Source organism: Gorilla gorilla, chromosome 11 (genome assembly GCF_029281585.2).
Source record: "Gorilla gorilla gorilla isolate KB3781 chromosome 11, NHGRI_mGorGor1-v2.1_pri, whole genome shotgun sequence".
NCBI classification, from domain to species: domain Eukaryota; kingdom Metazoa; phylum Chordata; class Mammalia; order Primates; family Hominidae; genus Gorilla; species Gorilla gorilla.
The window spans coordinates 136,753,979-136,826,067 of record NC_073235.2 but is presented as its reverse complement, the minus strand read 5'-3'; the positions used below and the strand labels follow the sequence as shown (position 1 = coordinate 136,826,067).

The 72,089-nt window shown below is 40.7% G+C and overlaps 1 protein-coding gene across 1 annotated transcript; it reads right to left on the bottom strand.

Annotated features, from left to right (window-relative positions):
* Positions 1-36,401: 36,401 nt before the first annotated feature.
* SPP2 (secreted phosphoprotein 2) lies at positions 36,402-62,774 on the bottom strand. The gene is made up of 8 exons (XM_004033395.1): positions 62,605-62,774; positions 62,381-62,505; positions 54,530-54,652; positions 53,017-53,127; positions 46,915-46,969; positions 46,228-46,278; positions 43,501-43,596; positions 36,402-36,691 (listed from the first exon to the last, which is right to left on the bottom strand). Exons 1-7 carry the CDS (start codon positions 62,687-62,689, stop codon positions 43,511-43,513), a joined length of 636 nt encoding a protein of 211 aa, XP_004033443.1. The 5' UTR covers positions 62,690-62,774; the 3' UTR covers positions 36,402-36,691; positions 43,501-43,510.
* Positions 62,775-72,089: the final 9,315 nt, after the last annotated feature.

Genomic DNA, 72,089 nt, shown 5'->3' with positions numbered 1-72,089 from the left:
CCATACAAAGAAGCATGAAAAAAATTTACTCATTAGCCACTGAGCCAGAAATGATAGACATGATGAAACCAGCAGAAGAGGATGTTAAAAACAGTTATAAATAGCCCACATATGTTCATGAATGTATAGGAAAACATAAATATGATGAGGTGAAAGATGTAACATATGAAAAGACCCAAATAGAACTTCTAGAGATGAAAAGTAAAATATATCTGAAGAGCCATTAACAGCAAATTAGACACTGCAGAAAAAGATATCAGTGAAAGGGAATACAAAGCCATAAAAAACTATTCAAAATAAAACAGAAAAAAGATGGGCGGAATTAACAAGAGTATCCATGACTATGTATACCATTAAATGTTCTAACACACTGTACGGAGTTCTAGGAGAGGAAGGGCAGATACAGGAAAAACATTTGAAGAAATAATGGCCACATCTGATGTTTTACAAATCTTTATGAAAACTGTAAGTCCTCAGATCCAAGAAGGTCAGTAAAATAAACTTTCAAACCATTTCAAGCCACATCATAACCAGATTTCTAAAACCTAGTGACCAAAAAAAGAACACTAAAACTTGTTCCTAAAAATGACACTTTAGGGCCGGGCGTGGTGGCTCATGCCTGTAATCCCAGCAGTCTGGGAGACCGAGACAGGAGGATGACGAGGTCAGGAGTTCGAGACCAATATGACCAACATGGTGAAACCCTGTCTCTACTAAAAATACAAAAATTAGGTGAGCGTGGTGGCATGCACCTGTAATCCCAGCTGCTCAGGAGGCTGAGGCAGGAGAATTGCTTGAACCCGGGAGGCAGAGGTTGCAGTGAGCTGAGATCATGCCACTGCACTCCAGCCTGGGTGACAGAGTGAGGCTCCATCTCAAAAAAAAACACAAAACAAAACAAACAAAAAAAACAAACAAAAAACAGACACTTTAAACAGAGGCAACAAAGACAAGGAAAACAGGAAACATGAAAAGTTATGCACATCAGAATACAGTAAAGCCATGTTTTTAAAGTGCTGAAAGAAAAAAAAATCAACCTAGAATTCATCACTCAGTGAAAAAATTATACTGGAAATCCCTTAGAAACCATTAAAAAAGTAACATGAAGAGGAATAACTACCATAAAAAGTGCTCAATGCAAAAGATGTCAGGGAATACAGAAAAATTACAAGGAAAACAGGAAATAAATATAAAATAAATCTCAGCATGGTAAATTTAAACCCAACTCTATTAATAATTACATTTAATGTAAATGGCTTGTAATCAACCTCACTGTGATGACCTAATGATGTGTTGGCTTCTGTGGGCTACAGTTCACAATATCTTAATCAAACATGAATCTAGGTGTTACTATGAAGTTATTTTGTAGACATGATTAAAGTCTATAATCAGTTGACTTTAAGTAAAGGAAATTATCCTAGATAATCGGGGTGGGCCTTATTCAGTCAGTTGAAAGGGCTAAGAGCAGAGCTGAAGCCTCTCCGATGAAGAAGAAATCCTGCTTGTGGACAGCAGCATCCACCAAGCCTGAGTTCCGGTTCACCCTTCCCAGTGACCTGCCCTATGATTTCCAACTTGCCTAGCCAGTTACCACAATCACATAAGCCAATTTCTTACAGTAAATTTCTTACTATGTATCTCCTACTGGTTTTGCTTCTCTGGTTGAAATCCAACATATATCCATCAATTAAAAACCTTTTCTGAATCAATAAAGCAATAAAATTTGACGGCATGTTGTTTAAGAGAAATGCATTTTAAATATAAAGGCACAGACAGGCTGAAAGTAGCATGACAGAAATATATACACACACACACACACACACACGTGTGATATATATATATATATTTGCATTATATATATTTGCATGGAAATTATATATATATAATGCAAATATCAATCAAAAAACCTGGAGTGCTTATATTAATATAGACGAAGAATTTTAGAATTTTAGAACCAGCAATATTAAAAGGGATTTAGAGGAAGCATTTTATAATGATAAATGAGTGAATTGATTAAAAAGACATAATAATCTACATGCATGTGTGTCTAGTAACAGCTTCAAAATACATAAACAAAACAATGATAGAAATGAAAAGAAATTGTCAAATTTGTAATTATAGTCTGGGATTTCAATCCTACTCTTTCAGTAAGCTATAGAGCAAAAAGACAAAAATCATTAAAGCTATGGAAAACTTGAACAAGACACAAAGATGGGCATTGAAATTCCTTTTATGACTTATCCTTAGTCACACACTGGCACCTCTGCCATATTCTACAGGGCACACAGGGCCAACTGTGACTCAGTGTAGAGGGCCCTTCACAAGGGCACAAATACCAGAAGGTGAGATCACAGACAGTCATCTCAGAGGCCAGCTATTACTGGCCTCTGAGATAATAATAAGAACAGAAATGTCATGGGTGGGGTTATCATTATTTAAGATCATAGAGTACCATATAGTAATATACTTCCTAATGCAATGCAAGAACAATAGCAGTCTGACAGTTGACATTTTCCATAGGCATCTTAAAGCAATGTTGTTCTTGCCTGCTTTTATTCAGGAATAAAGAGACAACTGGAATCAATGCACACCAGTTATAAAAACATTTCTACAACACATCAACACCGATTTTGATTAAATGGTAGCATGCCTCGTGATGGTACTACCAGTAGGAAGTGGGGCCATACGACTGGAAATGCAGCTTAACAAGAGAGTTGCTGAAGAATATGTGAATCAATACATATGTATAATTAATGTGTGCGTATGTATATATATTTTTTCATTCCCATCATTTGAGGCTTTGTGCTGAGATGCCCAGCAAGAGTCAGCCCAGAGGTTCACCACAGCTAGAAGCTGATGCCATCATTACAGAGGGACAGTGCTGGCATAGAGACAATTCACTGGCAGATGATAATAAAAGTGACAACCTGCCCCACTTTTGAGCTTATAGAAACCAAATGGTTTTAAGCATATTGAGATTGTAATCTTCCACTTATTCTTTCCCTTCCAAAACTACAAAAGCTTGCTTTTCCTATGTTGTATTTGACAAAAAGCAAAAGAACACTCCTAAAATACTGTCATCTGAGACATTTAGAACCTTTCATCAAAAGACATGTGTCACAACAGGCATACCGAGACTTGCTGACAGGAGGATCTCAGCTTGTGAAGCCTGTGCTTGTCTTCAGCCCGTCTCCACTCATCATCCCCTTAACTCTGAGTCCAGGTACCTGTGATCCAGCATCACACCTCCGCCAGCCCCCAACCACAGTCCTCACAAAGCACTGCCCAGATATGCAACTCAGTAGCTAGTCCCCAACTGAAAAGGACCCCCAAACCATCAACAGTTCTTCTACTGAGGTCAGTTTTGCTGTCCAGGTACAACTGGAAGACCATAGTCCAGAAAAGGTCCCTGGCATCTTATTCGTTAATCAGGGCCAAGCATATGATAGGTTCCCACTGGAAACAAAAGAGACAGTTAATGGCTACTCTTCAGACAGCAGGGGAAATCTATGGTTGCTTACCACCATTTGCATTTTTGGTTTATACCAGGAGTGGCCATGAGAAGCCAGAATGTAAGACTTCAAAGAACCATGGCTGTTTAGAGAAACCCTAGAATATAAACTGCAGGAAGCAAGGAACTCATGATTTTCTTGCCATTCACTCCTCAGCACCTAGGACAGTGCCTGGCACCTAGTGGGCACTTCAATACTTATGTAATGATATTTAATTTCAATGAAAAAGAAACTTTTGCTGAGACTTTACTCCACAGCTCTTTGGACTAAGGATCTGGAGGCTTTACTTATTGTTAAGACCTATTCTTTCTTTTCCCAAATTATTTATATAGGAAAGTTCAAACACAAGAAAAAGTTGAAAGAAGAATAAAATAAACAATCATACACTCACTATCTAGGTTTAATAATTGTTAATAATTTATTTGATTTCTTTTAACATTTCAAATACATTTACGTATGTTTCTGTTTGTACATATAAGCATAAATATATAAATGTTTATACAAAAATAAAATGTATATATTATATAAACATGAATATATATAATATATATGAATATATATATACATATAATACACATACATAAATATGTACTTATTTGTATATGCAGGTAGGCTTGTGTATCAGCTGGGTTCAATCAGAAAAGCAGAGTCACTGTTTATCTGTATTTCTTCATATCTGCAAGGCTGTTCTTCATGTTTTATGCTGGAGCTTAAGGCTCACAGAGCAAGAGTCAAGAAAGCAAGATGGATGTGGAACGGGGGAGACCAAGAGCAGGCTGGAACCCACTAGTGTGAGCTGGGCCTTCACCTGGATCGACAGATGACTGGTCTTCAGGGAGCAGGTAAGTCTACCATTGGTAGACTCCCGCCATTCTTGTCGCTTCCAACCCTGATGAAGTGGGTGGCCTAGTGAAGCCAGGGGTCCCTCCCTATGAAGATAAATGCACACACCTGTCCCAGGAGCTGGAACAGCTGGAGGAGGATTCCAGAGAAGGCACAATGCTTTCAGGCCCCGCTGACTCACACCAACAGGTGAGGGGAAGGGGGAAGACACGGGTCCCTCCTTATGAAGCTAAAAGCACACACATGACCCAGGAGCTGGAGCAGCTGGAGGAGGTCCCGGGGAAGGCAGAATGCTTGCCAACAGGTGAGGGGGAGAGGGGAGCCAGGTACTCCTTGATGATGCACTGGAACTGCCAAATGGCTGTGGCTTCCACTCTGCCCTCAAAATCTCCCGTTTGTCTTTTGTGGTCCAACCTAATGAGAAACATACAGAAGACGGAATCCTGGGAACACTGTTCAGCTTAGTCAAGTTGACACATTATAAAGCCATGATTTCAAAATAGGCTTCAAAAAATGTTGGCCCTTTACCTCTAAATTCTTCAGCCTTCATGCCCAAGGCTCACTCTTACATGGCAGAAGAGAACAGCAGACCAAGGAACGTACAACGGCAAATGCTCAGCTCTCATGAGTGGCATGGATGTAAGTGTTTGCAACAAGGCCATGCATGATTGCAGTTTGATGCTGCTCTCATTTAATACAATACCTTCTTTTTTAAAAAAAAGATTTTGTTAGATTCATCTGGTCTGGTATGGAGATGATTTTTATTTTCCTCTCCTAAACGTAGAATGAAACCATCAAAATTGTTTTGACACATACGAAACTTTAAAAAATTTCTTCAGGAAAAAGCAGCACAAAACTTGTGGTGGGGACACTGCTTTCCAACTAGTAGCTTAAGCTTTAGGATTAGCCTATTGACAAATATTTTTTTCTCCTGCTCTCAAGCTATTACAGCAAAATTTCCATTCTGGAAAAGGCAAACCATTCCAAATCTTTCTTCTTAAGATCAGTACTAGAGACCGGGTGCAGTGGCTCAAGCCTGTAATCCCAACACTTTGGGAGGCTGAGGCAGGCGGATCACGAGGTCAGGAGATTGAGACCATCCTGGCTAACACGGTGAAACCCTGTCTCTACTAAAAATACAAAAAAATTAGCCGGGCGTGGTGGCGGGCGCCTGTAGTCCCAGCTACTCGGGAGGCTGAGGCAGGAGAATGGCATGAACCCGGGAGGCGGAGCTTGCAGTGAGCCGAGATCGCACCACTGCACTCCAGCCTGGGCAACAGAGTGAGACTCCGTCTCAAAAAAAAAAAAAAAAAAGATCAGTACTAGAGCTCTTATGAAATATCACTCTACCCTGTTCTGCTTTCTTCTCTTGGTACTGCTTGGATAGCCATTGCCAGAAGAAAGACTAAAACTATTAAAAAATTTATGTATTTTCTCTCATTAGAGTCAAAATATCCCTTTAGCTGCAGAAACTTGAGCTGAATTAGAAACAGCAGATAAAGAATTTGTAACCAAGCAAAACTCCATAGCAACAAGTAATTAAAGTTGATTATAATTGCAAGACATTTATTAAGGATTTCTTTAATTCCCAAGGAAAATTCAACATGAAAGGACATGTCTCAGGATTTCAAGGCACATAAGTTGGCAACAAGTAAAAACCATTCATGTTAGATTCAGTCATTCAAAAAGGGGTGCATATTTTAAGCTTGAGAAAAAGCTTTGCTGTGAGAAATCCAGCAAAGTCCACTACCCCATTTAAGCCCAGGTTGAATTCTGCATATAAGCTGGTTGCAACCTTGAGTAGATTCTTCCTCAGTGACAACTTCATTCCTGGTGGTATGAATTCCAGACAGTGAGCAAAAGCTTATTTAACCCACAAACACCCAAATTACAGCTCTAATCATACTATTTTTACTACATCTAGCTGCACTGTTTTGTGAAAAATGCATTGTGACTTCCAAGTTGCAATGTCAAAAACACATCTTTCCAGAACCCAAGATCCTGAAAAGTAACTGTGGTGGAAAGGGGACATGTTGGTCAAAGAGTAAAGAGTACAGAGTGAAGAGCGCAGCTAGACAGGAGGAATAAGCTTTAGTGACCTGTTGCACAAAATGGAGACTATAATAAATCATAATGCATTGTCTATTTCAAAAAGATAATCATGTGTTATGTATTTCTAAGAGTAGATTTTAAGTGTTTTCACAGCAAAAAAAGTATATGAGGTGATGGATTGCTTAATTAACCTGATTTAATCATTCCATACTGTAAACACATATCAAAACATCACACTGTACCTCATAAATATACACAATTATTTGCCAATTAAAAACAATTTTTAAAAAAATTTTACTTTAAGTTCTGGGGTATACGTCCAGAACCTGCAGGTTTGTTATGTGGTATACACGTGCCATGGTGGTTTGCTGCACCTATCAACCTGTCATCTAGGTTTTAAGCCCCACATGCATTAGGCATTTGTCCTAATGCTCTCCCTCCCCTTGACCCCCACCCTGCAACAGGCCCCAGTGTGTGATGTTCCCCTTACTGTGTCCAAGTGTTCTCATTATTCAACTTATGAGTGAGAACACGTGCTGTTTGGTTTTCTCTTCCTGTGTTAGTTTGCTGAGAATGATGGCTTCCAGCTTCATCCATGTCCCTGCAGAGGACATGAACTCATTCTTTTTTATGGCTGCATAGTATTCCATGGTGTATATGTGCCACATTTTTTTATCCAGTCCATCATTGATGGGCATTTGGGTTTGTTCCAAGTCTTTGCTACTGTAAATAGTGCTGCAGTATGCATATGTGTGCATGTGTCTTTATAGTAGAATAATTTAGAATTTGGGGGGTATATACCCAGTAATGGGATTGCTAGGTCAAATGGTATTTCTGGTTGTAGATCCTTGAGAAATCGCCACACTGTCTTCCTCAATGGTTGAACTAATTTGCACTCCTACCAACAGTGTAAAAGAATTCCTATTTCTCCACAGCCTCACCAGCATCTGTTGTTTCCTGACTTTTTAATAATCGCCATTCTGACTGGTGTGAGATGGTTATCTCATTGTGGTTTTGATTAGCAAAAAATAAATTTCTTAAAAAAATCTTTCTCTCTCCAATTAAAGTGATATGATACAGATTCCTTGCTACTCAAACTGTGGTCTATATATCCAGGAGTGCCTGATATCGTCATCTAGAAGCTCATTAGATGTGTAGACTATCACCAGCTCTAATGAACTAGAATTTACATTTTAATAAGAACCCAGATCATTCATAGGGACATTAAAATTGAGGTGCACTCTTATGGATAATTGATTTAAATAATCAGGCAAAAGAATTGATGATTCCACGTTCCAACAGAAGGAGAGGGATGTTAGAGCTTGGCAAGAAACCTACCCATTCAAGTCAAAGGTCATGAAGTTAATTTGGTCCACACTGGGACGTCAGGTGGCCAAACTCCACTCAACAATAACAATAAGCCTAATGTAAAAATAGAACTGGACTTTGCAAAAGAAGGTGGAAGGGTCCCATTGAGGAGGCTTTGACACAATGAGGACAGGGTTCAGTCTATCATTGTCCAACAGAGCTTTCTAAGGTATGGTAGGGTCTTGCTACTGGGCTGGGATTCAAGGAAAAGGCCACATTCTCTTGGGGGAGAAGCTGGGAGGAGCAGGAGAAAGCCAAACAAAGCAAAGCAAAGCAGAATCCCAGGCCAGGAAACTGAAGCCCAGAGAGATGAATGAGACTACAACATGGAAAAAGGGGCTCTGAAGATGAGAAGGCATCCAGGACTGAACCACCACAGACCAGCTGCTGAGGCTTAGATGCCATCTGAACCACTCTGGAACCAAGGTTAGGGCAGAACTTGGGGAAGGAAGCCATGGTGATCTAGTGAGGCTCACAGGAATGAAAAGCCACAGGCTCACTATGGACATCATTTGATATGAAACGTCAGCCCAATAACTTCTTCTTTTCACAAATGCACACCAACGTAACAAGGTGTCCTTGTAGAAGGATGACTTGAATGCTGGTTACCGGAAAAATGCCAACCCTAAGAAAGAATGCTCCCTTTCCTTTCCTTTTTCTTCTTATCCTTTTTCCTGACTGTGTGAGAGAACAACTCCTCTCCACCCCCATTTGTTGTGGTTGAGATAATACAGAACTGTACATGTCTTTTCGTTTCTAGCTGACAGACAGTGAAGCTTCAACTGTTGGCTCATCCTTTTCATGTTGTTTTTAAATACATTATTTATTTCTTGAATAGATAATAAGTGTCTATGGGCCAAAATTCAGAAAATAGCAAATATTAAACAAGGGAAAACACCTGCCTCCTTTACCTTCTCCAGTACACAGTTTCCTTGCCTCCTGGTTTTCATCAGCTGCATAATTTTGACATGCCAGTAACCAGATCACTTTGGTCTTAACCCTACACCTTAATGGAGTCAGTCAGTGCTCCCTGGTGGTCTTTTTACCATATTTTTTTTTCTAGTAAAAAATTGCCTGAATGTCATCCTTTAGTAGTTTCTTCGAAAGTGACTCATGGGAACCACACTCCCTAAGCGCTTGCAGGTTCAAAGATGTTTTCTGCTGTCTTATTTATGATGCGTGGTACAGACTGCTATAAAATACACATTTTCTCTTTAGGACTTTGTAGACTTTGCTCTACTGACTTCAAGGGTCGATTGAGGCTGTGAAGTGCTTTGAGCCAGGCTGGTATTTTCCCTTTAAGAGGTAATTTGGTCTCTTGATCTACCTGTCCAAAAGATTCTTTCTTTCTCTCTGATGTTCAGTAACTTCACTCAGATGAGGCTCCATATCAATGGTTCTGTAAATATTTCCCTCTAAGACATACTGTTATGATCTTTCAAGTTGAAGAGCCAAGTCTTTCTTTATTTTTAGTAATTGTACTTGGATTATATCTTTATTTTTTATTTTTGGTAGGAAGGTTGAATTTATTTATGTTTTAATGACAGATAAAATTGTACATATTTACTGTGTATGACATATGGTTGAAGTATGTACACATTGTGGAGTGACTGACTCTAGCTAATGAATCTATGCATTACCACACATAGTTTTATCATGTTTATGTTGAGAACACTTGACATCCACTCTCAGCATTTTTAAAGAATATAATATATTGCTAACTATAGTCACCATTGTATATCTAGTGTATAATACAATAGATCTCTTGAACTACTCCTCTAATGAACAAGAATTCTGCATCCTTTGAACAACATTTCCCCAATTTCTACCCCCAACCTTCTTAAAATGTGTCATAACATATTTGGTTATCTTCTTTGGAGGCATCAATTATGGGTGGTTTGAACTTCTTTGTCTGTCTTGCTTATTTCTCACTTTCTCTGCAATCCTCTTATGACTCTTGGATCATATGAATTTTTTTCCCCATCTTTCTCCATCTTATCATCCATTACCTTTGACATTTTCAACATCAGCTCTTCCCTTCTGCACTGCTTCCCATCTGGCTTTCCTTCCTATAGTTGTTTTATTTCTCATCCACCCCTTTCAAGACCTCTCTCAATTCATGCTTTATCTCATTCTCTTATCTGACCATGTCATCCCTGAGCCCCTATCTTTGGGCTATGGTTTTCTAAAGAATTCTATTTTTTTATTCAGGCAAGGTCTTGCTCTGTTGCCCAGGATGGAGTGTAGTCGTGCAGTCACAGCTCACTGCAGCCTTGACCTCCTGGGCTCAAGCGATCCTCCTGCCTCAGCCTCCCAAGTAGCTAGGACTACAGGCACACACTACCATGCCTGCATATTTCTGTATTTTTTTGTAGAGATGGGGTTTTGCCATTTTGCCCAGGCTAGTCTTGAACTCCTGAGCTCAAGCAATCTGTCCACCTCAGCCTCCCAAAGTGCTGGAATTACAGGTGTGAGCCACTGTGCCTGGCTTATTTTTTTATAAAACTCTATTTCTTCACTAAGATTTTAGAAAATTCTCAGCAATTGGTTTAATCACAATGTTCATCTGACCCATGGTAATGTTTTTTCTGTGAGGCTTGCTTATCTGCTGTATATGTTTGCTATTTCTTTTCTCATTTTTTATATGTTGCTGTTGTATAGATTCTGTACTGATTCCTTCTTTATTCAGACTCATTGTTAGTGAGCTAAGCTCCTGGACAAACTATAGGGAGAAGCTGCTGGGGCCTATGGACCAGGGCCTTCTCCCAGCCTAAAAGACTTTTTCCTGGTGTCCAGTGAAGTTACTCATGACACAGGTTTATGTGTGAGTTTTTTGTTTTGTTTTAGGTTTAGATTTCCAATTTCCTTAGTCAAGAGAGATCAGCAGTTGCAGAAGAGGTCTCCATTCAGTCTTTGAACACACCTGGACATACACCTAGACTGATTTCTACACACATCATGTGCCTATGTGGGCCTCTGTCAGTCACTTGGTTCCAGACTGGCTTTAGGGACAATCATGTTGCTTCCCTGCATATTCCTTTCCACATTTCCAAACAGAAGTTTAGGATTTTGCCTTTTATTGATTTAAGAGGGAAGTGTGGATGGAATGAGGATAGGAAGGCTATCCTCAAAACCAGGGGTAAAGCCAGGATTGGTGCATTTTGTCTGTGAATGAGTTAGTTCATTTATTATTCTTTTCCCTGGAACTATGAGAACAGTTACACTTGACTGATTTTTTTTTTCTTTCTGCACTGTAATTCCTTCCTGCTATACAGAAGAGTTTGCCAAACCCTGATAGGTAGGAAGATGGATGGATGAATGGATAGATAGAGAGAGAGAGAGAGAGAGAGAGAGATAGATAGATTCTGAAGTTACTGGTTTATTGGGAAAATTCAGGGAAGAGGCAGGAAAGTGAAGGGTAGCCTTCTTTCCACCAGAGCTCCAGGAGGAAACCGGCAAGAGAGGAAGCAGTGGCCCAGGCCCTATCTGAGAGAGGCAGAGGAGACCTTGGAAAGTATTTGCTGCCCATCCTTTTCCCAGGAAGGGCAATGAGACTCTTGTTTCTTACTTATATTTTGGTAGATTGAATAATACCTCCCCAGCCCTATACTATGAATGTGTACTATAAAGTACACATGTGGTATAAAGCCATATAAATGGCCAAGGTCCCCTGCAGGTGGGAATAACTTAAAGTGGAGGAAGGTAACTCTGGACAGCAACAGGGAGAGCTGATGCTGGGGTTGCGTAGACACCAAAATCAAAATAGCGCTATTTATGGAGCACATTTTTAGAAATTCTCCCATGTGATTTTCTCAAAAAACGCTATGAGGTAATAAAGGCTCAGAGAAGTCAAATTTTTTGCTCAGAGAAATCCAGCTAAAAAGTAGCTGAACTGTAATTGAAATGTATGCCTGACTGTACACAAGGTCTCTCCTAGTAACTCAGCCATTTCACATCAGAGGTGGCTGACAGGAAGCAACCACCTGCAATACTCTCTTTAATACAAAGGAGTCTCTGTAGTCCAGTGGTTAGGTGTGCACAGAACTCACCCGACCTGCTTCTCCCTCCTGGAGTCTGCAGGATGACGACCTGTGTAGGGCATTGGGCACTCCTGCCTCCACCTTTCAAACTCTGTGTGACTTCCTGACACTGATACCTCCAAGTCTATGGTCCCATTCTCTCTTCTTACCCCATCCCTTCACAAGTCATGGAAAACTCCAAAGTGCAATAAACTTGGTGCCAAAAGAACCTCTTACTCTTTCCCCTACCTCCACCAAACCTTTGCAAAACTTCTGAAGAAATTTGAGCTTACTCTTTGTCAGAATGGAAGGAATATTAGAAGGAAACAATAAGAATGGAAAGGGGATGGAAAAACCGACTTGAAGGGGGAGAAGAGGAAGCCAACATTCGCTGAACGCCTGCTACATATCACACATGTCATGGTTGGCGTGTGTTCATTCTTAATCCTCCCAACCCACTACGGTAGGTAGAAACATCCCATCCTACAGGTAGGCAAACTGAGGTTCAGTGAAGATAAGTAACACACCTGAAGTCAAAAGACCCTTAAATAGCAAAATCACTTTCAACTCTCAATCTCCCTGGCCCACGCTGTTTGTCCCAGAGCCGGCTAGCCAGTGGCCCTGTAGGCAAACCAAGCAGAAGGCCCTCTCCTCAGAAATATCCCACAGAGAGCCACATCTCTGATGAGGTGTTAACCAGGAGCAGGATTGCTAACAGTCCCCCATGTTGGCCATGCCCACCATGCCTGCTCCCTGGAGGGTAAAAGGGAAGAGACTTTGAACAAGACTGTGTGTGTGTGTGTGTGTGTGTGTGTGTGTCTGCCTTTCTCTCTTCTTCTGTCTCCCTCTTTCCCTCTGTCTCTTTCTGTCTCTGTCCCTTTCTCTTTCTGTCTGCCTGTCCCTCTGTCTCTGTCTCTCCATCTCTCATCACTCTCCCCCAACCTACAGACCACAAAGGTTTTCCCCGCCACTTTACCATGGGCAGAAGCATTCACGGGGTCTCCACTATACATCCATGGAGAAGTAGGAAGTCAATTTTGGACTTTGAATCGCACTGTAGTTTCTAATCCATCAGTCACAAAGCAGTTTTTATTCATACTTGATACTTATGTTTCTATGTGACACAATTTAGCAGTCTGAGGACAAGGGATTTAATTATTTATCCCTTTAAATCTTAACCACAAAGCTTGTCTTGTTATCTGCCATGTCTCCAGTGACAAGCATAGTCCCCGGCATATAGTGCAGGCTCAATATATATGTAAAATGGTAGATATATGTCTTAACACACATGTTCTGGGAAAGTAATTGAGTATGTAAATACAAGCATTGGGCACACAATTTTATGTGAAGTGTCAGCTGTGCTGCTGTTGTTTTTGCTTTCACCTACAGTCCCAACATTTCAGAGGACTGAGGTCTTACCACAGATTTCGCTAAAATATCACAAAAGGAAATGACAAGAAGCCTTCATTTCTTCAGTTGTCAATCTATCTTATTTTGACATGGTCAAAAATATTACATTTCCAAAAATATATCAACTACAGAAAAGATACCCAAACATGTAGTCTTAGTTTAAGCCACAGTTTACCTACATTAAATATACTCTGTTCTTTTGTCCCTACAGATTTTTTTTTTTTTTTGAGACAGAGTCTCACTCTGTCACCCAGGCTGGAGTGCAGTAGCCTGATCTTGCCTCACTGCAACCTCTGCCTCCTGGGTTCAAGCAATTCTCCCTGCCTGAGTCTTCTGAGTAGCTGGGATTACAGGCACCCACCTCCATGCCTGACTAATTTTTGTATTTTTAGTGGAGACAGGGTTTCACCATGTTGACCAGGCTGATCTCAAACTCCTGACCTCAGGTGATCTGCCTACCTCGACCTCCCAAAGTTCTTGGATTACAGACGTGAGCCTCCATGCCCAGCCATCCCTACAGATTTTAACCTATTAGATTAAGATAAGCTATCCTTTCTCTTAGTATCTGAAGATAGATGAGCCTCTGTTGCTTATTTTAAGAGCCTACCCAACGGCCCCCTCTGTCACCTGCACACTAGGACCAGGCCCTACCACCAGTGTATAATGGACTCTATCCCAATTGAGCCTTCAGATGAGACACCTGGCCAACACTTTGACTGTAGATTATGTGAGACTTTGAAACAGAAGATGGTAAGTTATGCTCAGGTCCCTGACCTATAGAAATTGTGAAATGGGTGTTGTTTTAAGTGACTAAGTTTGTAGTGATTTGTTATATAGCAATAGATAGCTAAATACAGCACCATTTGGAAAACCTCCTTTTCTCAAACTTCTTCTATACTGTATTAGTCTCACAGAGCTTCTATAACAAAGTATCCCCAGCCCTCCATATCTGTGGGTTCTGTATCTATGGATCTGACCAACTATGGATCGAAAATATTTGAAAGAAAAGAATGAATGCCTATATCTGTGCTGAAGCACGTACAGAGTTTTTTCTTGTCATTATTCCCTGGGCAATACAGTAGAACAACTCTTTACACAGCATTTTCATTGTGTTAGGTACTATTACAAGTAACCTGGAGATGATTTAAAGTATATGAGAAGATGTACCTAGGTCATATGCAAATATTACATTACTTTATATAAAAGACTTGAACATGTGTGGATGTTGGTATCCACGCGGGGACCTGGAACTAATCCTCCAGGGATACTGAGGGATGACTGTGCCACAAACTGGGTGGCTTAAAACAACAGAGATGTATTGCTTCACAGTTTTGGAAGCTAGAAATCTGAAATGAATGCATTGGCAGGGCCGTGCTTCCTCTGAAACCTGTAGAGGAGAATACTTCCCTTTTCTGTGGTTGCTTCAATCCTTGACATTTATTGGCTTACAGCTGCATTAACTCTAATCTTGCCCCTGTTGTCACGTGGTTTTTCCCTGTGCAGCTCTGTCTTCACAGACCCTCTTTCCGTAAAGACACCAGTCATATTGGATTAGGGGCCCACCTCAGTCCCAAATGACGTCATCTCAGTTTAACCAGTCACATCTGCAATGACCCTATTTCCAAACAAAACAACATTCTGAAGTACTAAAGGTTAGAACCTTAGATATCTCTTCTTTTAGTGGGGTGGTGGGGGGCAGTGAGAAATTCAATTCATAGCCTATACCAAGGATGCTTTTTACTAGCATGCTACCGTAGCCTGAGTTAAACATGCTTAATCTGTTTTGACTACAATGTTTTCACAGGGAGTAAAGGTTTGTGTTTTTCCTGATCCATGTGAGACTGATTAAATAAAAAATGAAAAGTGAGAAGTGGCAGGGACATCCATCACTTAAAATATTTAGCCAGCACTCTCAAAACCCAATGGTGCACAACTGCAGAGTGAACGCTTCACCGGATGACCTTTCTAATATTGCCGGTCGACGTGGTTATTGCTCAGTGGAGGAAGGTGACAGAGCATGAAAAAGATGGCATTTTGTTTTTCTCTCTAATGTGAGTAATAGAAGAGCTGGGAAGTTTATGGAGGCGGACGAGGACCAGTAGTTGAAGAAGAAATAAAATGTTGTATATAGTTTCTAGATGAGTGTTTTATTAATGGTAACGAGACTTTACATTTAGATAATGCTCCACAATTTACATTGATATTTCCTCCCTAGCAATGTGTCTTTTACATAGTAGTTACCCAAAATGTGTTGGAGAACTGATCACCGCAACGAGGTTGGGGGGCAGAGCAGCTCAGATGAAAAATATGCTGGGCAGATGTTGTTGTTTTCATATTCAGATGTGTGAGCAGAACCTGGAGACATTAAGTTACTCTGTTCAAAGTCATTTCCAGATGTTAAAGCAGGTTGTCTGATTTGCCATCTAGTAACCTTTGTTTTCAATATATTGCCCGGAACAACAACAACAACAACAAAAAGGTGTGTTACTGAGGGAAGGAGAGTGGGGAAGAATAATGTAAGCCACAAAGAGGAGAGAGATAAAAGAGAGTGGATTCACCCACTCTGAAAATTGTCCCAGCCTGTGGGAGGAAGGGATGTCCACAGGCTTCCCTGGTCCTCTCCTTTTCCCCGGGGAGGCACAGGCTAGAGCAGGCATGTGAGGAAGATGTCCTCAGGAGGCCAAGGCCCTTTCTGAGCATTCCAACGGCAATGGACAGGAACATTCCAATCAAAAAGCAAGAACTAACTGGAGAACTGGACTCTCAATTAGCATGCCTGCCCATATCAAAACGCTAAAATGTTATTGGCCAGTCACAGGCAGGCACCTTGGTGCTTTTCTGCAAGCCTCAAGAAAGGTGTCAGGTTGGGCGAGGGGGCTCAAGCCTGTAATCCCAGTGCTTTGGGAGGCAAAGGAGGGAGGATCACTTGAGGCCAGGAGTTTGAGACCAGCCTGGGCAACATAGCAAGACCCTATCTCTACAAAAATTTTTTAAAATTAGGTGGGCATGGTAGCAGGCACCTGTAATTCCATCTACTCTGGAGGCTGAAGTGGGAGGATTGTTTGAACCCAGGAGTTCCAGGCTGTGGTGAACTATAATCGCGCCACAGCATCCTGGTGCCCTGTCTCAAAAAAAAAAAAAAAAGAAAGAAAAAGAAAAGAAAAACCTCAATAAGTTGGGTTATGAAGATATGATGTCCCAAACAAATGCTGCCTCACTGACCTTATCCACTTTCTCTGACCATTAAAGATCTCTCCGAGAAGCCTGTTTATCCACCAAAGCACAGCGTGTTTAGAAAGGTGTGTGGAAGACCTGCTCCAGCTCGTAAGGACTGTGGACTGTGAGATGGAAAGAACTGTAGACTGTTATCAGGAGACCGGGTCCTGGTTTCTGATCTTGCTCTAAACAACCAGTGATCCTGGACAAGTCCTTTAGCCTTGGCCTGTTGGACTCTGGTTTCTTGCATAAAATGAAATGTATTGAACATGATAGTATATCACACTTATGACACTTTTGCAATAACAGGCAGCCCAAAATGACTTAAACAGTAAAGAATGCATTGGCTCTGGACGTGCAGGATGGGTTTGAGGCTTAATTGAACCCTGTGGCTCTGGCTCTCTGATTCTCTCAGCTCTGCCCTCTGCCAGGCGGCAACTTCATCTTCAGCTTTGTAGAGGAAGGAGAGACCCATAAAGCAGGAAAATGTACCCAGCAGGCTCCAGCAGACTCGCTCTTGCTCAACCCTGGCCTGCATAGACTCATGGGCCCATTTCTGAACCAGTCACTGGAAGGAGCTGGTGTTCCCACCACTGGCTGAGACCACATTGGTCCAAACTGTGAAAGAGACAGAAAGGATGTTGGAATAGAATTTGTGCATCTACTGTAGGAAGGTCTCTAAAGTTTCATCTAACTCTAAAGAGTCAACAAGTTTTGTAAAACAATTAAAAAAATTAAAACTTAGAAAAATCAAGGAAACCAAACTAGAGGCATGCTATTAAAGAAACCTAATTCCAAATAATTTAGTTAAATTGTCCCTGGGCCTTCTCGTGATACTGTGTGCAACTTAAGGACAAATGTCTTTTAGCTTTTCATATACTTCAAAAGGGATGTTATATCATCCTCTCCCTGACAATTTTTCTAAGACAGCCTCTCTTCATGCTATATGGTGGTATTATCTCTTCCTAAAGAAGAGACACTGGGAAAAAAGATGCTAGAAAGAGGAAGGCAAAGAGTTACTGTGCATCTGCTTTGTCCTTTTAGTGTGTGTGCACATGTGCATGTGTTCATATGCGTGTGTGTGTGCATGTGTGTACGAACGGGTGCGTGTGCGCATGTGTGTGCGAACGGGTGCGTGTGCGCATGTGTGTGCGAACGGGTGCGTGTGTGCATGTGTGTATGAATGGGGGTGTGTGTGCATGTGTATATGAATGGGTGTGTGTGCATGTGTGTACGAATGGGTGCGTGTGTGCTTGTGTTTCTTTTTTAGAATCAAGGAGTGTTATTTAATAGTTATTGGCCAAAGTAATAATGTTTTTCTTATCTGATTATACTAATCAACTTCTTTCTAGACTAAATTTTTAATATTATTTTAAAAGTCTGTGTAATTTTGACCCTGAGTTAAAATTACACAGACTTTTTTTATAAGCTTATGAGAGGCCATAGGGCGCTTATAAACTTGCAATTAGTATTTGTGCCTCAGCACAATAGCTAGTTGGGTAATAATTTCGTGATTTACTATATTGTTTCTAATTATAACCTTGAGTATCAAGATAGTTGTTTATATAACAATCAAATGTTTTATTCAACTGAAAAAAAAGCAAGCTCAGCTCCTGGTATAATTGCATCTGTTTAATATAATTATGACCTTTATGATGGTTATTTTAGCAAGGGCTTAACTTATGAATACTGTCTTTGAGCAGAGCACATGGAATGACTTGTCCACACGATGTGGTTCAGACATATTTGCCTCAGTACTTGGAAACGGATGTGCAAGTGGCCTTCACGTGGGCCATTTAAACGTCAGCAGGAGGATCAAATCTTGGAAGTCTTAGCGTTTACTTAGCCCACCGTCCTTGTTGCCCAGAATATGTCACCAAGTTTAAGTGACTCACAAACACTCTCAAGGAAAAAATAATTAAAAGTTAGCAAAATACAAGTGGAATCCCAGATCCTTTGATTCTTGATGAACAGTTTTCAATAGCTCTTCTAGGCCGACTTCTTCAAAACAAAGATGCTCAAAGCCTTCTTGAGCTAACTTTACTGCCACCGCTGGTGGATTTATTTTATTAGGCATTAAAGAATGAGGAGGGAGCTGACCCAAACCACTTTTGTTCATGGTGCTTAAGAATAGTTTGCTATATTTCAGAATTTGCTTTTAGAGTTGAGACCAGTAAAAGAAAAGCCACAAAGAAGCACATTTTAAAATACACATCTGACACCAAATTTAAGGGATGTGAGCTAATTGTGACTAAAATATATTAAATGGGTAACCCAGACAGCCTAAGTACTGGGTTGTGCCTGGTTTTCAGATGGTCGTTTTTCATGCTCACAAGGACTCATTTGAAATCATTGTTATATAAATGAATCATAGTTATTACATGTCTTCTACCAACTAGCAGAAAATAATATTTATGGAAATTATAGGCTTTGAGCAATAGGCTTCAGGCAAGAGAGGCACATATGGCGCCAATGCAGAGGGTGTATCCCTTGACCCAGTAATTCCATCTCTAGGAAAATTTCCTAAGGAAATGGTCAGATACTCAAAATGTATGTTCAAGTGTAGTTCATTTCTTATTAGTTATTGTAGTTCAATTTTCAAATATTAAATATTTTATAATAAAGAATAGGTTGGCTTCCTCATACTGCAGAATAATATTCTGCCATTAGGAAAAATGTTTATATATATTTTTTGGGTATTAGTTTTCTGTGACTACTAAAACAAAGCACTATGAACTGGATGGCTTAAAACAACAGACATGTATTCTCTCACAATTATGAAGGCCAGAAGTCCAAAATCAAGGTGTTGATAGGGACATGCTCCCTCCCGAGACTCTAGGAGAGGATGCTCCATGTCTACCCCAGCTTCCAGTGGCTCCAGGTGTTCCTTGGCTTCTGGTAGTATCACTGCTACCTTTGCTTTTGTGGTCATGTTGCCTTCTTTTCTCTGTGTCTGTGTCTTCCCTTCTTCTAATAAGGACACCTGTCTCTGGGTTAGGGCTTATCCTAAACCCAGGGTGATCTCATCTCAAGATCCTCGACTGAATTATATCTGTAACGACCCTTTTCCCATCTGAGGTCACATTCACAGGCTCTGTTTGGACATGTTTTTTGGGGAGGGGGAATGAGGGGACCACAAGCCAACCCACTCTAACAAGTCAGAAGGCAGTAGATATTACTATACACGGTCCTCCCTCCAAAGTGGAAGAACATAGAAATGTAGCAGGATGCGAGACGGGCCTGGGGAACCAAAATGACCAAAAAGACCCTGCTTCTAAGCCCATATGCAGAATTTTCAAAGGGAATGAAGGAGAACTTGTGGCCCATGGCATGGAGTTCTTGGCAGGACCACAGATTTGCAAAGGGGTCAGAGGGAGGGAGTCTTTGGAGAACTGACTGTGAAGACATCTCTGGAGAGAACAGTTTCCTTGCTGTGGAAGCCCACCCTTGGGGAAAAGGAAGCGGATGCTAGTGCTAAGCCATAGCCTTGGAGGCAGCTTCAAGGGGACCATTTGAAGTTAGTGATACCTGGTGTCCAATCCAAAACTGAGATGGAGAAAATGGACAGAGGACGGGGATCCAACTGCCACCAGGAGATTGAGGGACCAGAGCAGAGCTGTGCAAGCATTTTGGAGGAAGGGCCAGGAGAGGGCTGCGCTAGGAGGACCAGCCTGCCCTCCAGGGTTTATGAGGACAAATGATGCATGGGTGCTTCCTGGGACTACATGTGGGCAAGTGGGGAGCAAGCCAGTGTATTCTCTTCCAGGGGCTGCCATGAAACATTATCTCAAATGGAGGGGTTTATACCAACACATATTAATTTTTTCACAGCTCTGGAGGTCGAAAGTCTGAAATCTGGTTGTTGGCAGGATTGCTTCCTTTGGAAGTTCTGAGGGACGAACTGTTCCATGCCTCCCTCCTAGCTCTCAGCGACTCCAACGCCCCTCGGCATTTTCTGACTTGTGGGTGTGCAACTCCAATCCTGCCTCCATCACCACGTGGCCTTCTTTCCTCTGCCTCAGCATCTTTGTTTTCTCTTCTTATAAGGACACCTATTATTGGATTAGAAACCACTCTAATCTAGTATGATTTCATCTTAAACAAATTTAACTAATTTAAACTTAATTAATTTCATCTGCAAAGACCCTATTACCAAATAACGTCACCTTCTGAGGTTCTGCGTGCATATGAATTTTGGGGTGACACTATTTAACCCAGGACGAGATGGGGTCATCCTGAGTCAGTTCACATGAAGTGTGGAGGGGTAAGAGACACAGGGAAGGAGGGCAGGTGTGTTGCAGGTTGGCCGGGGGCTGAGCGAGGAGCTGCAGGTAATATTTGGAATGGAGCTGGGTCCACTCTAAGCCCAGGGGAAAAGAACACCAGGGAGAAGGGAACACAGGGTATTTCTTAGGAGCCCTGAGTGGAAGAACCAGATTACCGTCTGCCAGGGCCAGGGCACCAAGCTACCCAGTCCCCTGCAAACTGTCGAGTCCCCAGCCTGTGCTTGCAGGGTGAGGGTGGATAACAGAACCACCTCCTTTTCCCCTTCGCAGGTTCAACTGCAAATGCAACTGAAAGGAAGAGGCAACAAATGTGATACTTGGCTTAGAGTGTTGACTGTATCGAGGACATATGCTAATATGTATGTATTGATACGCACTATGCCCATGTATCCTGCAACACGGCATCTTCCTAATTAAAGACGTGTGTCTATTTTAGCACTGGAATTGACCACAGAGCTTTCAATTATCTGAGAGTAGCCACGGTCAGCCAGTATTCCCATTCTTGGTCAGGGGAGGATTTCCACAATAGATTTTAAAGGGAGCACAAGAGACACAAAATGTACGTGGTGGGATTCTCGGTGAATTGATTTCTTTTTTTTTTTTTTTTTTTGTAATCTGAAGGATCCTTTTACAATGTAATGCGTTTTCTTGAAAATCTGAGTTTTGCCCCCACAGAAGCAAACCAGTGAAGAGTTGAAAATGGAATGTTCCTAACACCAGGTGTGGCTTAGAATGGAAAACAGTGACCTCACCCACCCTCTGAGACAGCAGGGTGGTAGACTGGGTGATGTCCCAGCGGGCCCCAGTCCGAGTGAGGGGAAGCAGGCGAGGGGAGATGGCGTGGTGGGAAGAAAGGAGAGGAGGAGCAGGTTGAGAGATGCAGGAAGACGTCAGCAGCTGCAGCAGCCAGGAGAGCTCTATTGTGGAAGAAGCTGCGGCAGCTCCTGCACTTCTGTCCACAGAAGGACATGCATGTTCCAATTTAACTGTGATAATTGACTGGAACCTGGAGAAAATACCAAGCCTTGCTCTCGTCACCACGAGCCTGGGGCCCTGGGAGCCCACGGAGCCACGGTGCTTAATAAACTCTGCCACTGAGTGCCCTCTAGCTAGAAACACCCTGGGCAGCTGGGGAACCAACCTCGGAAACACAGCTTTGTTTCTCTCTCCCTCCTCCTCCAGTTTATTCACAAAGCCATTACCTCCCCCGCATCCTACTTCAGAGAAAAATAAGTCTCAGATTTCCTGTCTGTTCATTAATTTTGTTTTCCCTTTTGAGGCAGGTTTTATCTGGCTTTTCAGGATGCCAATTTTCTGTTGAGTGGAAGCCAAGGGAGTGTCTATTTGGATGTCAAAAGAAAGAATGCCAGGGTCATGGGCAAAGGGAAACTTGGAATGAACCCCAGCTCCTTGTCTTATTTCATGAAATGAAAACTTCAGGCCTCCAGTCTAGGATTTAGGCAAAAGTGTGAGTGTTTAACAGGGTCCTTTAGGGTAAAATAATTCCACACCCGCATCTGCACAGCTTCTGTAGCTGCATCGGACTCAGAGAACCAAGGTCTCTGGATTTCCTTATGAAGCCACTCAATGCACATTTTTTAGAAAGGCAGGCAGGACTGCAAGGGGGGCTTGCAATCATTCTGTAAGAAGCAAACACTGGGCCAAGTGCGGTGGCTCACACCTGTAATCCCAGCACTTTGGGAGGCCGAGGCGGGCATATCACAAGGTCAGGAGATCGAGACCATCCTGGCTAATATGGTGAAACCCTGTTTCTACAAAAATACAAAATATTAGCCGGGCATGGTGGCAGGCGCCTGTAGTCCCAGCTACTCCGGAGGCTGAGGCAGGAGAATGGCGTGAATCTGGGAGGCAGAGCTTGTGGATCCCACCGCTGCACTCCAGCCTGGGCGAGAGAGTGAGACTCGGTCTCAAAAAAAAATAAAAACAAAAAAAAATAAAGAAGCAAACACTGACAACATCTGATAGCCAGAGAGGTATATCAGGCCAGCAGTGTGGCTATCATCTCCTTTGCTTCATATCTATCCAGAGAGCTGCAACTCCATTGATTGTTTTTTTCTTTTAATACAGGGGAGAAGATAGGAACCAGAGAGCTAAAATGTTAAGTCTTGATTTTGCCTCTTACTAGCAATGCAGCAAGTTTTCTCTAAGTCATCTTTTCCTTATTTGTAAAATTGGGATAGTGATTGTAGCTACCCAGTAGGGTTGTTTTAAGAATTAAATAATATAATACATGTAAGATTCCTGCCTGGCCTGCAACATTCAACACGTGGCAGCCATTTGGATGGTTTGTGGTGGTTGTGGTAGATTGAAAAATGCCTTCCCCACCCACAAAGGTGTTCCCATCCTCATCACCAGAATCTGTGAATATGCTACTTCCATTTTGTTTGGGCTGCCATAACAAAATACAACAGGCTGGGTGGCTTAAGAGTAGAAAAGTATTTTCTTACAGTTCTGGAGGCTCGAAGTCTGAGATCAAAGTGTCATCAGGTTTGGATTGTCCTGAGGCCTGTCTCCCTGGCTTGTGGGTGGCTGTCTTCTCCCTGTGTCTTCACATCATTTTTCCTCTGTGTGTCTGTGTCCTAATCTCATCTTCTTATAAGGACGCTATTCATGTTGACCCACCTATATGAACTCACTTTATTTTAATTTCCTCTTTAAAGGCCCTCTCTCCAAATACAGCCACATTCTGAGAAACCGGAGATTAGGACTTAAACATACGGGTTTTGGGAGACACAATTCAGTCCATAACAGTTCCCTTACATGGTAAAAGGGGAAGGTCTTATTAGGTTAAGGATCTTGAGATGAGGAGATTATTCTGGATTATCCAGGTGGACCCAATGTAACCACAAGGGCTCTTCGAAGAAGGAGAGAAGAGAGTCAGAGTCTGAGAGAAAGCCGGCCATATGATGATGGAAACCAAGACTGGAATTTCTCATGGAGAAGACAGAGAAAGGGACCATGAGCCAAGGAATGCAGGTGGCCTCTAGAAGCTGGAAACAACGTGGAAACATTCTCCCCTGGAGCCCCCACAGGAACCGGCCCTGCCAACACCTTGATTTTAGCCCAGTGAGACCCATTTCAGATATCTGTCTTCCAAGACTGTAAGGTAATAAATCTGAATTGTTTTAATCTACTAAGTTTGTGGCAATCTGTTTAGCAGCAATAGGAAACTAATACAAGTATAACTACCAACTGCCCCCCCAACCCCAAATGTGTCACATGAATCATGACATTGGGTGAGGCTATTTCTTTGAAAATAAATACAGTTCAATTTTCAGAGAAGTTTTAGGTTCATGGTCAAACTGAGTAGAAAGGACAGTTCCCATATACTCCCTGCTACCATGCATGCTCAGCCTCTCTCATGATCAACAACCCACACGCCACAGTGGTGCATTTGTTACAACTGATGAACATGCGCTGACACATCATCCCCCCAAATCTATAGTTTCATTAGGATTTACTCTTAATGTTGTGCATTTTGTGGGTTTGCACAAATGTATAATGACATTTTTCCACCACTGCAGTATCATACAAAAGAGTTTTGCCGCCCTAAAAATTCCCAGTGCTCCAACTATTCATCCTTTCCTCTCCCCAACCCCTCACAACCACCCATCTTTCGACTGTCTCCATAGCTTTGCATTTTCCAAAATATCATATAGTTGGAATTGTACAGCATGTAGTCATTTCAGATTAGCTTCTTTCACTTAGTAACATACATTTAAGTTTTTTTCCATGTCTTCATGACTTAATAGTTCATTTTTTTTTTGGAACTGAATAATACTCCATTGTCTGGATATGCCACAGTTTATTTACCCATTTATCTACTGAAGGACATCTTGGTTGCTTCCAGGTTTTGGCAATTATAAATAAAGCTGTTGTAAATATCCAAGTGTAAGTTTTCAAATCATTTGGGTAAACACCATGGAGCATGATTGCTTGATCTTAGGGTACAAGTATGTTCAGCTTTGTAAGAAACTACGAAACTGGCTTCCAAAGTGGCTGTACCATTTTGCATTCCCACAGTAATGAATGAGTGTTCTCGTTGCTACACATCCTCAAGAGCATTTGGAATTGTCTGTGTTTTGGTTTTTGGCCATTCTAGTAGATGTGCAGTGGTATTGCATTGTTGTTTTAATTTGCAATTCCTTAATGGCATGTGACGTTTAGCATTTTTTCATATGCGTATTTGCCATTTGTATATCTTTTTTGATGAGTTCTACTTACATCTTAAAGTTGAGTAGTATCAACCTTCTGGCTTTCTTGTCGTTCTTGATTTCTGTATTCAGGGTTTTCAGCATCTTTATATACACTTTAGAATCAGTATTGATATCACAAAATACCTTCCTTGGATCTTTACTGGGATTGTTTTGAATAATTCTAATTATACATTATTATATTTGATTTGTTAATATTTTGTTGAGAATTTTTGCATCTATGTTCAAGAGCGATATTGGTCTATATATTTTTTATTTTCTTGTAACCTCTTTGTTTGGTTTTGGTTTTAAGTTAATGTTGGCCTCATAGAATTAGGAAGCATTTCCTTTGCTTCTATGTTCTAGAACAGACTGTAGAGAATTGGTATAATTTCTTCCTTAAATGTTTGGTAGAATTCACCAGTGAACCTATCTGGGCTTTGAGCATTCTATTTGGAAGGTTATTCATTATTGATTCTATTTCTTAATAGGTATAGGCTTATTCCAATTGTCTATTTTTTCATGTGTAAGTTTTGGCAAATAGTATCCTTTAAGGAATAGTTTGTTTCACCTAGGTTATCAAATTTGTGGGCTTAGATTTATTCATAGCATTCCTTTATTGTTCTTTTAATGTCCATGGGATCTGTAGCGATGTCCCTTCTTTTATTGTGATATTAATGATTTGTGTTATCTCTTTTCTTTCCTTTCTTTTCTTATCTTTCTTTTCTTTTCTTTTCTTTCCTTTGTTACCCTGGCTAGAGGCTGATACATTTTATTAATCTTTTCAAATAACCAGCTCTTGGTTTTATTGACTTTTCTCTGTTGAGTTCCTATCCTCAATTTCACTGATTTCTGCGCTAATCTTTATTATATTTCTTCTGCTTACTTTGGATTTAATTTTTTCTTCTTTTTCTAGTTTCCTAAAGTGTAAACTTAGACTATTGATTTCAGATATTTTTTCCTCTTTTTCATATGCATTAAAGTTCCCCTAAGCACTGCTTTTCCAGCACTCCACAAATTAAGTTGTATTTTCATTTTAATTTTGTTCAATTTTTTTTTGGAATTTCCCTTAAGAGTTTTTCTTTGACCCATTTGTGACTTAAAAGTATGTTGTTTAATCTCCAAGTATTGGGGAATTTTTCAGCTATCTTTCTATATTAATTTCTAATTTAATTCCACTGTGGTATGAAAGCAGATATTGTATGATTTATATTCTTTTAAATTCGTTAAGGTGTGTTTTATGGCTCAGAATGTGGTACATCTTGGTGAATATTCCATATGAGCTTGAGAAGAATGTGTAATATGCTGTTGTTAGATGAAGTAGTCTGTAGATGTCAATTATGTCCAGCCAAGTGATAGTGCTATTGAGTTCAACTATGTCCTTCCTGATTTTCTGCCTGCTGAATCTGTTCATCTCTGATAGAAGAATGTTAAAATCTCCAACCATAATAGTGGATTCATCTATTTCTCCAAGCAGTTTTATTGGTTTTGGTCTCACGTATTTTGATGATCTTTCGTTAGGCACATACACATGAATGATTGTTGTTTTCGTGGAATATTGACTCCTTCATCATTATATAATCACCGTCTTTAACCCGGATAACTTTCCTTGCTCTGAATTCTGCTCTGTCTGAAACTAATACAGCGACTCCTGCTTTCTTTTGATTGGTGCTAGTATGATATATCCTTTTCCATAGCTTTACTTTTAACCTATACGTGTCTTTATATATTTAAAGTGGGCTTTTTTTAGAAAAGATGTTGGGTCATATTTTGATCCATTCTAACAATCTCTGTCTTTAATTGATGTATTAGGTTGGTGTAAAAGTAACTGCAGTTTTTGCCATTAAAAGTAATAACAGGCTGGGCGCGGTGGCTCACGCCTGTAATCCCAACACTTTGGGAGGCTGAGGCGGGCGGATCACCAGGTCAGGAGATCAAGACCATCCTGGCCAACATGGTGAAACCCGGTCTCTACTAAAAATACAAAACTTAGCTGGGCATGGTGGTGCATGCCTGTAATCCCAGCTACGCGGGAGGCTGAGGCAGGAGAATTGCTTGAACCTGGAAGTCAGAGGTTGCAGTGAGCTGAGATCGTGCCACTATACTCCGGCCTGGCAACAGAGTGAGATTCCATCTCAAAAAAAAAAAAAAAAAAGTAATAGCAAAACCCACAACTACTTTTGCACCAATCTAATATTTAGGAAATTGATGTTTTAAGTGATTATTGAGATCATTGGACTAATATCTACCAAATTTGTTACTATTTTCTGTTTGTTGCACTTGTTCTTTGCTCTTATTTTTGTCTTCTACACTGCTTCTGCCTTTTATTTCAACTGAGCATTTTATATGATGCTATCTTCTCTTCTTTCTTAGCATATTATATTTCTTTTTTTTCTTTCTTTACTCTTTTTAGTGATTACCTCAGAGTTTCCAACACACATTACAACTAATCCAAGTCCACCCTCAAATAACACTTTGCCATTTCATGGGTAATGCAAGTACCTTATAATAACAAAATATTCCTAATTTCTCCCTCTTCTTCCTTGTGTCATTGTTGCCATTTATTTCATTTATACATAAGCATATTATAGATATATTAGAACACAATGTAGCTATTATTATTCTGAACAAACTATTATCTGTTAGATCAAATAAGAATAAGAACAATAAAAGTCTTGCTTTGTCTCCACTTATTCCTTCTCCAATGCTCTTCATTTCTTAATGTAGATACAAGCTTCTGACCTATAACATTTTCTTTCTCGTCAAACAACTTCTCTTAACATTTCTTTCAAAGGCAGGCGTACTGGCAACAAATTCTCTCAATTTTTGTCTAAGAATGTCCTTATTTCTTCTTCACCTAAGAAGGATAATTATATGCAGAGTAAAGAAGTGGGTTTCTTCTCTCAACATTTCAGATATTTCACTCCACTCCCTCCCTGCTTGCGTGGTTTCTGAGAAAACGTCACATGTCATTGTTATCTTTGCCTCTCTCTAAGTAAGGTGTTTTCTTCTTCTGGCTTCTTTCAAGACATTTTCTTTATCTTTGATTTTTCTGAAGTTTGAATATGATATGCCTGGCCTAGGTGTATTTCTTTTGGGTATTTATCCTGCTTGGTGTTCTCTGGGCTTCCTGGATCTGTAGTTTCGGCATCTGACATTATTTTGGGGAAACTATCAGTCATTGTTGCTTCAAATATTGCTTTGTTTCTTCCCCTCTTTCTTTGTCTTCCAGTATCCCCATTACACATATGTTATGCTTTTTGTAGTCATCTCACAGTTCTTGGATATTCTGCTCTGATATTTGTTTTGTTTTGTTTTGTTTTTGGTTGGGGATGGGAGTGGGGTTGGTCATTTTTTCTTTGCTTTCCAGTTTTGGAAATTTCTATTGACATATCCTCAAACTTGGAGATTCTTTCCTTGTCTGTGTCCAATCTACTAACGAGCCCATCAACAGCACTCTTCATTTCTCTTTCAATTTTTTTTATCTCTAGCCTATCTCTCTGCGTACATTATCCATCTGCTTTTGGATGTTGTCTATTTTTTTTCGTTAAAGCCCTTAGCATATTGATCACAGTTTTGGAGTTCTAAAAATTATTCCTGTACTGAAAATTCCAAAATTCCTGCCATATCTGACTCTGGTTCTGATATTTGTTCAGTCTCTTCAAACTGTAGGGTTTTTTCCCTATAGTAGTTTTGTAATTTTTTTATTGAAAGGTAAATATGATTCCTCAGGGTATTTTTCTCCAGTGTTCACTGTGAGGATGCTAGAGCATCTCAGGGTGAAACACAAATGTGTGGAGACTTTTTTTGAGTGTGTCCCCTGGAGTTTTTAAAACTCAGACCTGTCCATCCTGAGCCATCAGCAATTCATCAATTACAGCTCAGCTTTCCCTACCCCAGCATGGTTTCTGCAGAGGTTTATGCTTGCGGATTTCTGCTCTGGAAAGTTGTGACTCTCTGTATCCACTCGTCTATCTCTCCAACTTCACGATCAGAAAATTCAAGATTTTTATTTTTATGGAAGGGATTTCCTCCCAGTCCAAGGGTTTGGTCATGGTGAACCTATTAGCAAGTAATATTGATTGAGAAACTGACCATTTAATATATTAATATAGTCACATTCAAATAGGACTTTAGAAATAAGTAGACAGCATTTGAAATAAAATGGTCTGCACAACAAACAACACAAAACAATAATGGACAGTGAAAGGAAATATTCAGCTCACTTTATTACTAACTTAAGAAAGTTAAGAAAATAAATGCTTGATACTTTGCATAACTTGGATCATAAAAGAATAATAGCCAAAGCAATCTACTACCAAGGGTGGAAAACATGGGGGTCCCTCACAGACATTTGGGACCCAAACCACGTCCTACATTATAAGGGCACAAAAATACCAGGAGGGAGATGTACAAACTTGAGCTGGGCAAGGAAGAGGTCAGCTCTGGGGCCCCACCCAGGAGTGATACAGAATATCCTGGTGAGGTGGAGGGCACAGATGGAGGTGGAATCGAAAGAGGGAACAAGAAAAAGTGTGGTTTGGGGGTATATATGCAAACTCAAACGTGTGCATTTGAGAAATCTGCGGGTCTCAGACTGTGGCTTCTGTCACTGACCTATTGCTGTTCCATGGAAATAAATGTGGTTGGAAAATCAATAAGAATGAGCAGGTTGAGGAGGTTTCTCTTTCTCTGCCTGTTGGTACCTCCAGGAAGACTGGTTCTTACCCTGGGGAGTCCTTTTGCAGGGTGATCTTGGGGGGCTGAACTGGGACTGTAGCAACTGTGAGAGTCCAGAGATGCAGCAGACACACCCCTGCTGATCTGGGGAATGGGCTAGCACTGGTTCGGGAAAGCAGGGGTGAAGTTGGTCAGCCGCTGAATATGTGACCCTAGCTCTCAGAGCTCCCATGGTCAGTGGAGTGTGTAACTGCTCTGTGTGTCTAATGCTTCATGACTGTTATGGACTGAATATTTGTCTCCCCCTCAAAATTCATATGTTGAAGCTCTAATCTGCAATATGATGGTATTTGGAGATGAAGCCTTTAGGGGGCAATTAGGTTTAGATGAAGTCCTGAGGGTGTGGCTCCATGATGGGATTGGCAGGTATCCTTATAAGAAGAGGAAGAGGGGTCAGAGCTCCTTCTCTCTCCACTGTGAGCACACAGTGAGAAGTCAGCCACCAAGTCAGCCACCAGTCAGAAAAAGGGCATTCATCAGGAACCAAATCTGCTGGCACCTTGATGCTGGATATCCTGGCCTCTAGGACTGTGAGAGCCATAAATGTCTGTTGTTTAAGCATCCCAGTCTATAGTATCCTGTGATTGCCCCCCAAGCAGACTAAGACACTGCCATTGTTCCTTTGTCCCTGTGTGATCCTAGAATCTCCCTACAGCTCACCCCAGTTAGAGATTTCATCTGTTCCTTGGACTAGTGGCCCCAGCCACTACCATAGCTACTATAGCTGCGCCCCGGCTGTGCAACGCCACTTGCAGCCTGTGTTTAGACATCAGGACTCAGCCTGGTCTGCAAAATATCTGGAAGCGCCACTTTCTCACTCAAATTCTTCCTCTTGCCAAGCAGTCTGATCTGACAGGGGTCTTGAGCAAGAAAGAAAGATAGAACTTGTCATCTCTGCAGTACATACCACTCTATAGAGTAATTCTTAACTTGCCCCTTTCCCACTTCTCTTACATACATCCATTTGTGGCCACTAACATTCCAAAATCACTGAGGAAATGAAATAACATATTGTGAAACACAATATAAAATTATTCTCATGATCAAAATTAAATCTCTTATTGCAACCTGGAAAGAAAAATAACATAGAACAGAATAGCCCTAGGAGGCTGCCTCCAAACTTGAGGAGGGCACCGGCTGATTTTCAGGCTAAGACATCACCAAAGGTGACAAGAACTGACCGTCCAGCTTCTCATATACGTGATAACCTGGGCGAGGGAGGAACAATCTGGTGTACGTGTTGGCAACAAGTCAGGCGACACTGAGACATTCCAAGGATAGAAAACAAGAAAGAACATTAAATATTTGAACTCTGGCAATTTTTAATCCCAGCTGTGAAGGGACAGGAGGGTAAACACAGTCCATTTATAAAGGGTGTGCACATTCCCAGGGGCTCCAAATAATGCAACATTGTTTCGCTCGTCCATGCTGCTGATAGTTTCATAGTAAAAAAGTCACTCCAGACAGGTTGGCTCCGGTTACACCTGCCTCTGGAGAGAGGCCAAAATTGTTCTGCTGCAAGCCTCGCGGTGGCACCCAGAGATTTTAATAGAGGGGCTTTCCATTGTTTGTATTGTGCCGTGATTTCTACAGAGGTGAGAGCTGAGAGGGCATCCTGGCAGTGACCACATTCTGCAACCCCACAAGTGGGGACAGGTGTGCTCCACTCAAAAAAGCCACCGTTCTCTTTGTTTAACAGAAAATTAATGACACACCTGGATTCCGGCTTGAAGGAAGTAGATCATGTTTGTTTTCAGAAACAGGCTCGGCTGAGGGTGCAGAGTGTGTGGGTCCCACAGCCTCCGTCTGCATCTTCCATGACGTCTCTGTTGCTGCCTACAGCCGTGTTCCTCACTACGTGTGTTTCTATTTCTACTGGTCTGCTAATGCCCAAGGAAAGGCAGTGCTCTGAAAAGGCATGGGCTGAGCTGGGGCCTGGTAGCCAGGTTACTGATGGAATTGGCTCCCACCATCTCAAAGGACACATTTTTAAAACACATGAGATAGTTCCAATGCCAGTACCCCTTACACACTGCAGCACGATCCTGGGCCAATGACCATTGCTAAGCAAGGATCTAACATTCCAGGCCTAGTATTTGTTTGCTACTATTCTCTCTCTTTGGAAGAAAGTGAAATAAAAATGAATAATATTTTTGCCAACTTTCCAGAAGAAAGTGGAAGGAAAAGCCTTGGAAAAGGTTGCTGAATTCAAAGATTAGCAGATTACAAAAATATGTAAATTAATATATATTACTTTATACATAGTTAATATTCTATTCAGACCATAAAGAAAAATCACACCTGCCCTCCATGGATGTTTAAAGATGGGTCCTTTACAGAGGAAGTCAAATTGTCCCTGTTTGCAGATGACATGATTGTATATCTAGAAAACCCCATCGTCTCAGCCCAAAATCTCCTTAAGCTGATAAGCAATTTCAGAAAAGTCTCAGGATACAAAATCAATGTGCAAAAATCACAAGCGATACACCAATAACAGACTAACAGAGAGCCACATCATGAGTGAACTCCCATTCATAATTGCTTCAAAGAGAATAAAATACCTAGGAATCCAACTTACAAGGGATATGAAGGACCTCTTCAAGGAGAACTACAAACCACTGCTCAACGAAATAAAAAAGGACACAAACAAATGGAAGAACATTCCATGCTCATGGATAGGAAGAATCAATATTGTGAAAATGGCCATACTGCCCAAGGTAATTTATAGATTAAATGCCATCCCCATCAAGCTACCAATGACTTTCTTCACAGAATTGGAAAAAACTACTTTAAAGTTGATATGGAACCAAAAAAGAGCCCGCATTGCCAAGACAATCCTGAGCAAAAAGAACAAAGCTAGAGGCATCACGCTACCCGACTTCAAACTATACTACAAGGCTACAGTAATCAAAACAGCACGGTACTGGTACCAAAACAGAGATATAGACCAATGGAACAGAACATAGCCCTCAGAAATAATACCACACATCTACAACCATCTGATCTTTGACAAACCTGAGAAAAACAAGAAATGGGGAAAGGATTCCCTATTTAACAAATGATGCTGGGAAAACTGGCTAGCCATATGTAGAAAGCTGAAACTGGATCCCTTCCTTACACCTTATACAAAAATCAATTCAAGATGGATTAAAGACTTAAATGTTAGACCTAAAACCATAAAAACCCTAGAAGAAAACCTAGGCAATACCATTCAGGACATAGGCATGGGCAAGGACTTCATGTCCAAAACACCAAAAGCAATGGCAACAAAAGACAAAATTGACAAATGGGATCTCATTAAACTAAAGAGCTTCTGCACAGCAAAAGAAACTACCATCAGAGTGAACAGGCAACCTACAGAATGGGAGAAAATTTTTGCAATCTACTCATCTGACAAAGGGCTAATATCCAGAATCTACAAAGAACTCAAACAAATTTACAAGAAAAAAACAAACAACCCCATCAAAAAGTGGGTGAAGGATATGAACAGACACTTCTCAAAAGAAGACATTTATGCAGCCAACAGACACATGAAGAAATGCTCATCATCACTGGCCATCAGAGAAATGCAAATCAAAACCACAATGAGATATCATCTCACACCAGTTAGAATGGCAATCATTAAAAAGTCAGGAAACAACAGGTGCTGGAGAGGATGTGGAGAAATAGGAACACTTTTACACTGTTGGTGGGACTGTAAACTAGTTCAACCATTGTGGAAGTCAGTGTGGCGATTCCTCAGGGATCTAGAACTAGAAATACCATTTGACCCAGCCATCCCATTACTGGGTATATACACAAAGGAATATAAATCATGCTGCTATAAAGACACATGCACACGTATGTTTATTGCAGCTCTATTCACAATAGCAAAGACTTGGAACCAACCCAAATGTCCAACAATGATAGACTGGATTAAGAAAATGTGTCACATATACACCATGGAATACTATGCAGCCATAAAAAATGATGAGTTCATGTCCTTTGTAGGGACATGGATGAAGCTGGAAACCATCATTCTCAGCAAACTATCACAAGGACAAAAAACCAAACACCACATGTTCTCACTCATAGGTGGGAATTGAACAGTGAGAACACTTGGACACAGGAAAGGGTTGTGGGGTGGGGGGAGGGGGGAGGGATAGCATTAGGAGATATACCTAATGTAAATGATGAGTTAATGGGTTTAGCACACCAACATGGCACCTGTATACATATGTAGCAAATCTGCATGTTGTGCACATGTACCCTAGAACTTAAAGTATAATAAAATATATATATGTAAATATATATATAAATAAAAAATAATAAAGATGGGTCCTTTACTAGACCAGAGTGTTGGAGGTTTTAGGGACAGGAGGCGATGCCGTGGAGAGACTACAGAGATGGAAGGGACTTCACAACCCGGACACCAAAACCAAACAAAGACGGCATAGAATAAACTACAGTCAGTTCTCACTTAGGGAGCTTAATATAAACAACCTGAATGAAACAGTGGCGTATTTACAGAGTAGTAAACCATGACCAAGTGGGGTTGTCCCAAGAAAAGAAAGATGGTTTAATAAGATGATTTGTTAACAATTCATTCTACTTTTTTTAATCAAAGAAGAACAAAATGAGATAATTTCAAGACATTTAGTAAAGTTCAATATACATTTATGTTGTAAGCTCTTAATAGTGGAAGAACAGATGCAACTTTAATGTGCTTAAAAATATAGACCCTCATACGCCAAAACAGAAGTCAGCATTGTCCACGGTGAAACACTAAAATTCTTCTTAGAATGGAACGGGACACAGAGGAGTCTATCATCACCCTGTAATTTAATCCTGTTGGAATAGACTCATCAAAGAAAATAGGAAAAAGAAAGAAATAAAGTTTAAAACAATGAAAACAAGGCAAAATTAATATTATTTGAAAAAGTTATGGTTGTAATACATGGAATATTCAAGAGTGTCAGCTGAAAATCTATTATTAACACTATGAAAAGTCAGCAGGAAGAGAGGCCAAAATCCTAATATAAGTTAGTCAATTTTATATTATGAAATATAATGAAAAAAGATCCCACTTATAATAACAATGAAAAGAATTATAGCAATAAATAAATCTTAAGGGAAATATGCAGAACACATATGAGAAAATTCTTAAACTCCAGAGGGGCATAAAGGAAGACTTTAGTACATGGAAATGTATATTTTAGTCTTATGGAGCAAAACTCAAAAATCCGAAGATGTCATGTTTTTCTAACTTAATTTGTAAATTTGATGTAATTAATTTGATTTGAAATGCTATCAGAGTTTTCTTCATAACCTGACAAGCTGATCCTACAGTTGAAATAAAATAAGCATATGAAAATATTCAGGAAAGTTCTGGAAAAATTGTAGAAGAATCGGGGTGAGATAGGGACTAGCCTTATCAGACATTTAAAAGCTGTAACAAGTAAAGCAGTTTGCTATGGAGCAGAATTAAATAGTCACATCTACACCCAGGCACAAATGACTGATAATGACTTAGTGTAATATTCATCCAGGAAATAGTTTTCAAGGGTTCATGATGTCTTCAGACACCGCCATGGTAATGCATGTGGGTTTCAGTCCCAGCAGGAGACTGTGATTAGTTTGGGAGATTCTCACATCCTCAAATTCTTTCACTGCTCAATCAGCCCCAAAGCAGACCCGGCTCCAGGAACGGAACCAATTTGGAGCACATTTCTAAGTGGCTTGGGGAACAGAAGCCCCAGTCCTCTGGATCTCTTCCTGGCAATACCTGCTTTGATAGAAAGCTCGCTTTGCTATAGATTCCCTAGACTGCAAAACCTGGAGGAAAAGCAGCAACAAGGGTATTTTATGGGGACACTGATGACTGTGATACCTCTTACTCCTTAGCCACCAGATAATTCTTTTATTAATAAACTTTATTTTTTAGACCAGTGTTAGGTTTCTTAAAAAGTTGAGCAGAAAATACAGTGAGTTCTCAGATAGCTCCTTCCCCCACCCTAAACCTCACCCCACAGAATTTCCTCTACCATTAACGTCTCGCACGAGTGTGGAGCATTAGGGTGTGAGCTCTGTGTCACACATCCTCCGGGTTTTCACAGTGCATAATGTCATGCATCTCCCATTTCAGTGTCATACAGAGCAGTTTCACTGTCCTGAAAGTCCCCTGAGCTCCATGGATGATTTTTCAAAATTAAAATCAGAAATAGGCCGGGTGCGGTGGCTCACACCTGTAATCCCAGCACTTTGGGAGGGTGGATCACGAGGTCAGGAGATCGAGACCATCCTGGCTAACACGGTGAAACCCTGTCTCTACTGAAAATACAAAAAAATTAGCCAGGTGTGGTGGCACACGCCTGTAGTCCCAGCTACTCAGGAGGCTGAGGCAGGAGAATGGCATGAACCTGGGAGGCGGAGCTTGCAGTGAGCCGAGATCGCACCATTGCACTCCAGCCTGGGCGACAGAGCGAGATTCCGTCTCAAAAAAACAAACAAACAAACAAACAAAAATTAGACATAAAGAGAAAAACAGAGCTCTTCTGACACTGAGCTGCTTGCCTTTCTAATAACAAGAAATTTACAACCATTTTAAATTGACCTGAAATACGCCAGTCACTTTGAGAGTCCTCAACTCCTAAAATCCTTAGCTAACACCAATTTTATTAGTTTCTCATCAAAAAATTTCATAGTTAATGTTACTTTAAAAACAACAACAACAACAACAACCAGGCAACGAAAGAAAAAGTCTTACAGGAAAAATAAGGCATTTATTACAGATTGAAACTGATCAGAAGAAAAATCACAGAATTCACAAAATCATTCTTTGCTGGAACTTTTCTTCCTTCCATTGCATTTTGCTGTTAAGAGAAAAGGAGCGTGAGGGTCAGACCACCGTGGCATGCGTTCACATTCCAGCTTTGGAGGCCAGGGACCCAGGACTCCTGGGCATTATTCAAAACCAGATCCGATGATACCAGACACTAGAGCAGCTATGCAAAGCAGCAGCTCCTTGAACAAACCAAAAGGGCGAGGGACACCTGCAGGAGGAAGAACAGGTAACTGGGTCTGGGGAGCAGATACACAGCCCCAGAAAGGAAGCTCAAATCTCTCATAAAGGGAAGAATCAAAGAGACCCCAAGCAGAGGCTGCAGCCAGGTGTTGGGCCCCAGGCAGGTCTATGAAGGTGTTTGTGGTGTGAGGTAAGGAAGGAAGGAACCAACAAAAGCAAAAGAGTAGGCTGGCCACAGCTGCCACCGTGTGCGGGTGTGGGGCTGGAGATCAGGATACGCCGTCCAGCCATTCATCCATTTATCAATTCATCTGTTCGATAAACATGTATGCACTGAGCATTTGCTGGGGGTTACAAAGATGAGGCATAGTTTTGACCTCAAAAACCTCCCACAACCTAGCGAAGGGGGTGAAAGTAGTTAGAGTACAGCTTGTTAAATGCCAATTCCAGAGACGCCTATGTGCGGGAAACCCGAGGAAAAGGGTTCCTGAAGAGGACATGTAAGCTGAACTCGGAGGATAAGATGGGGCGGGGATACTGTATCCCAGCAGAGGGGGCCTGAGAGTGGAGGTGAGACCCAGACTGGGACCCCAGGAGAACAGTCAGCTGTGTGAGGCTCTCCCATGTGACTCAGGAGACAGAAGCAGCACGCAAGGCTGGGGACAGTGGGCGCACACTGCCGGGTGTGTGGGCGAGGACTGTTGAGGCTCACACTCTGAGGGAGCTCATCCCCATCCTCCAGCACAGCAAGGACCCGGACTCATTATAAGATGACTCTGATGACAGTGCACAGGTGCCTTTGAGGGGAACAAGACACAGCCACCAGGAAAATGCTGAACATAGCAGGCTAGAGGTGCAGCTGGAACTGGAGCCAACAGCGCAAAGAGGACAGAGCTGTGAAATATTTCAGAGGAAGGATTAGCAGACCTCGGTGACCAACTGGGTGAGGTGGGGAGGAGGTCTGAGATGCATCTGCTTCAGGCCTGGGGGACCTTGGAAGATGAGTTGGAGACAGGCGGAAGAGTGAGTCTCCAAGGGAAGAATCGCATTTTGAATGTGGTGTGGAACACCCAGACGGAGGTGTCCGGCAGGCTGCCATTGATTGGAGTCTAGGCTGGAGGGACAGTGTAGAGGAGAGGGGGAAGAATCCCCAGACAGCTGGGTGTCAAAGCCCTGGGGGTGCTTGGCATCACCCAGGAGAGGGAAGGCCATGAGCAGAAGGAGAGCTGAGGCTGGAACCCTGGGTAACATCATGGTTTCAGGGGCAGCAGGAAGAAGCCGGTCTGTGAAGAGTAAGAAGTCTTGGCCTGAGAGGGGACCAAATCTCAGAAGTCAGAGGGTTTCAAGAAAGAAGGAGTGGTCACCCACATCCAACGCGGCCGTGAGGTCCAGGAGGAGAAGGGGTGGACATGGGGATAGGACAGCAGTGAAGTGGCTACAGAGCAGGGCGGTGATGGGTGCAGGAGAAGAGACTGCCTGAGGCCCTGGGGAACTAATGCAGATGGTGTTTTTAAAAAGACAGGATGAGAAGAGATCAACGGTGAGTAATGAGAAGCTAGAGATAAACGAGGGGCCAGGAACCCACTCAGCAGTCAATCCTCATTAGTCACAGATGCTGTATTTGTGAATTCGCCTACTCACTGCTCACTAACAGTTATTTGAAACCCCAAAATCAGTACTCATAGTGCTTTCTCATTCATTCTCAGACAGGCACGGAGCAGCAAAAACTTGGAGTCAACCTACCCACACCTTCCCAGCTGAGGTCAAACAAGGCAACGCTCTGCCTCCATGTCTCAGCTCTCCTGCTGTCAACAAGTGTCCTTTTCATGGTCTATTTAGTGCCGCATTTTTTTTTTTTTTTGCATTTTTGTGCTTTTTGTTGATGATGTCACTGTTTAAAATAGCCCCCAAGTGTAGTGCTGTCAAGTGCGTCTAAGTGCAAAAAGGCTGTGATGTGCCTTACAGAGAAAATGTGTGTGTTAGAGAAGTTTCATTCAGGCATGAGTTATAGCACTGTTGGCCAAGAGTTCATTGTTAATGAGTCAACAGTATCTATTAAATACAGCATCTAAACAGAAACACACATAAAACAAGGTTATATACTAATCAGTTGAGGAAAACGTTGGGAACAGAGGCTCAGAGAACTCTAACCCTGCATTGCCCATATGAGCAATAGTTTAGTATTCACTAATTCAATGTTTGAAGCAACTTTATAGACCATAGCTGCCTCAGATAATAAGAACCAACTCTACTTGGTGCAGCAATTAATACAGTGTGCTGTGAATGTGAATCAGAGTAAGTGTAAATGAATACAACTGCACATAGCCATGTCTCTGCCACTGGAGTCTCGGTTGGATCTTTTCTATTTTCCGTGGGGCATCTGGCTCTCTTCAGTAGGGGGGCTGTCATGGGAGACCATGACAAGAAGTTGTCACGAATGAGTCTGACACCTGAAAGTGGAAATCACTCAGAAAGCTGGCGGTGGTGGTGCGGGTTTTAGGGACCGGTCCTTCCACATAGTTGATGATAAGCAGATATGTTGCTAACACTTCCTATCAATTAAAGTCTTTGCCATCTAGTTGGTGACTATATTTCTAGTTTCACCCAACGCATGACAAATGCTTCTTAAACAAATAAGCCTTGAAGTTTTGCCCTCTCATACTATTTTTTAAAATACAGAGATATGAGAAAAACAGGGAGGAAAAGGGAAGAGGCTTTGGAAAGAGACAGACATCAAGAGTTCAATTCCAATCCCAACATTATCTCTGAGGGCAGGGACCGCTAAATGCCTCTGCTTCCTCCTCAGTGAAACAGAGAGAATAAAACTTCATTTGATTGTTCCAAGGTTTATGCAAGAGAATGTATGAGATGGGTCCAAACACAGGCCCAGGCATACTTGAGAGCTGTGATATTCATGGGCACAGAGGCCAGGCATACAGGGGCATTTAATGAACATTTGTTGAATAAATGGATAAAATCATGAGAATGATTCTTTTTACTGTGCCCTTATTGACAAAAGGCCTCAATAAGAACTGCCCCCTTTGCTGCTCTTGGGCATAGTTTAGGAACTTCACACTAATAATCAAGATTGTGACATAAAGAAAAATGCATCACTCATGCAGCTATGGTTTGGGTGCTGAGGGTCTTCCGGCCACTACATAGTTGAAAAGTCAGAACTATTCCAGCTACAAAGATAAGAAAGTCTAAGATTCTCAAAGAGATTTTTTCAACATGAGAGTTGGGACCTGATTTTCTACATTTCCTACCTTAGAGCAATAAATAAGAAAAAAATTCAGAGTATTTTATTTAAATATTACATTTCACTATCTACTCATATATTAAATCATTTTCTGGCAACATGAAAGAATCCTAGAACAGTGTTTAGGGCTCTGGGGATTTCATAACAAATAGCCCAAGTCTCTACCTTCAAAGACCTCCCCAGTGGAAAAACGACACTCACAATTTCAAAAGAGTAATTTTGTTTCTGGTCATGCACTCATTCATTCTTTCCTCCCAATCTGATTGATTGTATTCTATACACTGTTCTTAGCCCTATGAAATGGACAAAAGATATTCTTAATAATTTCGTATAGACATATCATTAATAATATTTTTACATGTTGTAAAACTGCAATAATTAACAAGGAGAATGCATCCTCAGGAAGTTTATGGTCGGCCAGGCATGGTGGCTCATGCCTGTAATCCCAGCACTTTGGGAGGCCAAGGCAGGTGGATCACTTGAGTTCAGGAGTTTGAGACTAGCCTGGCCAACATGGTGAAACCCCATCTCTACTAAAAATACAAAAATTAGCTGGGCGTGGTGGTGCGCACCTGCAATCCCAGCTACTCAGGAGGCTGAGGCAGGAGAATCGCTTGAACCTGGGAGGCGGAGTTTTCAGTGAGCAGAGATTGTGCCACTGCACTCCAGCCTGGGCAACAGAACTACACTCCGTCTCAAAATAAAAAGGAAGCTTATGGTCTAGTATGGACAAGAAAAAGCAAAAAGTAATAATAAACCCTTGAAGGAATTGCACCCTGAGAGGTTAAGGAACTGAATCACCATTACAGATGGGAGAGCAGGCTCAGAACCAGGCCCGTGGATTCCAGATCCCATCGGATTGACCTCCTCACTAGACCCACTGTGCCAGCCTTACCAGCCTCATTCTGTGATTTCAGGGAACCCAGCCCAGTGTAGAAACCTGCCCTGCTAAAGGTCATGGGAGGGCAGAGACATAACTGGGACTTCAGTCAAATCCAATGTTCAGGTCGGGGCTGCAGCTGTCTTTAAAAATAAATGTTTTGAGTGATCAATTTCTTCATAAAAATCAAATGATGAATTTATATTGCAATACACATATGTATACACATCCAACATTATCATATTACTAATAAACAAATACAGCCAATCCATTGAGAACTCAATTCTCCCTGCCCATAACCCATGATGTTCTGTAAAGAAAAAGAAAAAGATATCATTTACATTTGTAAAAAAGGAATATGATGCATCTGTTGCTTCATAATGAGTAGATTCTTGATCTCAGTATGGAGCTGGTTTTTATATTTAGAGTTGTGCCATACATTAAAAAGAAAACCTACCATTTGTGTCTTTCATCCAAGAAGGCCTCAATGGTGAATTTCCCTTCTATTTTAGTAAAATGTCAGTTGATTTCTTTCAAATTTCAATGGTTAAAAATTAATTATACCATGCTTAACTGATGTTTTTGGTAAAAGGATTTCAAGAACCCAAAGTGAAAGATTTCATTCACTTAAAAAATATTTACTGAGTGCTATTTATTGAGTGTGCTGGGCTGTGTGCAGGGCACTGCAGGACAGTGGCAGTTCAAGTTCCTTGAGACCTCCTCTTGGGGAGTCTGGTAGTCAGATGGGTGACAGGAAACAACCAATGGCAGTGCCCTGTGATGAGGAACCTACAGAGGCCCAAAAAGGGACATCATCTCTGATTCAGTGGTGGTGGTTTGTGGTGTCAACGTAGACCTCCAAAGGGAAGTGACAACTGAGCTGGGACCTGAACGGTGAGGCAGAACTAGACAGGTGGATGGTCCAAGTACAGGCAGCAGCCAGAGGAGCTGCAAGTACCTCAGTGCCTCAGGAGCTGAGCGGCCAGGTGAGGCTGGAGATGTGGGCAGACCCAGGTCATGAAAGCCATTGTGAGCTACACTGGGAGTTTGGACTTTATCCTGAAAGCATGCAGTGTTACGCAGACTGTAAAGCCTGTGAACACTCCAACTTCATTATTAACTTGTGTGTGCATATGTGCGCATGTAAAATACCTATGCATGGAATCGACATCTACAATTCCATCTTGAGATTCCTCTTATGTGTGCCCTTCATGATAGCTACATTTGCTCCAATCCCATCCCTAGTAACTGGGAATTTATACACATGTGAAACTCTATGAAGCTCAGTGCCAGTATGATAAACCAGGACTCCGTCTCTAGCTTTCTATAGAACTGGGGCAGATAGGCTGTTCCTCCTCTTGGCCCAGTGTCTGGCTGTTGCCCACCTCTGCTCAGTCCCACAAGTGAAGCAAGCATTAGTTTATATGGGGCAAGGATCAGAGTCTCCTCCGTGTTTCACGATAAACCTGAAGACAGCAAGCAAGGTAGACAGTATGGGATCAGAACCTGATGCAAGAATACAATCAATAGTTCATTGGTGATGGTAGTGAAGTGATGGATCAATGCCAGAGAAATGTGGGGGTGAAATGAATAAGACTGGACCCCAATGTACGTTCCAAGAAGATGAAGGATGAAGGGGAGTCAGTGATGCCCTCAAGATTTTTAGCTTGAGCAAATTAGGTGGATGGTATGCCATCAATTAAGAAAGGGAGCTTGTCAGGAAGCTAGTTGAGTTTCAGGGACACCCAGGATACACAATGGCAACACCACCCAATAGGCAGTTATAAAGGCCTGGATCCGGACATAGAGTGTGGTAAGAGACATGTGTTTGGAAATAATTATGCATCATTGATAGTTAAAGTCAAGCAAGAAGAAGAGATAAAAGAGTAATCTACAGCATAGGGAAAGAATTAAACTAAGGAGATCATACAAATGCTCACCAGTATTTAAAGCATACATCGGCCAGGCACGGTGGCTCACACCTGTAATCCTAGCACTTTGGGAGGCTGAGGCAAGCAGATCACCTGAGGTCAGGAGTTTGAAACCAGCCTGGCTAACATGGTAAAACGCTATGTCTACTAAAAATACAAATATTAGCTGAGCGTGGTGGCAGGAGCCTGTAATCCCAGCTACTAGAGAGGCTGAGGTGGGAGAATCGCTTGAACCCAGGAGGCAGAGGTTGCAGTGAGCCAAGATCACGCCATTGCATTCCAGCATGGGCAACAAGAGCGAAACTCCCTCTCGAAAAATAAATTAATAAATAATAAATAAAGTACACATCCAGAAAAGGAAGCTAGATGAGATTTCATAGATGTGAGGTGAGGAGGTTGAGGAAGCAACCAGAGACCGCAGTTGTGTCAAAAAGTTTAGCAAGGAAGGAAGGACCGAGGGAAGGCAGTTGCTTAGACGGATGAGATGGGCCAAAAGAAGGGGCTGTGCCCTTGTTGTTTGTTTGCTCCTCACATGGACAGACTTGACCACATCAGTGGCAACAGATACAAATGTCATGGGAAAAAGATTGAGGGTGCATGAGATTGAAGAGGCAATTGAGGAGAAGTCTTGGGAAGGAGGTCAGAGAAGCCAAAAAGCAAGGATTTGAACAGCATATTGCAGATATTTGGAGGTCGGCAGTTTTAAGGCGTTCACTCCATGTAGCTTCTATTTCTAAATACACTTGTGTGCACCTGCATTTTCTTACCTCAAGGCTGTTACTCAAAGTCAGTATTTATTCTTGCTCTGTGCCGGTGGTTTGGGTACCTTCTGTTTCCAGGAGGCAATACCCTTCTCATGATCCCTAAAGATAGAAAAGGGAAGCATAGGCTCTGTCAGTCGCATCAAGATCTGAGACAGCATGGACAATGTTACTACAAATTAATGAGAAGGATTGTGACAAGCATAACCTGAACCCATCTGCCATGAGAATACCTGAGGGTGCGATAATTTCATCTTCCTTATTCCATTCTCTCTCCTTCTCCCCTGTGTTGTGTTTCAGCTTGGTCTAGCGCTCATTTCTCCCCACTCCGTATTACTACATGTGATGTCTCAGCCACCATGGATGCCCTGGAGGGCAGGAACTGCCACATTTATCTTTCAGTCCTCCAAGGGATCTACCCAGTGTTTGTCACACACATTTGTTGAATTAAATTAAATCATCATGTTCAAAGCAGTCTCCAAGACAGCCGCACTTCTGTGTCAGTGATGCTCCCCCAGGCCCAATGTGTTTTTAGATTTTGGCTTAGAAATTTCTTCTGAGATATATAAAAGAATTGGTCACATTAATTTATAGCCATATAATATTTTCAGTCCCAAATGGCATTTGTCCAATACAATAATCAGTTTCCAAGATGGCTTCCTGGTATTCACACTCCTGGGCAGTCCCTTCCCACATTGGGGCAGGATTGGTCTGTGTGTTTAATAATAGATTATGCAGAAGTGATGATATATCACTTCCAAGATTAGTTTATAAAAGACTGTGTCTTCTGCCTTCAGTGCTCTTGCTTGCTCATTCTCTCTCTCTCTCTCTTTCTCTCAAATAATCATCTCTGGGGGGATCCAGCTGTCATGATTTGAGGACATTCAGAAGTCTTATTGAAAGGTCATATGGTGAGAAACTGAAGCCCTTGGTCCAACAGCCTGTGAAGAACTGAGGCTTCCCAACAACATGTGAGTGGGCTTGGGGGTGGATCCTTCAACCCCAGTCAAGCTTCAGATGAGATCACAGCCCAGTCAACGTCTTATCTGAAACCTTTTGATAGACTCTGAGCCAGAACCACCCAGCTAAGTTTCTCCTGGGTCTTTGACCCTCAGAAACTGTGAGATAATAAATGTGTGTGGTTTTAAGCTGACACATTTTGGGGTAATTTGATATATAGCAATAGATAACCAACACACCCAAGTTGATTATTAATCTGATTAATCAGATTTGTCTCCAAATATCTTTTGAATATTCCCAACATCAAATCCAAGGGCAAATGTTTGCCACCAGTACAGAGATTTAAAAAAAAAAAAAAAAAAGCCATGGATTCTGAAGACAATTCTAAAAGAAAAGCTCATAAAAACGTTTCAGCAGTGGTCATGCTCTCATAATAACTGTATATTCTCCCAAAGTGACAACTTGGATGAGATATAAAACAGGCATTAAAAAAAATCAAGCATCAGGTTATAAGCTCTAGCACTTCAAATAAACTGGAGTTTGCCTAATGAAGGTCAGACTTTGAGCTCATTGAAATGTTAATATCTCTGTTATTCATTTTAATGGGGAATGCTGAACATCAGGTGGATTTCGCAGTTCTTCTGGGAGGCAGCATGAAACAGGCACAGCTTTTAGATTCTGCCAAATCTGATTAAAGTCCTACATTGGCAATGTAGCCACAAGCAAATTACAGGAACTGACTAAGCCTCAGTTAGCTCACCTGCAAAATGGGAAAGAACATAGTGCTACCTCACAGAATGTTTGTGACACTGAAGAAGAAAATTGTGTTAGGCAATTAGTACAGGGTAGACAATTTGCATATGCCATTTAATGCCATGAGTTCTTACTGCTTTATTCATCTATATAAGCAGGTAACACACGTGGTTGACAGGGCTATCATGAGGACCAAATGAGAAAACTGATCTGTACAGGAGAGGGACAAAATCACTTTGTTTCATCCATTTGGTGAGAAATTTGGTTGAGTATGGCAAAAAGAAGATCATTAGACACATTGTATGCCTGTATCAAAATATCTCATGTACCCCATAAATGTATATACCTCCTATGTACCCATAAAAATTAAATTTTTTAGTTTAAAAATACAAGATTATTAGAGTTCATGCTACTTTTTAAATGCTCCTGAGAGTGTCAGAAAAAAAAAATGGTGAATGCTTATTTCCTGAGCCAGATTTGATATTTTGATTCTTGGTAACTTTTTTTTTTTTTTTTTTGAGACGGAGTCTGGCTCTGTCGCCCAGGCTGGAGTACAGTGGCGCAATCTCGGCTCACTGCAAGCTCCGCCTCCCGGGTTCACGCCATTCTCCTGCCTCAGCCTCCCGAGTAGCTGGGACTACAGGCGCCCGCCACTATGCCCGGCTAATTTTTTGTATTTTTAGTAGAGACGGGGTTTCACCATGTTAGCCAGGATGGTCTCGATCTCCTGACTTCGTGATCCTCCCGCCTCGGCCTCCCAAAGTGCTGGGATTACAGGCGTGAACCACCGCGCCCGGCCTCTTGGTAACTTTTAAGTCAGTTAGTGCCTCAAGGCTACCTTTTTAATGATTTGCAAAGCAAGTTTATACATTACTATTCTTTTCCTTTTTTACTTAAAATATTTTGTATTTCAGAGATTTAACTCCTATGAAACAGGAAACAGCTATGAAATAGGATTTCTCAGGAGTCCAAATTGATCAGAAAAGGGTCTGGTGGCACAGCAGGAAAGAAACCACTTACCAAGTGACCGATCATAAAATTGTTCACTTATGGACTCGTCTGAAATGAGACCTGTAACACAGTAATAATCATAAGACAAGACTCCTCTCACTGCTCCAGAATGTTCTATGACTTTACTGTTAATGCCACAAATATGCTTCTTAAGCAAAGAAGCAGTGAGAGATCACCATTGAGTTTTATTGCCATCAGCACTAATAGGAAAAATGCCTCCTAAATCATAGAACACTAACCCGACCCACTTTGTATTAAAAGCCACACAAGAAAAGAAAGAAGGAGAGCCCTTCCTCCCTGAACTAAGACATTCAAAGAGATGATCAGATCTAGTTGTATGGCTGAAAGACAATAGAATTCAGACTGTTTACTCCTGATCCTCCCAGCTAGACATTCTTAAGGGGAAAACCAACACTGGCTCCGCTTACTTGGCAGAGATGTTGGGGCCATCAAATGGAATTATGTATGGAAAAGCTCTGTTGTGAATACAAAGGAATATCTAAGTGAACAGTTGTATCATTATTACCTAGTGATAAAAAATAAGCAAAAGCAAAACAAAATGTTAATTTTCTATGGCTGTAATTGTTGCAAGATTACATACATATGTATTTCTAGTTTTAAATGACTCACTAACAAAGAGTTGCAATATGGAGTTATTTTAAGAAAAAAAGTTAAAAAGAACAGATCTTAACTTACCAAATAGATAATTGTTTCTCCATTTATGAGATCCCAACATGTCCCCAAAAATCATCTAAAGAAATTCAGGCATCAGGATGTGTCAGCACATGAAAGAAAGAAAAAGGAAAGACACTGAAAAATGTAAATGTCATCTGGAAGACTCTGATATATGTTATATAATCCATTTTTAATGAAATAGGCAATACGTTATATTAAATAACTTTATATATATCAAACATATAAGTCTAAAAAAGCACATGGGGAAGAGCAAACTACGTGAAGTTTAAATTACCCACAGATCTTTCCCCTAGACTGAGAATGTACTCCCAAACATTGCCGGCTTCCAGAAAAGCAAAACCCTGTTACACAGACTTGCACATAGACTAAGTTTAGATCAAATTTTAGAGGTTTCTCTCTACAAAGTCACTGTAATATGTTCAGTAGGAAAAGGTGTCCACAAGAAGTTTTCATGAAACCACTAAAAGTCCATGCAATCATCACAAAGTAAAGTGGTTGCTTGGCTCGCAGTCTTTCTACCAAGAGTCTTGGTAGGCTGTCCTCCCTGTCCTGAACAATCAGGTAATCTCTTGGCCTCCATCACAGTAGTTGGACTGGGAAGGGACACATACCAAGACAATTTAAGAGAGAAAGAACATTCTTTTCAACAGATAGTGCTGATACTACCGGATATGCACATGCAAAATAATGAAGTCAAACCCCTTCCTCACATCATATGCCAAAATCAAGTCAACATGGATCATAGACCTAATGTAAGACTACAGAAACAACAAAACAAAAAATAGATAAACTGGAGTTCATCAAAATTTAATTTTGCTCTTCAAAGGGCACCATCAAGAAAGCAAAAGACAACCCATAGAGGGGGAGAAAATATTTCAAAACAACTAAATAAAAAGACAAATAGTGCAATTAAATCATAGGCAAGGATTTGAATAGACATTTATTCAAAGAAGATGTATAACGGCCAATCATTAGTCGTTAAAAAAAATGTAAATTAAAACCACAATGAGAGCTAGGCACAGCGGTTCATGCCTGTAATCCCAGCACTTTGGGAGGCAAGGCAGGCAGACTAGCCGAGGCCAGGAGTTGGAGACCAGGCAGGCCAACATGGCAAAACCCCGTCTCTACTGAAAATACAAAAATTAGCCATGCATGGTGGCACGCACGTGTAGTCCCAGCTTCTTGGGAGGCTGAGGCACTACGATTGCTTGAACCCAGGAGACAGAGGTTATAGTGAGCCGAGATTGTGCCACTGCACTCCAGACTGAGTGACAGAGTGAGGCTCTGTCAACAACAACAAAAAAAACTACAATGAGATACCATGTCACACTCACTAGAATGGCTAAAATAAAAAAGACAGGCACCAACAAGAACTGACAAAAATGTATAGAAACTGAAATCCTCATACATTACTGGTGGGAATGTAAAATGGTACAGCTGCTATGGAAATAATGTGGCAGTTCCTCAAAAAGTTAAACATAAAGTCACTATACAGTCATTAAACATAGAGTTACTATATGATCCAGGAATTCTGTTTCCAAGAGAATTAAATACATGTGTACACAAAAACTTGCACATGAATGCTTCTAGCATCATTACCTATGATAGCCAAAAAGGGAGAAATAAACAAAATGTCGATCAATGAATGAATGGATCAATCAAATGTGGCTCTGTAAAACGGAACAATACAAAGGAATGAAGCACTGATGCATGCTACAACATGGATAAACCTCCAGAACATTATGCTAAGTGAAACAAGTCAGTCACAAAAGAATACAGGCTGTACGATTCCATTTGTATGAAATGATCAGAATGGACAAATCCATAGACACACAAAGTAGATTAGTGGTTGCCAAGTATCAGGAGGAATGAGGAATAGAGAACGACTGTTACTGGGGTCTCTCTCCCGCGTGATGAAAGTGTTCTGGATTTAAATGGTGGTGGCAGTTGTGAATATGCTAGAAACCACTGAACTGTACATATTAAAAGGGTGAATTCTATGGTATGTAAATTATATCTCCACCAAAATGTATTTTTAAAGGGGGGTATCAAAACATCACATTGTACACAAGTAAATATATAAAATTTAAAATAAATTAATAATAAAGTTATATGTATAAAAGAACAAAAACAGGGGACACCTAAGCCAGGCCAATAGAGGGAATACCAAGAGGTTTCTCTAACTGGCAGCAGAGAGAAATGCCTCCTTTCCCTCCTAAGTACAGAGGACATAAGCCTGGAGTAGCTTGAGGCTTTACTTCCTGCTGCAAGGGGAAAGCCTCTCTGCAGCAAGGGTGGGCGTGGAGTGCAGGAGGCACAGTGACAGAGAGAGACAGACAGAGAGAGAGGAAGGAGGAGAAGATGGAGGAGGCTCAGAGAAGGAAGGAGAAGGAGAGGGAGAGGGAGGAGGAAAGGGAGGAAGAGAGAGAGAGAAAAGGGAATGAGGGGGGAGAAGGAAGAGGGAGGGGCAGAGGGGAGGGGAGGCCAGGAGAGAAGGGGAAGGAGAAGAATGTGGCACGTACAGGACTGAAGGACTCTAAGTCGAGTTGTCCCTGAAGCCAACTTCTCTCCTTCCTTTCTGGGAATGTGATCCAGGGAATTACCTCTTTTTGGCTTAGACTACTTCTAATTGAATATCTATCTTTTGAAATGAAAGGCAGTAAACAAATTAAATGCCCGTCACCCCTCCCCTAAGCTCAGAATTCCTGTCATCATTCTTCCTCAGTTTCTTTCTCTTATTTTGGGTCTCGTGTCGGAAACCCTAGCTGACTTCATCCTATCCGCTCCAAATCAGAAGGATTTGTCTAAAGTCAAGCTCACTCATTAGAAACTGAAGAAACAGAAAGAGAGCTCCAACCTACAACTCTACTACATTGTACCATTTCAGCATCGTACTCCTGATGGGGCCTGCACCAGTACAACGTTGAGTGAGTGCTTATGCACCATAAGGAAAGCTTTTATCCTCTACACATTTCAATTTCGGGATTGAAAAAGAAATAATAAAAACTACCGATAATTCACTTATCTATTTAGTTAACGATAGGAGAATATTTGCAAATTTAGAAATTTATTTTCTCAATTTTTTATTGTTACTATACTTTTAAAAATTATGTCATGGGAAGTCCAAATATTTTATATTCAGGGCTTTCATTATGTCCTTACCAGACTTACTCTAAGCCCTTATTAGTCATAATTTGGATTTTGGGGCTTATTTGCCATGGTTTCCATTTTTCTTTACCTTATATTCCTTACTCTGGAAATTCTTCTACATTCTCTATATGTTTTTCAAGTGATCTTTATTTTTATTACTCTGGGAGTTTTTTTCAGTTTTATTTCTTCTATTTCTTCCTTCCAACAATAATTTATTTGTTCTATGACTAAATGTATCCTAATCTAATGTCTTTCATATTTATAATATCGCCATTTTTTTCACTGAAAATGATTACCAGCTGTTCTCTCATTTCTCCTCTGTTTCATGCAAGAAATTCATTTCAGAGTTTCCAGGAATTACTTAAGTCTCTATCTGCTTTCTTCTTTTCTTTCAAATTGTAGAATTTTTTAATTTGAGAATTTTTAAAAATAAATTTGCTCAGAAATGTTTATGATCACCTAACCTTTAAGAAGAAGCAACCAGGGAGTTTATTTTAAGATCTAGTTTTTTACAAGGGCTAACTTAATATCTGAGTCTTCTTAGAAAACTTGGAATTGGAAGAAAAGAGAGTGGTCTTCACTATGCAATTAGAAAGCTGCAACAGATTTGTAGACTTTGCAAACCATCAGAAGCCACTTTCCAAATCAGGGTGGAAGAGGCGTTAACTTAGCTGGCCATTTACTAAATTCATTTTGTGTTAAAGGTCATAAAATGAACCAGAATCCATTTCTCTCAACATTCACTACTAAGCCCTAGACCCAGTTAGCATTGTCTCTCACCTCTTATTTATTTCATATTTACTCCATATTTATTCTTACCTAGTTCCAATCCATTCATCATCTGATTCTGTTACCCTCCTCTGCTCCCAACACACACACACTTAAAACTCTTTCATAGCCCCTTTGTCTTTAGGATAGAGCCAGGCAACCTCGACAAGACCCTCAAAGTCCATCTTGACTGCTAATGTTCCTCCAGCTCCACCTTGTGCCTCTCTCCCCATGTTTTTCTCATTCCTGTTGTAATGGAGTTCTGTCCATTTCAACCCACCAGCTTTCCTGGCAATTCAGGGTACCCCACCTGATTTCCCCTATGCTTGAAATACCCTTCCCCCTACACACTCTGCCCTGTTTGTTCTGACTTCTACCCGCCTTCCAGTTCTTGGCTGGAAGGTCAGTTCCTGGGGGAGGCTGTCTGTTCCCCAGGTGACATGCATTCCTCTCACTATGTGGCCCCCAGTGCCTGCCTGATAGTCAGGGTAATTCCTGCTTAGTGGGCATCTTTCCCCAAGACGTGTCTATAAACTCCACAAAGGCTGGCACTGTGCTTGTCTTCCTCCCCACTGTCTTTTTTCTCATATGAACCACAAATCAAGATTAACAAAAGACTTGTGAAGTGATAAGCTTGGTCCTTGTCATTTCTGGTTAGCTGGGCCACAGTGTATGAGTGTGTTACAGCAGAGTGTGTTTGACTTCCTAAATATTTCAATAGGGTCTAAGAAAGGAGGCCCATGGTACTCGCCCCAGCACTGAGAAAAGAAGATTCTTCAACTATGGCTCCAGGACAAGTTCAGAGATCAGCTGGGAGTTGACCTTCGAAAGTTGCCAGTGTGACAGGATCAATCAATAAGGCCGTGCTCAACTGAACTTTTTGTGGAGAAAGTCCTAATAAACTGTGTGAAGTTCTCTTTGTACCAATAAGGCCATCCTCTGCAATAGGAGTGTCTCAGTCATTAGTTTCATTACTTTCTAATTCTAAAATGTACCTCCAGACAAAATAGTTAAGGCAGGAGTATATTAATCATATGGGAAAATTAACTTTTATGTGTAATTCTTGAAGTAGAAATTTTATAATATTTTAATGTAATTTTCACTGCAGAGTTAAATCTTGAAAAACTGAACAAAAATATAAAAAGGAAAGAAAGATTATGTTAGACAGAATCATCCATATAATGTTGGAAATATTTAAAAATATCTGTCAATAATATTATCCTATTACACATGAACAAATAATATGTCATGTTTTTATCCCTAGTTTAAAGTGAAGAGATGGCCTTTTCTTATCATATTCTTGTCCATTTCTTCCCCAGTTTTCTTGCATTTATACAACAAGTATTTAGTGAGCTGTGTCAAACATTGTGATGCATCAAACATTGTCCTAGACTGACAAAAACAAACATTCCCTGCCCTCATGAGACATACAGTCTAGTAAGGAAAGCAGCCAATAATTGGACACTTATATAATATAATTTCAAGGAAAAAATATACATATTATTAATATTACAGTATTATTGCAAATCAAACTTTCAGTGCAATTGAGGAAAAATAAGGGTCCTGCCATCCATTGAGTATCCCAGTGCCAAGCCAGATCCTTCATGTCCATCAGCTTACCAGATTTTCTCAACAACCTATAAGGTGGTCTTTATGACTGCTAGCATTTAACAGATGAAGAAGCCGTGGATCATCAGGGTTAAATGAAAGTCAAGTATCCTGACCTGGACTACAGAGCTGAGAAATAGTTTTGAACACTGGTGCAACAAAAATGTCCTTCTTGATTGCACTAAACCACAGTGCCAGCGAGCCACATACTTAGATCTGAAACTTTAAAGGTTTGCTAATTTTACTTGAAGGCCATTTCCCAATCCCAGGGAAATCAAGTGTGTGTGCGTGTGTATGTGTGTGTGTGTGCATGTGTGTGTGTGTGTGTGCATGTGTGTGTGTGAGAGAGAGAGAGAGAAAGAGAGAGGACGTACAAGAGTGAAAGAATAAGCTGGGAATAGGGGATGTGGACAATGAGGCTGTAGGTGTCCAAGAGAGAATCCCACTGTGTCAGCAGAGTTCGGCATCCCCAAGCCCAGGTGATGATCTAGCTACCCAGCAAACCACTCTGTTTTTCACAAACCCACACAGACCCTAAGAGGTGCGGTCTGGGAGGAGACAAGGCCCCAGTCATACCTCTTCGCTGCTGTAAGACTCGGACGTGGAGGAGGACCAGCTGCAGCGAGCATGCACGCCCTGCACCTGCTGGGCAGATACCTTCACGGTGCTTCTGCAAACAGCTGTGGACTGGAAAAGACAAAGGGGTGAGTTCTCCCTTCAGCTGCTTGTGGAAAGGGATAGCCTCCATTGAGTAAATCAGGAAATAAATGTCAGGTTTGACGAAATGACAAAGAAAAACTTCACAGAGGCATTTTATTTTTTCAAAATGAAAATTCCTCAAGACCGAAGCAGAAACAAATAGAATATTTAAACATCTCTTTGCTGTTTGACCCATTACAAGTCTCTAGGAAAAGCAAACATTTCCCCCATGAGTGCTAACTGGGCTGCCCTGAGTCAATTTTCATTCAGACAAAAAGAAATGACGAAGAACCCCACAGGATTTCACTCTCTTCTTCTTTGCCCTCAGATTTCATTAGAAATAGAAGCTTGTGACACTTTGGTATGAGTCCTTTGTAAAACAGAGTCACAGTGAGTAGTTTCATGAAACAGATAACAAATCAAACAATCCTCTTTTAAGTAGCAAAACCCACGAGCTTGAACCTCAGAATGCAAACACTTTGGAAAGCAAATTTTGGACTGCTGGCGTTGCCCTGTTCAGATGGGATTATTGCCCATGGGTGTTGACTAAGTGTCTGTGGAGACTAAAGCTATTCCACCTTGGATGCCAATCTGCCATGATGACTTCTGATTAACCCGTTTCTGGGAATCCCTCTAAGATTTCCACTTTCATGTGCATACCGTAAATCCTGGCCTTGGGTCAAATTCCCTACAGTATGTAAGCCCTGGATCTGGGAGGTAATGGCACAGGGATCCACTGTCTCACCTCCATCCAAGACATGCATTCTGTTTGTAAGTCCCTATGAAGTGTTTTTTGTTTGTTTGTTTGTTTTTCTGAGAAACTGGATTTGGGAGCCTCTTTCTTCAGCCTCTCAGCTCCCTTCGCCTTTCGGGTTAGGTTTTCATGGTCCTGCTTACCATGGAACAGTGCTGCACATGTTCTGGTCATGAGAGACACGAAAACAAACATGCCATGTTCCTGATCTCACTGAGCCTGAACTAGTAGGGAAGACAGATGTCATTCAACAGTCAATGGCAAAAGAACGTGACATGTGCCAGGAAGAGTCAGTGTTTCATAATCCTTTGTAAGAGAATTTTAAGTGTGTCTGGGATTTGTCTCTGGTGTTGTATTCACTTTACCTGATACAAATTCATTCTCATGTTAAAAAGCAGGAAACTGAGGCACCAGGGATAAAGTAATTTGTCAGGATCACTCAGGATCTCAGACTCCACAGCTCAATGCTCAGCCATGGAGTAACACTTCCCCCACCAGGAGACACAATGTCCACATGCTAGCAGTGTGGCCAGACGCTAGCCAGGCAGCGACCAAGTTCTTTGTGTGACTCCAGGTCATGCAAGAAGTGAGGCTCTTCCTTTTGTTCATTTCTGGGATGGGTCTCCTCCCACTTACCACATAGTAGTCCCTCTGGAAGGCACATGTAGCGGGATCTTCTCCAGAATCCTTCCTGCATGTAGTCTCCCGGATGCTGAACTCTAAATTCATGACCAAGTTGTTCTCATCTAGGACCTCAACCTTCACAAGAATAAAGTTTCAGAGTGTGATCAACGCATTTCTGAAGTTTACGATGCTATAAACCATTCTTTCTACCCCATAAGAAAAAAATTACAGAATCGTCCACCATGAAAGCAATAAATTATCTTAGCAATCACCTAGTTCCATGCCTTTCTTCTGCAGACCAGAGAGGAAAAGTGACTTAACAAAGTCGTACAATAGTTTACTGACGAAAATGGAACCAGAATGTAGGTGTTCTAACTCCAAGGCCAGTATTGCTTCTAACACTTTACAGTGACAATTGATCCTCACTATTTGTGGATTCCATATTGGCAAACTCACCTACTCACTAAAATTTATTTGTAACCCCAAAATCAATACTAGTAGCACTTACTTTGGCAATCATCTAGGGACAAATGCAGAACGACAAAAATCTTGAGTCACCCAACGTGCATGTTACCAACAGAAGCCGAACAAGGAGACATTCTTCCTTCTTGTTTCAACTCTCATATTGAAAACAGGTGTGCTTTTTATGGTCTATTTCGTGGCTTTTTTTGCATTTTTGTGCTTTTTGTTAGTAGCTTTATGTTTATGATGGCCCCCAAGCCTGGTGTGGAAGAACCCACTAGTGTTCCAAAGCACAAGGCTGTGATGCAGCTGACATGGAAAATATGTGAATAAGGTAAGCTTTGTTCACGCAGGAGTCACAGTGCTGTTGGTCGTGAGTTCAATGTTAATGAATCAACAATATATATTAATTTAAGCATCTTTAAGCAGGAACTCACAAAAACAAGGTTAGTATTGATGGGTTGATGAAAATGTTGTGACCCAAGGCTCACAGGAACCAAACCTTCTATTTCCCCTAGGAGCAATGATTCTGTGTTTGCTAATTCAGTGTTCGTGGTGATTTTATAAAACATAACTACTACAAGTAAGAAGAATCAACTGTACATATTTCTAAGTGTCATTTTCCTAAAAGACTGCTACATAATTTTTTAATAATTCCAGAAATAAATAATTGAGCAACGAGTGCTCTCTGCAGTACAGACTATTCTCCAGCCCTAGCTTCCTGCTTGAGCAGTTCTGATATGTGAATGAGTTTAAATGACTTTATTCTCCTTTCCACAAAGGAAAATAATCTAAACTCCGTGACAAATCTGGGGAGTTCTGATGTCACAAATTCCTGTGACTTCTTGAGTACTCACTGTGTGTTCAGCACCAGAGGCAGAGCAGGGAAGATGCCCTGTGGCTTAAATTCCAGAGGAGGTGCCACACAGAGGACACATCAAAGAAAACTATACAAGATCATCCCAGATAGTTATGGGGCTATCAAGAAAAACAACAACATGGCAATGGGGGTGAGGGAAGGAAGCAGCTGTTTTAGAGAAAATGCCAGAAAAATCCTCCCAAGGAAGGCAAATTTAAACTGAGCCTTGAAGGATGGGAAGAAGCTCATCCTGTGAATAGAAAGCAGAGCCAATGCCCTGGGGCAGGGACAACTCCGACTCTTGTGGCTGGAGCAACCTGACCAAGGCAGGAACCATACACTGTGACTTTGGAGAGATGGAGTGTGTCAGGTATGGTCTTGGAGCCCACGGGAAGGTGTTTAGATTTAATTCTCACTGCAGCGAGATGCTATCACAGAGTTTTAAGAGCAGCACGTGAATCACCGTGGCTGCTGCAAGGTAAACAGATTGGGGCAGGAACAAGGGGGCAGCAGGAAGCCATCGGGGAGCCTGCCACGGTCCAGTACCTGACAACACCCCCAGGATCCAAGTCACTTCTTGCCTCTTAGTTTCTGAACCCACCTTGCAGCAAATTGAAGTCAGCAACACATTGAACGTACTGCCCAGGGAGGAGAGAGATGGAGGCAGCGCTCTTTCTGTGAGAGCGAGAACTACTTACAAGTAGGGAATAATAGGCACATGCAGTACATTTTGTTTTGGAAAAAAAGTGGCAAAACTACAAGCTTAGGACGGGGATCTTTATGTCTCCTAACATAGGACACATAATGAGTGCTGATAAAAGTAGAATTTTCTGAAAACAAGTAGAAATAAAAACTCAACCTCACCATTACTACCTCATATATTTATAATTTTAATATATTGAATGTTAAATCTGTGTCTCATTAAAAAATTAAAAAGTAAAAACCTCTCCCATCAACTGAAGTCCATTGTTTGGGGCCCTCCACTGCAGGGTGAGCTTCAGCAATTCACCTAAAAGCAATTTGATGGAAGCAACTGGCAACACAAAAGCTTAGCTGAAAAGATGAAAATGTGGGGTTTTGGGGGGTACAGATCATTTTATTGAGCTATGAGATAACTTTGCAACCTCTTTTGCATCTTGAAGGGGACTTTCGAGAATAGGGAGAAACATCTAACAATTTTGCTGTTTCATTTGAACTCACTTTCTGCCAGTAAATTTCTATTCTGTGTAATTCAAGAAATGTGGGACAGCCTAAATGCTGAACAATAAGAAGTCAACTCATTGTGGTTTTGATTTGCATTTCTCTGATGGCCAGTGATGATGAGCATTTTTTCATGTGTCTTTTGGCTTCATAAATGTCTTCTTTTGAGAAGTGTCTGTTCATATCCTTCACCCACTTGTTGATGGGGTTGTTTGTTTTTTTTTCTTGTAAATTTGTTTGAGTTCATTGTAGATTCTGGATATTAGCCCTTTGTCAGATGGGTAGATTGCAAAAATTTTCTCCCATTCTGTAGGTTGCCTGTTCACTCCGATGATAGTTTCTTTTGCTGTGCAGAAGCCCTTTAGTTTAATTAGATCCCATTAGTCAACTGGGAAGGGGGGAGGGATAGCATTAGGAGATATACCTAATGTTAAATGATGAGTTAATGGGTGCAGCACACCAACATAGCACATGTATATATATGTAACAAACCTGCACGTTGTGCACATGTACCCTAAAACTTAAAGTATAATAAAAAAAACTTACCAAGATACTCATAAAATAAAATAATTCATTTCCAAAAAAAAAGAAGTCAACTGGAGAAAATTAAAAACCCAGCACTATTGCTGAAACAAATTATGAGAATTTACAATCAGTATTACAGTATGGTCCTATTTTTCTTTAAAAATACATTGTATACCTTCATATGAATAAAAACACTCCAAAAGGATATCCTCTCATGGGTTTATAGTGAGTGTTTCTCAGATAAATGGATAATGAATGTTATTTTTCATTTTCCCTTTCTTGTATTTTTTGACTTTTTGTAATGATTACATTTTGGTTTTTATTTTTAAAAGAAATACAAATATATAAAAATAAAAGACCCATAGCAATTCCATTTGACAATTGTAATGGTTAATTTTATAGTGTCAACTTGACTGAACCATGGTGCCCAGATATTTGGTCAACATTTTTCTGGATGTTTCTGTGAAGCTATTCTTTGAATGGGATTAATATTTAAATCAGTGGACTTTAAGTAAAGCAGATGACCCTCCATTATGTGGGTGGGCCTCATCGAATCAGTTGAAGGCCTTAATAGAATAAAGACTGAAATCTTTCCATCAGAAAGGAATTCTGCCAGCAGACTGCCTTTGGATTTAAACTATAAGTTATCCCTGAATCTCCAGCCTGCTGGCCTACCTCATCAGATTTTCTTTTTTCCTTTTGGACTTGCCAGCCTTTGAAATTGCATGAGGCAATTCCTTATAATAAATCTCTGTCTCTCTCAATGTCTCTCTCTCTCTCTCATATATTCATATGCATCCATTTATATATGTATGCATGTCATATTGGTTCTGTTTCTCTGCAGAACCCTCACTAATAGGGTATCAATGGTCACTTAGGTTTTTCAAATGAATCCCTTATTAATGGACAAAAAGTAAAGATCAGAAATGGCTAGCTGAGAATAATTTAGAAAGCCAAAAACCAAAAAATGCAAAGAGGTTGAAAGGTAAAATGGACACACAAAAAAGGCATGGAGACCTCAAGGATCCCAAAACTCCATGGCTTTGCCTCCAAATGTACCTCAAATCTATCTGCTCCCCGCATCCTCCCTGCCCTGACTTGAGACCCCACACCAGCATCTCACCATGCTCAGTTCCTCCCCTCACACCCCACTCCACACAGCAGCTAGAGAGATTGCAATGGACTGTTTGTCCCCCCGCCCCAATCCGTATAGTGAAACTCTAATCCCTGATGTGATATTTGGAGGTTGGGCCTTTGGAAGGTTATTAGGTCTTCAAGGTAGAGCCCTTATAAGTGGGATTAGCATCCTTATAAGAAGAGGCTGGAGAGTCAGCTAGCTCTCTTTCTGCCATGTGAGGATACAGCAGGAAATCAGCAGTCTGCAGCCCAGAAGAGGGCCCTCACCAGAACCAGACCATACTGGCACCCTCATCCTGGATCTCAGCCTCCTGAATTCTGAGAAATAAATTGGTGTTTTTTATGCACCACCTAGACCATGGTTTGTTATGTGTTCATGGTACTTTGTTACAGTGGCCCAAGCTAAGCAGAGATGTTTTGCAAATGCAAATGTCCCTAGGGGCTACCCATTGCCCTTAAAACAGACCTCAGACTCCTCAAAATCATGACCTAGGCATGTCCCACTCATGCCCACCTCTCTGACCGCTCTCCACTCCCACCTTTCTCTCCCAGGCTCACTTGGCTCTATCCAGCCTCCCTCTCAAGGTCTTTCGTCCTTCAGGGCCCTCCCACTGACTCTGCCAGCTCACCCAATATTCCTCAAAACGTCTTTCCACAGTGGGAACTTCTTGTCACTGGAGTGAGTCTTAGCTCAAAGATGCAGCATCAGAGGACACTGTTGCCCCATCTGACTGCTGCCCCAGGCAAGGCCTATCATGTCAACCTGCTTACCCTCCTCTATGGTACTCTCCACTACTGGAAATGAATTTGATTTATTTAACTGTGTCCTCTTCCTCTTCCCCTTTCTTCCCCTTCCCCTCCCTCCCCATCTCCTTTCCCTCTCTTTCCCTGGTAGAAACTGCTCCCTATGAAACCACAGCCCTACTTGTCCTCTTTGCTTCCCCGTCCCCAGCATAGGGCCAGTGCCCACTTTTCCTTTCTCTGCTTGTGTCCACTGAGGGAACAGTCCAAGTGAGCCTAATGTCAAGGTTGGAGCAAGAAAACCATCAGTGCTAAAGTCATGTGGATTTTTCCTTTCTCCTCCTGTCTCAAATTTGGAGCCCAGGAGGTGAGTAACTTGAAATCAATTACAAGAATATTTGATCTAGGTCTGTTGGTAATACCCAGTGGTTCTTCACCCAGACCGCACATTAGAATGAGCAGGAGAACATTTAAGAATATGAGTCCCGCCCTCAGAGACTGGGATTTAAGGAGTCGACCATCCCTCCTGGACATCAGAAATATGTAAAGCTCCCGTGCAATGATGATGTGCAGTCTGAGTAGAGAATCACTGCGCTTTGTAAGCAAACCTGGGGGCAAAGCAGAAGGGCCCGACCCTTCTCCCTACAACCATTGAACTGTACCCCCAAATACTCATGACTAAACCTCTTATTTGCTTTGAGCATATTCTTAGAAGTGAAACTATGCAATCGAAAGTTTTAAATATTTACTAATTTAACGTTTAACGTGCTAGTAAATATGTTTAACACATATTTCCAACTTGCTTTTCAAATACAATTTTACAAAATTACAAACTCTCGAGCGGCAGTTGTGATGTTTTTTTCACCGTTATTCTTTTACCTTGTTATTCTTCTTTTTCACACTGCTATTTTAATTCTGCACTTTTCTTCTATTAGGGAGGTTGAATAGCTTTCCAAATCTTTCTTAGTCTTTTGTATTTCCTCTTTCGTGAATTGTTTGTAACTCCAGTGCTAGTGATCTATTCACTCAACTCTCTCCTGAGGGCTTTGCCTTTTAGTGTATCCCTCATGTCTGCTAGGGTAGAGAGAATTGGTATATTTGGAGCCGTCTATAGGGTGTTTATAGAAGACGTGGTTAATACACACAACATAAATCAAAATATGAAACACTCCCAATAGGAAAAAATATCACCAGGAGAGATCAAAGGAAGAGAATCTCCCTTCCAGTGGGAGAAGAAATAGAGTTCTCAACAAGAGGGCACGGTGACTGTAGCTTGACCAATGAATTTGAATAATCAGAAAAGGCAGGGAGAGGCAAGAATAGGCAGACCTCCAGGTAAAGGAGCAGTGTACTTGAGGTGGAGAGGCAACATTTTTCATGTGCTCATCAAGAGTCACACACATCGCACATAATTGTATCTATTTTTAGGTGCATGTGCATCTGGGCTCAAGTCTGGGTGACTATACCAAGATGGCGCATGAGCCAGAACACGCTCTGGTGGCTGTGCCTCACAATAGCTCATCTCCACAGGGCAGATTTCCATGGTGTCAGTAATTGGTTCTCTTGGGATCTATCCTCATGCTCTCATTCATCTAATAAACTGCTAACTTTCTTCTGTAGTGAGCAATAGCTAAATCAAAAGTAAATTTAAACTGTTCATCTGCAAGGTTGGCAAAAAGACCCCGATTCCACACCACCACAAGTGGATTTCATTAAATGCCAATGGAAATTGGCATTTGAAATACAATACAAGCAAGGAAAGGGGGTTCTGTATTCTGATCCAGGAGCAGCTCAACCTTGGTGTGGCAGCTGACCAGTGCCTCCACACCACAACATCCAGAGCAAGTGACTCCACTCTGGCCATGATTCTGGAACGGCACCTAAAAAAAGTATAGCCCATAGTCTTCATGAACTATAATCAAACTAGAAAAGAAAACTGGGTCCTTTTGATTCATTTCCCTTGAAATTTGGAAAAGAGAAACTAGGAGCCAGGTTCTGAAGAAGATCACGCTGAATATGTTGTATTTGGAGACTAGAACTAGGAAATCATGAGCCATGTGCTCTACAGAGTAGCAGAGGGAACAAGCTAAGAGTCAGTCCAGGAGGGATGGGAGAAGGCAGCAGGCAGACAGAGAGAAAGCAATGCCCATCTGGCCTCTGCTGCCTGGACCTTCAGCCGTGTCTTCATTCTCATTCCCATGCTGCCTGGCTATACAGAGCCTTCATTCCTAAGATGTGCAACTTTATAGAACCTCTCTACCTCCCACCTTAACCTAAATTTGCTTGAAAATATGTTCATCCCTACCTCCAAATGAGCCCCATGTAGATGATAATAAGGCAGTGAAATTACCTGGGGAACAGGAAGAAGGGAGATGACATGCTGCTTATGTTTCTCATTTCCTTTGAAGGATATTTTTACATTTCTTTCCTTGCATATCACAGACTTAGTCATTGGAAGCCCAAGTGATTACTCTTTCTTTAGCTCCCAAAGCTAAGAGGAAACAGACTATTACCAAATTGACAAGGAAAGGTGAATTTCTTTGGCTCAAAAGCCAGATTATTTCCAGTAAGTATTAGGAGCAGAACTGCTGAATTTGAAAGGAGGCTCATTTCCAATAAATGAGAAGTTCTTAATAAAACACCTCAGAAAGAATCACGAGGACTTCAAGTACAAAAGCAGGATGCAGGGAACCAGAAGACAAGGTTAGAGAGGAGAATACAGCAGAAGAATCAGTCATCAAAAGTGGTTTGGATAGCCTCATGACAAAAAAATTGTAATTGAATCTTTTCTCTGTCAAAGAAAAGAGACAGTATGAAAGAGATGACTAGCCACTATCATTTTTAAACTGGAGAAAATTTCTTAAAAGTATATCCAATGAACTGACAAAAGGCAGACAGCATTGGAAGGAGGAGTAGAGAAGATTTCATTTTGCACTTACTCTTTTTAATGAGCTTCTGAATGCCCGAAACAGATACGGACTCAGTGACTGGGAATTCACTTTTGCCACAGAGGCACTGAGGGCATCCCTTAAGGAGGATGGATCGTAGTCGTACACTGGGAAACCTGGACACGCAAGCACATGGGGCACAGTGAGACAAGACACAGGCGCCAGCATGGCTCTGCATGATCCAGAGCAGGTGGCCAGGTTGGTGAATACCTTACCTGAGCAAGACCAGTAGTTCATTCCAAGAGCAAACATAATCAATATCTTCATCATCATCGTCATCTTCTCCATTCTGGAAATCATGATTGTAATCGAGAGACAGAGAGTGTCTCTCTATGTGTTTGGGGATGACAATTCTTCCTAAGAGGAGCTGTCTTTATCAAACACTGGCTGCTTATTTTGACTGCAGCAATCTGTAACTTAAACAGAAACAATTGATCCTGGGGTCAATATTTTCTGCTGACTTTTCCTATGGAAAGGTTCCAGTTTGAGGACACTTTTGAAGTTTACAACTCACCAGAGAACTTTAGCCCAAGGCAAAAGGCATCAAGAGGCTCAGGATTCCATGTGTGCTGTTTATTTTTCTCTATTTTAATTTCATTCTTTTGGGGGAGGGGATATAATCTTACATTCAACAAAATGGTTAATCTTAAATTGTTGTGTATTGAGATCCCCTCATGGTTCTAAAGATCTTGCAGTTCACTACTTATGAAAATAGTGTGGGTATAAGATCTTCTTGGAAATTATGACTTTGGAGAAGATAATTTTATATAGGGGTCCTAAATATTCGAAGCAAGTACAAGTGCAGTAAAAAGCTGGGACACACCATCCTATTAACCAATCTTCTGTGCTACTGGACACTTTTGCACATCACCTGGATAATAAGGTATTTACATATTGATGATTCCCATGCACTGTAAGATCCCAAGGTAGTTTTAGAATGATTAAAAAGGAGAACTACTTAATTGGAAGTACAGTTTGTGTTGTATGTAGGTCATTGTGTTCTTATTTGTGGATTTCATGCATAAGAAGCTGTGTTTTGTCTCAGAAAGACCTGGACTGGGATCTTGGCTCTACCATGTACCAGGTGTATCCCCTTGGGTGTGGCACTCAACACCTCTGAACCTCAATTTTCTCATCTATAAAATAGGCATAAATGGTTAGATGTCAGGTGTGTTCTTAGTCAGGGTTCTCCAGAAAGGAGAACCAAAATATAGAGGGAAAGAAAAAGAGAGATTTTTTTAATATATACTTTAAGTTCTGGGGCACATGTGCAGAACCTTCAGCTTTGTTACATAGGTATACATGTGCCATGGTTGTTTGCTGCACCCATCAACCCATCATCTACATTAGGTATTTCTCCTAATACTATCCCTCCCCCAGCTCCCCACCCCCCAACAGGCCCTGGTGTGTGATGTTCCCCTCCCTGTGTCCATTTGTTCTCATTGTTCAACTCCCACTTATGAGTGAGAACATGTGGTGTTTGATTTTCTGTTCTTGTGTTAGTTTGCTGAGATTGATGGTTTCCAGCTTCATCCATGTCCCTACAAAGGACATGAACTCATCCCTTTTTATGGCTGCTTAGTATTCCATGGTGTATATGTGCCACATTTTCTTTATCCAGTCTATCATTTATGGGTATTTGTGTTGGTTCCAAGTCTTTGCTATTGTGAACAGTGCCACAGTAAACATACGTGTGCATGTGTCTTTATAGTAGAATGATTTATAATCCTTTGTGTACATACCCAGTAACGGGATTGCTGGGTCAAATGGTATTTCTAGTTCTAGATCCTTGAGGAATTGCCACACTGTCTTCCACAATGGTTGAACTAATTTACACTCCCACCAACAGTGTAAAAGTGTTACTATTTCTCCACATCCTCTCCAGCATCTGTTGTTTCCTGACTTTTTAAGGATCACCATTCTAACTGGCATGAGATGATATCTCATTGTGGTTTTGATTTGCATTTTTCTAATCACCAATGATGATGAGCATTTTTTCATATGAGTGTTGGCTGCATAAATGTTTTCTTTTGAGAAGTGTCTGTTCATATCCTTTGCTCACTTTTCAATGGGGTTGGTTGTTTTTCCCTTGTGGCTAGCCATATGCAGAAAGCTGAAACTAGATCCCTTCCTTACACCTTATACAAAAATTAACTCAAGATGGATTACAGACTTAAACGTAAAACCTAAAACCATAAAAACCCTAGAAGAAAACCTAAGCAATACCATCCAGGACATAGGCATGGGCAAAGACTTCATGACTAAAACACCAAAAGCAATGGCAACAAAAGCCAAAATAGACAAATGGGCTCTAATTAAACTAAAGAACTTCTGCAGAGCAAAAGAAACTATCATCAGAGTGAACAAGCAACCTACAGAATGGGAGAAAATTTTTGCGATCTATCCATCTGACAAAGGGCCAATACCTAGAATCTACAAAGAACTTAAACAAATTTACAAGAAAGAGATTTTAAGGTGTTTGCTCACACAATTGTGGAAGCTGGCAAGTCCAAAGTGTGTGGTGTAGGCTGGGAGGCTGGAGCCCCAGTGAAGAGTTGCTGTTTCAGCCAAAGGCAATTGGCTGGCAGAATATCTTCCTGCTGGGGGGACATCAGTCTTTTTCTATTCAGGCCTTTGACTGATTGGATGAGGCCCACCCACATAATGGAGGGTAACCTACTTTGCACGAAGTCTATTAATTTAAATGTTAATCTCATTTTTAAACATACCTTCCCAGAAACGTCTAAAATAGTGTTTGACAAAATGTCTGAGTACCGTGGCCTAGCCAAGTTGACACATTAAATTAGTCATCATATACAGATTAAATAACAAGCTCTCAGAAGAGTACTTGGCAATTAATTGCTCAACAATTGGTAACCACTAGTAAGAATTCAATTCAATAGATACTTTTAGTATCTGCTACGTGTAAGGCAACAGGTCCAGAGAATATCTGAAATGAACTAATAATCCAGCCTATCCTTCATAAACAATGCAAATGTGGGTGCCAACACAGGTAATACAAATCCCTGGAGGAATTCAGAGAGAAGCTGAAGAAAGACTTCTTGGAGATGACAGAAACATTAGCAGTTTGTGTTCTTCGCTCAAGCTCAGTGCCCAGGAGATCATGTGTCTCTTTGACCTTGGCCTTGATGGATGCAAACTCATTCAACAGGAGAGAAGGAGCCTCAGCCCAGGACAAAAGACCAGAAAAGGCAACACTGGGAATGAGACAGCAGTCATTTATTTGCCAAGAGATGTGGTGGGGAGCAGGGATATTCTTTAAAGGCAGGCCAGGCACTGTTACCAACCAGGAAGATGAGGAGACCTAAACACAATAGATGTACCCTGTAGGAAGGCAGGGATGCCAAGTTTCAATTACTGCTACTGTTATATAAGGCAACTTTATGAATCAAAGTACTGCCTCAGTTTTGCCTGCCCTCTTCACCAAGGGACAAAAGTATGCTTCTGATGACTTTACATACTGACCAGGTCATGATGCTCTCATGAGTATTTACTGCCTTGACCAAAAGATGTTCTTGCTGCAAGTCTTACTCATCAGCACTTTGGCACAGGCATATTTAAAATCCCTGGATAATCTCAGGTTCTAAATGCTCATTCATCTCACTCATGCACAACACTGGGTCCAGCAGTTTCTGGCCACTCTCCAGCCTCATCTCGAGCCATCCTCCCTTCCCCACTAGGTGTCCTTGAGTTCCTTGGGGACACCAAATGACTTCCATCCCAAGGCCTTTCCATATGCTATTCACTGCATCAGACAATAATGACATTCTTCTTGCATGCCCCCAATCAGCTTCTCTCTACCACTCAAGTCTCAGCTTAAAGAGCACCTCCTCAGAGAGCTTCCCTTGATCAAGCCCTGACCTAAACCACTCTATCCTCTAACCCTCCATGCCAGTCCCCTGCTTCCGCCATTCCTAGCACTTACCACAAATGCATAATGATCTTGCTGGTTTGCTTGATGTTGTCTTTCTCCTATAGTAGACTCTAAGCTCCATGAGGCAGAAACCATGACTGTCTTATTTATGGTATCCCGAAGCACCCAGATGGGAATATAATTAAATATTTGCTGAATGAATGAGTGAGTGAATGAGCACACTTGGTCTCTCTGAACTTTACTCCAAGCCTTTCTGTTTGAAACCGGCACTAATTTCTGGTATGTAACAGGTACACAGAGCGGTGTGCTATGAGGTGATGACCATTAAAATTTGTAATTCTATTACTTTTAACCTGCTTTGAGCTCAATTCCATTACAGTCTTCCAGATTTAACTAATGGCACCATCTGGCACCAAACTCCATGGTCTCATTAAATGAGCAGTAGTAATAAAACTAATTGCAAAAGAGTAGAGGAGATTAAGGAGACAACAGTAAAATAATGTTGCCAGCACAGGGCTATTGATTTTGTTTGTAGCTTGCTGGTGTGGGGAGAGATTCTTTCATTTCTCAGATTCTCTAGGCTACAATTAAACGTTGCCACCAGACATGCAGGGCAGGCACAGATTAGTGCTAAAAAGTGATGATCTAAAAATGCCTCTGCAGACTTCTGTCATGTCTAGTAAACCTAGGAGATTAAACACAAGACATCTATTAAATTTCAGGCCATAATGATTTCTTTTATTAGTCTTTCTCCCATCTGCATAAATGTGTACAGCATTAATGCCCCCCAGTTTTGTGCTGCTCCAACACAAATTATTTAGGTAAGGTATTAAAAATTATGTGGCACTAAGTGAAAAGAGTTGTGTATAATAGCTTTTTTTAACATAGCCTCTGGAAAGTTATATAAAATTTACCACAGAAAGCTTGACAACAGCAATTGGAAACCTATAGAATTAAGATGGGTGGGCATGTACATTATAGACTAATAAGATTCATTGCTATCATCTTTATTATTTCTTTTGAGATCGTTTCTTTTCATCTTGATCATCTCTGTTATTTGAGAAAAATCACTGCATTTAGAGCAAATGTAAACAAAATCTTCCTCTAATGCATAAACCATAGTTTTTGGTGCTGCCTTCCAATTTCATGTAATAGCATGATTTCTAAATTCCTGAACTCCACTATCAAGATTTACCTTGATGGCCTATAGTTCACAACCCTTCCATGTTCAATGCTATTGTTATATTTATTTGGTAGGAAACACAGGTTTATCTGCTAAGCAAAGTAGTACAGATCAGCAGTTCTCACAGTGCAGTCCCAGACCAGCAGCTTCAGCACCTCCTAAGAACTTGCAAATTCCCAAGCCCTATCCCAGACCTGCTAAATCAGGAACTCTAGGAAGAAGATCCAGCCATCTATACGTGCACCGGTTTCCCCATTATTGTGACTTAGAGTCAAGTCTGAGATTCACTGGTACAGAGCAATGGTTCTCAAAAGGGATGATTTTTGCCCATTTGGGGGCACTTGGCAATGTTTGAAGTCACTACCAATTGCCACAACTGCAGGAGAGGGGTCTACTGACATCTAGTAGGTAGTAGCTAGATATACTGCTGAACATGATTAATATAATGCACAGGACAGATGCCCACAAGAAAGAATTATCTGGTTCAAAATATGAATAGTGCCAAAGTTGAAAAACCCTGGTATAGGAAAGGACAAAGAAGAGTGAGCCCCACCCCTTTAAGGACACTTCCCAAAGGTCACACACAAAATTAATATTTGCATCTCATTGGCCAGAAATACTTTACAGAGCTAACCTACTGTGAGGAACAGTAGGAAATGTAATCTGCTAACTGAGAGGATAGATGTTGGAGTAGTAAGCAAGACTTTGCCAACTTGAGTTGTAGAAACCAGGGAATTTATGCTGCACAGTATAGAGATGAAGGGTATCTCCAGGAAGACAGTTGTGCAGGAGGCTAGAGAGCAATCCTTGGTTGGAAAGTCCCAAAGAAAAGATGAAATTAATAGAATCCTTGATAAACAATATTCAGAAGAGATTTATATTTCTGATGGAGAGTTTTAGAGTTTCATTTCTGATAAGTACAGAGAAGATAAAGCAAATTTTTTCAATGAGGTATTGTTATTTTCAGGAAAAAATAAACATTTATTCAAGAAATGTTTATCAGTTGGGAATGTCTTAGTTATAGTGTGGTAACAAACATTTCCAAAGTTGCAGTAGCTGGTAACAATAAGGTTTCATTTTTTGCTTATACTACATATCCACCACAGGTTGAAAGGGGGGTTCTCTTCATAATAGTCACAAATGGATGCAAGGTAATGAAGCAACCATTTATTATTATTATTATGGTAAATAACACACAGCAGGAGATCTGCTCTCTTAACAAATGTTAGGTATACAATGCAGTATTGACAACTACGAGTACAATGTCACAAAGCAGATCCCTTGAACCTTTACATCTTGCATGACTGAAACACTACACCCATTGAACAACTCCCTTTCCTCTTTCCCCAAACCCCTATTCTCTTGCAATCACTGTTATATTTTCTGTTTCTATGAGTTTGGTTACTTTAAAAACCTCATATAAATGGAATCATGCAGTATTTGTCCTTTTGTGACTGGCTTATTTAACTTAGTGTAATGTCCTAGCACAATGTTCATCCATGTCATAGCATATGATAGGCTTATTTTTCTAGCTAAATAATATTCCATTCTATGTATATACGACATTTTCCTTATCCATTCATCATCCATCAATGAACATTTAGGCTATTTCCACCTCTTGGCCTTTGTGAACAATGCTACAATAAACATAAGAGTGCAAATATCTCTTCAAAAACATGATTTCAGTTCTTTTGGATAAATTCCCAGAAGTGGGATTGTGAATCATATGGTAGTTATTTTTAAGTTTTTGAAGAATCACCTTACTGTTTTCTATAGCAGCTGCACCATTTTACATTCACATAAACAGTGTTCAAGACTTCCAACTGCTACACATGTTCACCAACACTTGTTATTTTCTGGCTTTTGGATAATGACCATTCTAACAAGTGTGAGGTAACATATCATTGTGATTTTGATTTGCATTTCTCTGATGACTAGTGATGTTGGGCATCTTTTCATATACTGGTTAGCCATTTATATGTCTTCTTTGGGGAAATGTCTATTCAAATCTTTTGCCAATTTTTTCATTGGGTTATTTGTGGCTTTTGGCCATTATGTTATAGAAGTTCCTTATATATTTCAGACATTAATCCCTTATCAGATGCACAATTTGCAAATATTTTCTGCCATTTTGTAGGTTTCCTTTTCACACTATTGGTTGTTTACTCCACTGTGCAGAAGTCTTTCAGTTTAATTAATCCTACTTGTCTATTTTTGTTTTAGTTGCCTGTGCTTTTGGTGTCATGTCCAAGAAATCACTGCCAAGACCAATGTCATGAAGATTTTCCCATATGTTTTCTTCTAGGAGTTTTACAGTTTTAAGTCTTATGTTTAACTTTTTAATCCATTTTGAGTTGATTTTTGTGTGTGGAGCAAGATTAGGATCCAATCTCTTTTACACATGGATATCCAGTTATTCCAATACCATTTGTTGAAGACACTAATGTTTCCCCACTGTTTACTCTGGGCTCCCTTGGCAAAGAGCAATTGATCAGTTTTTGTATAGATTAATTTCTGGGCTCTCTATTCTGTTCTATTGGTCTATATGTCTATCTTTTGGCAAGAACCACAGTGTTTTCATTACTATAGCTATATTTTGAAATCAAATAGTGTAACACCTCCAGTTTTGTTCTTTCTGAAGATTGATTTGTGGTCTTTTGTGGTTCCATATAAATTATAGAATTTCTTTCTTTTCTATTTCAATTAAAATGCCATTAGAATTTTGGTAGAAATTGCACTGAATCTTTAGATTTCTTTGGGTGGCATGAACATTTTAACAATAGTATTTCTTGCAATTCATAAAACATAAGTTGCCTTTTCATTTATCTGTGTCTTCTTTGACTTCTTTCCACAATGTTTTGTAGTTTTCAATATACAAGTCTTTTGCATCTTTGGTTAAATTTATTTCTAGGTATTTAATTCATCTTCATGCTATTATAAATAAATTGTTTTCTTAATTTCTTTTTTGGATTGTTTGTTGTTAGTGTATAGAAATGCAACTGATTTTTGTGTGTTGATTTTGTATCCTGCAACTTTGCTGAATTCATTTATTAGTTCTAACAGGATTTTGTGAAATCTTTCAGATTTTCTACATATAACATCATATCATCTGTGAACAGAGATAATTTTACTGCTTCTTTTTCAATTTGGATGCCTGTTATTTCTTTTTCTTGCCTATTACTCTGACTAGAACTTCCAGTACAATGCTGAATAGAAGTGGGAATGTGGACATCCTTGCTTTCTTCTTGATCTTAGAGGAAAAGTTTTCAGTTTTTCACCATTGATGTATGATGTATAGCTAACAGTATGATGTTAGCTATGGGCTTTATATATACAGCCTTTATTATGTTGAGGTAATTTCCTTCTCTTCCTACTTTGCTGAGTGTTTTTATCATGAAAAGGTGTTAATTTTCTTAAATGCTTTTCCTGTGTATATTGAGATAATTGTGTGATTCTTATACTTTGTTCTGTTAATGTGCTATATCACATTGATGGATTTCTGTATGTTCAACCATTCTTGAATCCCAGAAATGAATCCACTTAGTCATGGTGTATGATTCTGCTAATGTGCTGTTGAATTTATTTGGCTAGTGTTTTGTTAAGGATGTTTGCACCTATATTCATCAGGGACATTAGCCCATAATTTTCTTTTCTTATAGTTTCTATTTCTGTGTAACTCTGGTCGTATATAATGAGTTTGAAAATGTTCCTTCTTTTCAATTTTTTTTGAAGAATTTACGGATTGGCACCAATTCTTTAAATGTTTGGTAGAATTCAGCAGCAACGTCATCTGGTCCTGGGCTTTTCTCTGTTGGGAAGTTTTTGATTACTATTTAATCTCCTTACTTATACATCTGTTCAGATTTTCTATTTCTTCATTATAGGTATTTACGGGTTGTGTGTATACTTAAAATTTAAGAGAGAAGATCTCTCGTTATGTGTTATTTACCAGAAAAACCTGGGTTTTCCAATGCATTGGCGTGTGATTGTTCATAGCAGTCTCTTAGAATTCTTCCTATTTCTTTGGCATTAGTTGTAATGCCTCCTCTTTTATTTCTTATTTTATTTATTTGAATCTTTTCAGTCTAGTTAAAAATTTGTCAATTTTATTGATCTTTTTCAAAAATAAACTCTTACTTTGGCTATTGGTTTTCTATCCATTTTATTTCTGTTAGAATCTATATAGTTTTATTCATTCTGCTAACTGTAGGCTTAGTTCATTGTTCTTCTAGTTCCTTGAGGTGTATGTTTAGGCTGTTTATTTGGGATATTTTTTTTTTTTTAGTGCAAGCATTTATCACTTCCCTCTTAGTACTGTGTTTTTTATATCAAGTAAGTTTTGGTGTATTATTTGTTCTCACTTGTATCAGTATTTTCCAATTTCCCTTTTACTTCCTCTTTCTCCCATTAGGTGTTTAGGAAGACGTCATTTAATTTCTACATATTTGCAAATACTGGTTTTCCATCTGCTATTGATTTCTAGTTTTATTCCACTGTGGTTGAAAAAGATACTTGCTGTGATTTCAATCGTTTGAAATCTATTAAGACTTGTTTTGTGACCTAACATGGGTTCTGTCTTAAAGAATGTTCTGTGTGTTTGAGAAAAACATGTATTCTTCTGC

Coding starts and splice junctions, on each gene's coding strand:
- SPP2 (XM_004033395.1), bottom strand. CDS start 62,689: ATGATTTCCAGAATGGAGAAGATGACGATGATGATGAAGATATTGATT. Junction 53,128..54,529: donor TCCAGAGGGACTACTATGTG/GTAAGTGGGAGG, acceptor TGTCTTTTCCAG/TCCACAGCTGTTTGCAGAAG. Junction 43,597..46,227: donor ATTTTATGATCGGTCACTTG/GTAAGTGGTTTC, acceptor TTCTATCTTTAG/GGATCATGAGAAGGGTATTG.